Raw genomic sequence first — 64055 nt, 5'->3', positions numbered from 1 at the left:
AGGGAACTAATAAAGTTCCAATAACTGTCCCTATAGAAATGCAGATCTATAAACTTGCTGACAAGGAATTCAGAATGATCCTATTAAAGAAGTTCAGTGAACTACAAGAACACACAGACAACTAAATGAAATCAGAAAAAATGAATGCATACACAAAATAAAAAGTTCAACAAATAGAAACCACCAAAAAAACCCAAAACAAAACTAATCCTAGAGCTGAAGAATACAATGACTGCACTGAAGAATTCAATAGAGAGCTTCAATATCATACTTGACCAAGCAGAAGAATCAGTAAACTAGAAAATGGATCATATAAAATATAAAATTACACAGTTAGAGGAGAAAGGGAAAAAAAAAAAAAGAATGAAAGAGTCAAGAAAGTCTCTGGAACTTATGGGATATCATCGAAACAATGCAATATACCTATTATGGGAATCCCAGAAGGAGAAGAGAAAGAGAAAAGGATAGAAAATCTATGTGAAACTCTAATAGCTGAAAACTTCAGAAATGTAGCAAGAAAAATGGACATTGAAATACATGAAGCCCAAAAGATCCCTATTAAGTTGAACCTGAACAGACTGAGACCCAATTGTCAAAAGCCAAAGAGAGAATTTTAAAATAAGCAAGAGAAAAGTGACTCACCATATATAAGGGAACTCCCATAAGACTATCAGTGGATTTTTCAACAAACTTTGCAGGCCAGGAGATAGTGGGATGATATATTCAAAATATTGAAAGAAATGCTAATTAACACCACAAGAATATAGGAAGGTATAAAACTCACTGGTAATGGTAAATATATAGTCAAAGTCAGATTCTCTAATATTGTAATGGTGGTGCATAATTCACTTACAATTCTAGATCAAAAGTTAAAAAACAAATGTATTAAAAATAATCCTAACTATAATAATTTGTTATTGGATACATAATATTAAAAAGATGTAAATTTAACATTAATAATCTAAAATGTAAGGGGGTGAGAGTAAAAGGATAAAGTTTCTGTACGCCATCAAAGTTAACTGGTTATCAGCTTAAACAGGATGTTATAACTATAAGCTATATTATTGAAGCCTAATGAAAGCCACAAAGGAAAATCCTGTAGTAGATATACAAATGAGTATGACAAAGTAGTAAAAGAATATGCTACAAAAAATCATCAAATCACCAAAAAAAAGACAGCAAGAGAGGAAACCAGGAATAAAGGATCTACAAAACAGACAAAAAACAATTAACAAAATGGGAATAGTAAGTCCTCACCTATCAATGATTACTTTAAAAGTAAATGGATTAAATTCTCCAATCAAAAGACACATAATGGCTGAATGGATTAAAAAAAACCAATAATATGCCACCTAGAAGAAACTCCCTTTAGCTTTAAGAACACACATAAACTAAGAGTGAAGGGACAGAAAAAGATATTTCAAGCAAACAATAACCAGAAGAAAGCAGGGGTAGCTATAGTTATATCACACAAAATAGACTTAAGTTAAAAATGGTCAAAAAGATAAAGAAAGTCATTGTATGATGATAAAAGGGTCAATCCATCAAGAAGATATAACAATTGCAAATATTTATGAAACCAACATCAAAGCACCTAAATATATAAAGCAAACACTAACAGAACTAAAAGAAGAAATAAGCAGCAATGCAATAATAGTTGGGGACTTGAACACCCCACTCTTAACAATGGACAGATCATCCAGAGAGAGAATCAATCAGGAAACAGTGAATTTGACCAACACTATAAACCAAACAGACCTAACAGATATATACAGAACATTGCGTCCAAGAGCAGCAGAATACATATTCTTCTCAAGAACAAAGGGAACGCTTCCTAGGATAGATCATATCTAAGGCCACAAAACAAGTCTGAAAAAATTCAAGACTACAGAAATTATTTTAAGTATTTCTAACCACAATGGTATGAGACCAGAATTCAGTAACAGGAGGAAAGCTGGAAAGTTCACAAATTCATGGAAATTAAACAATGTACTCCTGAAAAACCAATGGATCAAAGAAGAAATCAAAAGGGAAATAAAATCTTGAGACAAATTAAAATGGAAACACCACATACCAAAACTTATGAGATCCAGCAAAAGTAATTCTAAGAGGGGAATTTATAGCAATAAACACATACAGTCATGTCTAGCTTAACAATGGGGATACGTTCTGAGAAATGTGTCAATAGGCAATTTCATTGTGAGAACATCATGGAGTGTACTTACACAAACCTACATGGTATAGCCTACTACACACCTAGGCTGCGTGATACAGCCTATCACTCCCAGGCTACAAACCTGTACAGCATGTTACTGTACTGAATACTGCAGACAACTGCAACACAATGGTATTTGTGTATGTAAACACATATAAACATAGAAGAGATACAGTAAAAATACAGTATAAAAGATAAAAAATGGTATGCCTGTATAGGGTCCCCACCATGCATGGAGCCTGCAGGACTGGGAGCTGCTCTGGGTGAGCCAGTGAGTGGTGAGTGAGTGTGAAGGCCTGGACATCACCGTACACTACTGTAGACTTTATAAACACTGGACACTTAGGCTAAATTTATAAAAAAATATTTTTCTTTCTTCAATAAATTAAGCTTAGCTTACTGGTTAAGATTTTACTTTATAGGGCCGGCCCGGTGGCTTAGCGGTTGGGTGCGTGCGCTCCGCTGCTGGCGGCCCGGGTTCGGATCCCGGGTGCGCGCCTACACACCGCTTCTCCGGCCATGCTGGGTCCGAGTCCCACATACAGCAACTAGAAGGATGTGCAGCTATGACATACAGCTATCTACTGGGGCTTTGGGGGGAAAATAAATAAATCAAATCTTTAAAAAAAAAAAAAAAAAAGATTTTACTTTATAAACTTTTTATTTTTACACTTTTGACTCTTATATACTCACTTACCTTAAAACACAACTACATTATATAGCTGTAAAAAAATATTTTCTTTACATCCTTAATCTATAGGTTTTTTTCTGTTTTTAAATTTATTTTTAATTTAAAATTTTTTTGTTAAAAATTAAGACATACACACATTATCCTAGGCCTACAGAGGGTCAGGATCATCAATATCACTGTCTTCAACTTCCACATCTTGTCATACTGGAAGGTCTTCAGGGGCAATAACACACATGGAACTGTCATCTCCTGTGATAACAACACCTTCTTCTAAATTACCTCCTGAAGGACCTGCCTGACGCTCTTCTTGAAGAGATGTCACTCTTTTCAGAAATATGTCCGTGGTGGTTTGCTTGGTTTCTTTCTTTTTTTCATCATATATTTGCTTGTAAGCAGATAATGCACCATCAAACATTCATCTCTTAACAAAAACTTTTTGGTGTTCAGGTCCACGTTTTCACTTTTTTAATAAAAACTATAGTATAGTAAATACACAGCCATTTATTATCAAGTATTACGTACTGTAAGTAATTGTATGTGTTATACTTTCATATGACTGGCAGATACCTTTACACAGCATCACCACAAACACTGGAGTAATTATGTCGCACTACATTACAACATCATTAGGCAATAGCAATTTTTCAGTTCCATCATAATCTTATGGTACCACTGTCATATATGCGGTCCATCATTGACCAAAAAGTCATTATGCGGCACATAACCATATCCTAAAGAACCAGTGAAATCTCTTTACAGGCTCAAGAAGAGTCTCGGAAATACTCTCTGTTTCTGAACTCCTTTGAGCACATTAGGTTAGAAATATCTAAGTCTTAAGGAGATAGGCACTAAACTAAAGACAAGCGGCCTCTATTCAACGTTACATCTCAAACTCTAGTAGGCAACAGAGGGGAAAAATGCCATTTCCAGGTTAAAATATAGAGTTGACCATAGTGATTTTTTAAGTAGTATGATGAACTATTCATATGGCCCAAGGGCTTATCTGGGCATCTTTATCAAAGAAATTCATAAAGAATTGCAAAAGAATAAGAAAACTTTGTAAAATGTCAAGGAATCACTGCAAAATATGCCACTATTGACATGTGACCCTGACCAAATAATATATGCGTGATACCTAACATTTTGTAAATTTTCATTATAGAGTTTGAATGAAAAAAAATTTATAATTGTTATTTTACTTGCAGGACTCTTAATTTTTTAGACAGCGTTTCATTGGAGGTCAAAATGTACTGTCATTAAAAAATAAAAAACATTTTAATGACAAAGTTCTATGTGGCTTTGATCAAAGCTAATTATCAGTCTCTTAAACAGTATTTTCAAATGGCCAGTTTCAAACTTAAACTTAGTCAAATGTCAATGCTCTTACAGTCAGCATGAGAAATAAACTCTATACAATTGCTCCACCTTCTAAATAAAAGAATTTCTACTGTCATAAAATCTGTTTGTAAGTTGTAATATAAAATCTAAAAATTCACGTACTTCAGCCTCAAGGACATATGCCAGGAAGAAAAGTCACGTATACACACAAGATAGACTTCATCCCGATAATAGCCATGGGAAACCTCATCATAAAAGCAAATGTGTGGAGCAGAAGTATGTAATTCAATTCAACTGACTACGCCTAAGGCACAGGAGACGAGCTCAGGCCGGGTGGAGGGCGATGGAAAATGAAGCAGATGAAATGGAGTCGTAAACAAACAAGGTAACTTTCCTCATGGAGCTTACAAACTAGAAAAACGTGTAATTCTCAACTGAAAGATGATTTAGTCTAAGCTAGGAAATACGTTTAAGTGGAATAAAAAGGATACCCATTTTTTAATATGGGAGGGGCACTGTAAACGCGAAGGTCTGGTAAAGTTGAAACTTTCAACACAGTCCTCTCACCCATATCTTTCTCGACATTTGTTGTATGCTCTAGGAAGGAATGTATTCCTCTTAATAAGCTTTACACAAGTATTTTTTATGAATATACATACTTTCTAACATAAATAAACCAAAGCCAAACGAAAATAAAATTTTCCTTATCAAAAAAGTAACAATCCCCGATCTGTATCTTAACTAAAATGATATAATTTCCAGCTTCTAATTAACAGCTCTAAGATGACGTTCATAAAGAGTTAATTCTGCTTAATGTCGAGATGAAAACTATCTGCTAGTCTGTGTGTGTGTTGGGCGGGGAGGATGAGGATTTATCCTATACTATTGAGAGAGCCCAAAGATAGTCTGAAAGTCTATTTTACCATATCACTTTCCTTATTGTCCCTGGCACATCTTTTTTCTTTTTCTTTTTTTTTAAGAAATATGTTTTAGCTTCTTAAGTGAAATACCGATCAACCAGAAATGTTTTTTGTCAACCTCTTTAAGCTATAAAAATTTCATGCACACAAATTGATGAAAGATATCAAAATAGAGTGAAAACATCCAATTTAAATATTTTAGGCATCTTTATTTAAATAAATAAGTTCAGTAAACAGCATTGTAAAAAGTGAACTGTTAAAATTAAAAGGCACTTAAAACAAGAATGTGACTGGTATGAAACAAAACCAGCAACTCCAAGAGTGCGCAGTAAATATACAGTGCTCTGTGACAGCGCTACCCAGAGGAAGAGTCACGTTAAGTGAGAGCTGGTGCGTGAGCCACAAAACAGCCTCACACGTTCACTAAACAGGCAAATTTACAGCTAAAACATCAAAGAGAAAGAACCGATAAAAAAAAAAGTCTTATCTCAAAATTGCAAACAAATACATTAAATGATTAGAAGAGGTGGTAAAAAGCACCAGGCTTCAAACAAAATAAAATGAAATAAATTCACCCAAAGGTCCCCAATTCAGCAAATACCACGTAAATTAAGGCCTTTATGTAAATAATGCTAAATCAAGGACTTTTTTGCAGAAAATTTCCCAATACTTTTATCCAAGGCTTGAATTTATAAAGAGAAGGCATAAAAGTTACCAAGAATAAGTAACTCTTAAAATGGCACACAGGTTTTAAAGCTATGTTTTCCCTTCCTAACACGCTTTTTTCTACGGCATTTGTAGATCAAATATTTCAAAACTATTTTACACCAGCAACTCCCAACATAGTCATCTTTCAGATATGTCATCAGTCATGTCTAATAGGCAAATAGCAAAATAATAAATTTAAAAGAATTCTAAACTAGCTGGCAGGAATTTACTGTGGATTCTGTATAACTGAAAACTGACATATCTGTAAAGCTAAAAATCAGTTTTAACACGTGATTAACAGAAACTCTCATCATACTCATTCCTTTAACTACTGCCGTCCCATCACTCTAGAAACATCACTCGATCCAATAAGAACTTGATTTCAACAGTCCAGGAGGAGAAGGTCAAAAAGGCACAACGTGACCTTAGCTGACAAGGAGAACCATTCTGTCTCAAGTCTTTTGTCAGTCCCTGGATTGATGTTGACATTATTTTCAAAATAATAAATTTTTAAAATTATACATATTATACATTTTCAAAACCTGCACGAGTAACACCACGGTGATACCGCCCTAAAGCTACCTTACTGTGACTACGAAAACTACTACTTTGCATTCAGTGTTGTGAAATTCGCATGGGGAGTGCTCATTTTCCCTCGTACTTCGGATTGACAACAGTTGTCACAGCACTCTTATAAATAGGATTTTCACCCTAAAAAAAAAAGTGAGAAAGATGTTGTTACTCTACTAAAATCATGTAATATTTTTCCATAAAACAATACTGCAAGTTACAGTCATTTTCAGAAGTCATTTCCATTTTATCTGTCCAGATATCACACTCAATTTTTTAAAAGGCTTATTAATGAAAAATGAAAGCTTTGCCCTACAAACAAGTCTAAAGGTGCCCCTGTAGTTTGGCATTATTGATTCTTGAGTCCTTCCTCCACTGGATTTAAGAAAGTCCTCCATAGCAGAGAATGTGCTGTTACGGTTTCTCTCCTTTGAACCGGTTTTGAATGCCTGTCTTAAGGAAGAATTAACTCTTCTGCCATCAACTGCCTGAATCTTAACCCTTTACGGTGCACAGAAGGTGGCTGATAATCAATGGGAACCATGGCTTTCATCTCTGTGAGGGAGGTGTTCTTTCCAAGGCTCTTCCACAAAAGTCACTGATTTAGAGTTCTGGGGTAAGGCCGTCATAGCGTCACTGAGGGGACTGTGACACTATGACACTAAGTCATCCCACCGCCAAATATGCTTAGAATGTTAAGAAAACTAATTATGTTTCTCCATGGAATAACTGTTATTCTTCAATATTGTACTGGTTAAATGTTTTATTTTTATTGCAATACTATTATTTTAGTAAAGAGTACTGAAATAAAGCCTAGTAAATGACTCCAAGCCATAAACAGAAGAGAACTTCCAAGATCCAAAAATAAACTGACAGTGATGTTTTCAAGCAGGAAAATAACACACAACCCCACACTACCATTTTCTAATTCTCTTATGCTAAGTGATACGTTTAAATATCTGCTATAGCTTTCTTTGGTCTCCTGTTTCTACAAACTGAAAGTAGGCTTGAAAGCCAAGTGAGAAATACAGCCAAATAATCCTATATCAGATAAATGAAATTACAGTGAGTACAAATCAAATTAAATAAGTATTAAATAAAAACTTAAAACATTAAGTTTTTAGGCAAAAATTAAGATACTGAAATGCTGTTTAGTTTTATATCTCACTATAGAACCATTTGCAGCGATTTTTAAAAATATTTATAGAAAGCATCTAAACAGCCATTTTCACTTTTAAATTTTATTCATACTTCATTGTAGATTCTATTTGGATCTGGCTTTTATTGTCACAATTTCTGCCCTCTAGGAGGGTACAGTTTGGTGGATGACAAACATGCAAATAAACTTAGGCACTTGGATATAGTACAAAATAGAATTATGTACATAATATGGAAACAGTGTAAGAAAAAAGAAACTGACTGAGAAGATTAGGGATATTTTCATAGTGAAATTGACTATAGATAAAATATTGAAAGGCAAATAGAAACATACACAAAGTGAAAATTCACATGCAAAGTCAAGGTGTAGGGAAAAGAATGGGACGTTTATGTAGAAATACATATAGTACCGAAAAGGGGGCATGTGCGAGGGTATGTTTCGAGGCGGGGGGAAGGGAAAGGAGACAAGAAAGGAGCCAGTGCCGAGTCACCAAAGGTCCCGTGTGCCCTGATAACGAGAATGAACTTTAGCCTGCAGATGGAGATCACTGAGGGAAAGCACAGCACGTGAGGGCTGACCCTGCAAGACACCAAGTAGACCACTGAGGTTTCAGCTCAGCAGCTGGGCTGAACACCAAGGAAAACAGGACAACACCACACAGTAGCCCCACCCCCACCCACCCCACAAAACACAACCTGACCACTCATTTCAGAAACCTGGAGGAACTCAGGATCCGCAGACACAAACATTACATAATCTGGGCGATAAAAATCATATAGGATGTCTGAGCTCTCACCCAAATGGAGCTAATCCAGTGTTATACGGACACCACAGCAGACATCTCACAATGGAGACAAGAAACCAGATCCCAGCAACCACATGCTTGACAAGGTACACAGCACAAATAAGTCATACTCTATTTCCACCGTCCTATCTGCACATGAGGCTAGTACTACCCATTGTTTCAAACATGATGGCAAAATAAATTACCATTTAAGTAAGTTTCTTTAAAATAATGCATTAAATAAATCTAATATTTAATACTTAAGAATTGTAAGGGAAGTACAAAAAAGAAAAAACACCTAAGTTATTGATGAGTCCAAAGTACAATTTAAACAGTAGAACTTACCTTTGGAGAAAAGTTTGCCTTTTCATATACACAAACATTTACATTCATTATTTCAAAGTCCATCCAAACAAAAGTTGAACATGCAAGGTTAGAGGTAAAATTAAACTATCCACATTAGGCATCATTATAAATGGAGGTCAACTACAATAACTCATATTAGTTTCCATTGTTCAGAGTGCAGCCCCACCCCATCCCAACAAAAAGCAAAGCCTATTTAAACGAAGAAAACAGGGTTAAATTCAGAAATGAAGTCCTCTGTACTCAGTAAAATGCCATCCCTGTGTTCACTCTGGAATGGCTGACAGTGGTGGCCGCAGTCTCTATAATATAAACAGATATACAATGCACAACTGTGGGAGACCAGGGATCCTCATTTGAATTTGCATAACAATTTTTTCAATCCACTTCAACAACCTAAAGTTGATAACTTGATTTTTTTAAATGTACCTACATGGTAGTCTTACGTTCTGAAATAATTACAGTGCTTGCCCTTTATCCGAAATATGTTAATGACATAATTGATTGGCAAACCTTGGTTCCATATCAGAAAAGTGCTCTACAATCCATAATATGTTTTAATTTCCTGATGCTCATTCATTAATTTCTGTCATTTATTTCTACTTTAACTCTTCTTCAGAAAACATCTAATAACATGTAGCTGTTACTTTGCCTGGATTTTACTAATGAATAAAGAAATTTTTATCAAACTTTTGCTTCTTGAATTATCCAAAATGTTTATTTTGGCTGAAGAATTTTTTAGCCAAAAATCAGGTTAACAATATAAACATTAAGTCTCACTATTAATTACTGATAATTTACTTCAAAGTATAATTAAATGTACAGCAAAGGTGAAAATTTCACCTTTCGGTAGGACATACCGAAATTTTTCTCATATGAGAAGTAACCATATGAAATTGTCAATTTTGACTGTTATTGACCCACCGAATAAAAAAGGAAAGAAAGAAAAAAATCCCAGTAAATCAGTTTCTTTCTAAAAATGACTTTCTGGAAAATAGCAGGTGAGAAAGCGAAGACTGTGTCCAGTCTCAGTCAGACTCACAGGAAATGTATCAGCCACCCGCTATGGAGCTGACTAGGATTTTCTTCCATCAAATTAAACTTTGCATTTCAAAAGTCTTAAAATCTGCTTAAAAACAAAAGAAAAATCTGACAAGTAACAGTTTCTAATGTTATGGGTACTTCCTATATCTCTTAAAACTATTAAACATTCCTGTATTTTAAGATCTTATTTGTTACTATTTCATGAGTACACTCCCAGTAGGGTAAACAAAACAAGCAAGACTGCAGTGTTGGTTTCCATGCAATCAAGTGATTTCCCCGTTACAATGTTTGCCAGCGCAGCAGTGTTACTTGAGGTTACAAGGAATGTCAACAAGCTATAATTCCCCATAGAGAGTGATCTACCTCTTCCTAACAGGTAACAGAGTCTCCTAAAGATTCGTGACTGCTACAGCACAATGCAGCAGATAGGAACATGAACCCTGGCGCCCAGCTGCCTGGGGCTGAATCTCAGCGCTTCCACTGACCAGCCATGGGAACATGGTCAAGTTACCGAACCTTCTGTGGCTCACTCTTCTCACATGTGAATTAAGAACAAAAGTAGCTGGGAAAGGAAAGATGAGTTCTGGATTACCAGTCAGGAGATTCTGTTCTAATCACAACCTTTTTATCAGAGTTTTAGGGGCTTACATGATTATATTAAAATATGCTAGAAGCATTTCATGAACATTCAGATATAAGAAAGAATCCTGCTCACTACTGATAAAAGAGAAAATGATAAATTTGTTATCCAGGGAAAACAAACATTCTCCAAAATAACTTAGAGAATAAGATAAGCAAGCCTTATTACAACTATGAAATTTTCAACTAAGTTTTTATTTAGAACTGTAATAGGACTTTTCTCTTTAAAGTTTTTTATCTAAAGAAGTTCAATGTTAGCTTTGAATATTAGAATCATTCAATAACTAATGAGAAAAATATATATATATACACATATAAATAAAAGGTCTTCCGGTTTTTAATGGAATTTCAAAGTACAACTAAGAACTAAAGAATTTCAAGATATTTCTAGAACCAATAACAATAATATTGTTGTTATATATCATTGTATATTATATAAATGTTATATCAGGTTACATTTTTCTATTTTGCAATTTAGATTTCACGTTCACTTTTCACTACTTCACCGTAAAACTTACATGTACTAATTGTTATATAAGGATAATACCGCCTAAAGCATTAAGACTGTAGTGAGAATTATAACCGACAGGCTGATTTCATACACTGTAGTTCATTAGCCAAAAACAACCACACCATACAACAGACATTACTACTGACTGCCCGTTAAAGCTAGGAAACACTACAGTGCAGGGAGGTGAAGGGACTCACTAAGCGGAAGAACCGGGATTTGACCCGAGGTCTGTCCGACCACAAAGCACGTTCTCTGTTCACTACAGCACAGCTGCTGCTTCTATACCATAAAGCTTATTTTAAGGCCCTTCTCAACACTAACTCTAAATGAACACACAAAAAGAAAAGCCATAATATAGCCATATAAACAAAGCCAGACTTTAAAAAAAGAGCAATAGTGATAAAGGACACACAGTGCAGTAAAAAAGGATAAAAGTTCACATGCAAAGACAGAAAATGAAAGAAAATACGAACGGCAACTTAGAGACCAGCTTTACGTCCATAGTTTGGATTCTTGAAATTATTAATAGGACTCTTGTAAATCGGATTTTCTTGCTAAAGTAAAAGAAATAGTTTCTATTGATTTCATCAGAAAAAAATTGACATGTATGGTGTTTAAACACTATAAAAGAGAATTTTCACTATTTTACTACTTCTACACTTCTGAAATTTACTATTTTTTTAAAAACCCAAGCAAATTTTAGTAGAATGCAAATGGTTAAAATTCATTTACAATTTAAAAATACTGAAGATTGTCATTGCCTTCTTGTATCAAAAGATGAATACACGAGGACCAACATTTGGCCACCCCACCCTGACTCCACATTTCAAAGCACTAAATGCTAGCACAAACTTTCAGTCACTTATAGCTTTAAAATTTTTTATAAAGCAAAGTCTATTGAGTTATAATTTGCAGAAAGTAAATTATACCCTTCTTAAGTATAGAGTTCCATGAATTCTCAAATGTATAAACACACCCACAATTAAGATCATCCCAAGAAGATCCCTCATGCCCCTTTCTCCCTCCCCACTACTACCCCTAGAAACCAGTGATGTGATTTCTGCCCCTATAGTTTTGCCTTTTCCAGATTGTTATATAAATGGAATCATACAGTACGTAGCTTTTTGAGTCTGGCTGCTTTCCACTTAAGGTTCTTTGTTGGGGGAAAAAAAAGAGAGAGAGAAGCTTTCCACTGAATAGCTTGCTACACAGATAACGGTATTTGGGATTCTATTTTACATGAGATGAAAAGGCAAAAGAGCAGATTTAAGATCAAAATTATTAAGCAAATAAAAATATTGACCACAATGACCAGAAGACACATTCTTAAAATATTTTATCTTAATGGGATGTATTTAACATGTTTTCTGTTTTTCACTAAATGCAAGTTCTCTGAATAATGAACTTTTGAGGAATAAAATATTTAAAGAGGACTTGAACAATCAGTTTTAGAGTTAATAAACCAAGTCTTAGAAGTGTGACATTTACTTTACGAACCACTTTACTTTTTAAATGTTTTGCAACTTACCGTGTCCCATTTGGCATTCATTTTCTCCTTTTCAAATTTGGCAAACTCCCTTCTGTCATGAATTATCATTAAAAGCTTCCAAATCAGCAGCAATGCAAGGCCAATGAGAACAATTCCAGCAACCACACCAGCTACAATAGGAATGATGTCTGGACCAGTGGGGCACTCTGTGCAGTAAGAAGGAAAGAACGAGCACATGAGGGATCAACACGTGCAAAGTAAAGAGGGCTGGGTGGTCTCATAAAAACACATTGGAATAAAAATGCAAGACAAGCGAACATCTACTCTCCCAAAGAGTCTATAAAAAGAGGCTAGAACTAACAAGTGAGTTTACACGGCCACAGGAGTAGGATCAATAAACAAAAAGCACATGTATTTCCATACACTACATAGAAATTTATTTCTACATACTGGAAATTAAAATTTAGAAAAGAGCATCTTCTACTATAGCATCAAAAATCATGAAATACTTATGTGTAATCTAACAAAATATGTGCAATATTTGTATGCTAAAAATTACTGAACACTGATGAAGGAAATCAAAGAAGACCTGAATAAATGGGGAGACATTTCACATTCATGGATTGGAAGGCTCAGTATTGTTAAGATGTCAGTTCTCCACCACCTTGATCTGTAAACTCAATGCAATCTCAATCAAAATCCTGGCAGGATTTTTGTAGATATCAGTAAGTTAATTCTAAAATGTACAAGGAAGGCAGAGAACCAGGAAAGTGTTTCAAAACACTCTTGGAAAAGAACAAAGTTGGACACCTCACATCACCAGATTTCAAGACCAGCTATAAAGCGACAGTAACTGAGACAATGTGGTATTGGCTAAAGGACAGATGCACAGACTAATGAAACAGAATAAAGAGTCAGAAATAAGCCCGCACATATGAGGTCACCTGATTTTCAACACAGGTGGAGAAAGGTCAGTCTTTCAACAAATGGTACCAGAACTATTGGACACATACATGCAAAAAACTGGACCTCACTCCATATACTAAGATTAACTCAAAATGGGTTACAGACCTAAACGAAAAATCAAACTATAAAACTTCTAGAAGAAAACACAGGAGAAAAATCCTTACGAATGTGAGTTAGGCAGAGAGTTCTTAGATACAATAGTAATAGCAAGATCCATAAAAGAAAAACTTGGTAAATTGTAGTTCATTAAAATTAAAGCTCCTGGTCTTCAAAAAACACTGTTAAGAAAATGAAAAGACAAGGAGGCATAGGCTGGGAGGCAATACTAGCAAAACACTTATCTGAAAATGCAAAACAGTACAGAGACTTTAAAAAAGTTTGGCTGTTTCTTATAAAGTTAAACATATGCTTACCCTGTGCCCCCCAAATCCATTCCTAACATCTATCCAAAAGAAATGAAAATTTAGTTTCCACAAAAACCTGTACACAAATGTAGAAAATTCCAAAGAATATACAAAAAAAGCACCTAGACAGACCAAGATAAAAACATTTCCTCTTCTGAGAAGCTGAACAAATTCACACTTTATAATATCCTTTAACAAATGATCTTTCCCAGAATCCAAGCCTAAACCAAGCTCAGATTTAAACACCATCAACGATGCCACACCTCCTGTCGGCACCTGCTGAATGCAGGCACAAGCTACGCGCTGTGTGTGATTCCTGCCTGGGATCTTCAAACTCTCCACTCGTAACACCTAACACTTGCTTTCTCCTCCTCCCTTATTTCTTATGTGGTTAATTAAATACTATTTTATGCTTTGAGAGATTAAAAATATCCCAATTTGAACCTAAAATAATCAAGCTGGATATTAGGGAAACTGCCAATAGGCCTAAGTAGTAGAAACAAGACAGAAAAGAAAATGGAAAACATTATGAAATGATCAAACCTGGAGTCTCCACAACGTGAACAATGGCCTCGTTGTTCCCGTTCACTGAGTACGTGAAATAGAACCAGCAATCGTCCACATCCTTCTCCTTACAGTGGGACAGGGGATCAACCTGGCCTGGCTGAGGTAATTTGTCCCGATTTTCAACCTTGGTAATGTTGAAATGTGAACATTCCTGGGCGCATGTGTCTTTCTTTTCTCCTTTATTGAAGGCTCTGCACTGAACACATTCTCTTAAAACAAAAATTATTAGATTTAAAATTTATTACTTAAAATAAATATTCACTTAAAGATTATTTCATGTGCTATACTCAAATTTGACCAAATTAAACCAAGAGCTATGAAAGAAGATCTGATTAAATGGAGAGGTATATAACATTTCTAGATGGGAAAACTAAATATAAAGATACTAGTTTCTCAAGTGAAATTATAGGGTTATTACAGTTCAAACCAAAATTACAAAAAAGAAATAAAAGAGTAGTAAAACAAAACTAGCGAGCCCTGGTGGTCTAGTGGTTAAGATTTGGCGCTTTCATGGCCGTGGCCTGGGGTCATCTCCCAGTCAGGGAGCCACACAACCTATCTGTCGGGCGTCACACTGTGGCAGCTGCGTGTTGCTGGGATGCTGAAATCTCTGCCATCAGTGTTCCAAATACCGGCAGGGGCACCCATGGTGGACAGGTTTCAGCTGAGCTTCCAGACTAAGAGACTAGGAAGAAGGACCTGGTCACCCACTTCCAAAAACAATGGCCGTGAAAACCCTGTGAACAGCAGTGGAGCTTCCTTGTCTGATACAGCACCAGAAGGTGAGAGGATGGCGTAGAAAGACTGGGCAGGGTTCTGCTCTGCTGTCCACAGGGTACCCAGAGCCGAAATCCACTCCACCACACTAACAACAAAAAATAAAACTAGCCCTATCAGACACTACATAAATATAATATAAAACCAAAATAATTCAAACAATGTGTTGCTGGTACAATAATAGTTCTTTCAAGGGGCAAAACTCAATTTTGTTTAGTTTAGTCATAAGATAGTAATTAAGCAATTGATAATGCTAATTTAACAAAAGTTACCACATGGATTTAATTACATAGCAAATTCAGATACAAAATAATGGTACCAGTCTCATATAGCACACTTCAATATCACACGACAGACGCTAGCTACTGAGTTTTAAAGAGCAGGTTTCAGTGGCAGGTATTTTATTTACAGTATAACCTGATATCGGCACTGTTCTGGTTCTAGCGATAATACATCGCCAAGTCAACAGACAGCAAATATCAACTATTTCAAGCAATGAGAAAATACTTACTTGTGCTCAGCACAGACGCCAAGGCAGGTCTGACACATCTCACAAGTTGGCCCCTGAAACTTAGGGTCTGTGCACTTACAGGCGCCACACTCACAGATGCCCCGGCCATTGCAGATCTGGCCATTGGTGGCCATGCAGGAAGTCGTGTCCAGAGAACAGTCGCACGCACTGCCAGTGTAGTTGGGGTTGCATTCACACACACGACACTTGCAAACACCATTTCCTGCAATTAAAAATACCATTTCTCATAACAAAGGTAAAAATATAAAATCACAGCATTGATTTTAAAGTAAAAATAAGCAATAATGGTGGAAGAAAGTGTATCTAAGGGATGGACTGACCCACAATGCTGCCCTTTTCCTATTTATTCTCCAAGCAGTCCTAACATTTTTTATGGTATTAGATGGGATCACATTTTGTAACCATTTTCAGACCCCTTTCTCACCTCCACAAATTAAGCCATTGGATCTATCACAGTTGAAATTATCACACTCGCAGAATTTGCCAGAATAAATTTCATTTGTATTATCCCTCTTCCTACACACACACTGTCCACAGACACACTCTCCATTGTTGCTGCAGATTTCTGAACTGTTCTCCTTCCTGCAGTAAGCGTCCATATCCTCACTGTTCACTTCATCTGTGCTACATTCACAATGTCGGCCAACACGCCCCTCGTTGCACCTACAGAAGAGTCCAAAATGTCAATCACATAAAATAAAATAATTTAACATAAGTCATACTGTGAAAAAGACTGTGCGAGAAAATAAGACTACGAACAATTCCTTCAAGCTACAATTATATCACATGGAGCGTTCACGGCACACGTCACAGACATGTACAAATGTGTACACATGCACACATCACACCAGCCACTCAAGTTCATATGGAATATATGCAGGGGCCTAGGAAAAAATCTTCTGATCAAGATGAAAATACAATCTAGCAATGAACAGGTAAACAAAACATTGGAAACATAGGATAAACTTATTTTTAAAGAGTATATTAGTTATGTTTTCAAATAATATGCTATTATATTTGCTATTATAGGTGAAATATCTCTAAATTTAAAGCAATGATCCAATTGTTAACCCAAAAAAAGTACAATAAACACATCCCAAAAAGTGTATGGAAGTTGAAGAAAAACATTATTGAGCATATCATTTGAAAATATAACTAACATACTGTTTAAAAATAAATTTATCCTACGAGTCCAGACTTTTCAGACACACTGTGTATTTTTAGAACACCTAACGCTTACAGACACTGGACACACTAATTCTCGTAAATATACAAAGGGAAGGAAGATAATCTTTTTAGTTAAATGATATTTTACTAAAAATGGATCTACATGACTCAGTCAGGATATGTACAGCACGGAGAGTAAAAATGTAACATTTAATTGTTATTTGGAATAGACAGCTAATATTACAATGGCAAAATACAGCCATTTATTTTTCTCATGATTAAAAACATTTCAAAGCCTAGTCCTTTGGGGCTGACACATAGATCAAAATACTCTCCCCTCCTCCTAACCTTTTAAGGAGAAAGCTGTATTTAGAGTATGTTCAGTTTTATTTTTTTTTTTTATAATTTTATTTATTTATTTTTTCCCCCCTAAAGCCCCAGTAGATAGTTGTATGTCATAGCTGCACATCGTTCTAGTTGCTGTATGCGGGACGTGGCATCAGCATGGCCGGAGAAGTGGTGTGTCGGTTCGCGCCCGGGATCCGAACCTGGGCCGCCAGCAGCGGAGCGCGCGCACTTAACCACTAAGCCACGGGGCTGGCCCTCAGTTTTATTTTTTAATTGAAAAGTTACCAGAATATGAAAATAAAATTTAAAATAATTTGATTAAAGTTTTGTTAGCAGTGGATTCTGTGTTCTGAAAATACTGTTTTGTTTTTCTTTTTTGGTGAAGAAGATTGGCCCTGAGCTAACATCTGTGCCAATCTTCCTCTATTTTGTATGTGGGACGCCACCACAGCATGACTTGATGAGCAGTGTGTGGGTCCGCGCCCAGGATCCAAACCTGTGAACCCCAGGCCACTGAAGCAAAGTGTGCAAACTTAACCACTACGCCACTGGGCCGGCCTCAATATTATTTTCTTTTTAATTTTACAAAATAACTTATTTTTTAAAAATTATTCCAACAATGTAAATGTAGTACAAAGGGAATATCCTTTATTGCTTCCTAATTCCATTTCCCAGTTAAATCACCACTACAAGTTTGATATATCTTTCCAAAGCATTTTTCTATACACATATTCTATATAAGCTTATTTAGCTCTGGAGAATTCAGATTGCTATTATATGAGAAAAAAACCCAAATGCTATCGTAAGTTTGTTAAATATACGTCTTGGATGGCTATAAAAGCTTTTATTTTAGAGTAAAGAGCAGTTTTCTTAGGAAAAAAAAGGCAGGGAAGAACTCTCTATAAATATCACACGCAAGATCATCACATTGATTTTGTGGTGAGCAATAGTGGTTGGAATAAATGATTTACTTGCTCCAAATAGAGAGATTTTCTCTGGGTGTCCCAAAACACAGCCTGCCTGTAACTGTCTAAGGCTATACACCTCTCTGTGCTTCTCCCCCAGCCTCCACTTACCTGCATGCCCCACACTCAAACGTGCCATTCCCTTCGTGACACCTGGGGCTGCTGGGGATGCCCTCGCTCTGGCATTCACACTCACAGATGAACTGAAGAATAATCTCCACCTCTTCAGTGAAGCCCAGAGGCTTAATTTTAATGGTCTCAGAATTCTTATTTGGACATTTATTTGAAGTTATGCTAATTTCAAATTGAACCTTGAAGGAAAAAAAAGATTAAGTTAACAACTAAACAATTTAAATCTACTAAAAAATATTTCAAAAAGCTATTCATTTCTTTTATTGTTTCTCAAATTATAAAGTAAGTTGCTTAAAACAAGCCATTTTTTCTTTTCTTCAGAAAATGTTTATACAACATACCTCATCTCCAATGGAAATATTGGAGCATTTTCTTCCATTTTCCCCTGTTCCATTCACCCCATTCTTACAGTAAGATTTGTAATTTATTGTTACTCCTTCTGGCAATTTGCTGTTTTCCAAAATGACTTCTGAGGAAAGGGACTAAAAGAAAAGCTAATTAGACATAGGAAAGGCAAACAAGATGCTACTATGAAATAAACTGAATGCATAAAACCAGTGGGTGAAATGAACTGTTAAGAAAACAATATCATTTAAATAAAATATTTAAAGCCAAATCCTGAGTGAACAGAAAACAGAGAACCCAGAGAAACAGGTTCTAATTAATAAGGATCAATTCTTCAAAAGAATGTACATGATTGAAAGAGTTAAGAGTATTTGTATTTTAATTACTGAGCTAAAACATTACTGATCATACAGCACAGAGGCCGTACGAGGAGTGCTGAGAACTCGGAACAAACATTCTTTCCCCATTGGCAACATGCTCTGCTCTGGCCCCACCACCGCCAGCTGAGTAGGGACTGAAGTCAACAATCTACCATACCATCTGGGAACAAATGTGCTTGGGAGCCACTGCAGCCCTGGCCAAAAAAACAAACCAAAAACCCCAAGTAGGAAGGATTCAAGCCAGTGCTTTTTCTGAATATAAGACCACTCAGGACAAATGGAGAAAGCTGCAACGGCGAACTCTCTCTGTTCCCACGCCCTACAATGCAGATGGGAGTTAGGAAAACATTTAAGATAGTCTATGAAGTCAGAGAACAGCTATGCAGAAGACATGTAACAACTGAATCTTGAAAATCTTTGTAAAAACCTCTCTCTCTCAAGTAGGATCTTTCCAAAACATTTTGGGAACCCCTGGCACAAGGTAAAAAATATCTAAAATTCGACCTGTCAAAGGGTTGAGGGGTGGAGGCGGTGTATGCAGCACACAATGGTTACCATAATACCACAAATGCTGCGGATTACTTAAAATGATTATTCACCACTGCTTAATGAGGATCCCTACATGTACTCTGAATTAAGCTCTAGATGGAGAAAACAATTCCTCTTTAATTTCAACTGAACTTCCTTCCATGTGTGGGGGGAAAAATCTTATAAATCTTTTTAAGATAGGTAAGTCATATATATATTTACATTCATATATATTTTATGGTACATGTATATATGAGTGTTTGTGTATCTCTTGAGAACAGAAAACTATATCCTCTAAATACACAGCAAGAGAAGAATCGGCAAAAAAGTGTTTCCAGCACAATTCACCAAAATAGATGAATCTATAAAGGATACTTTGGGGAGGAAAAAGAAGATTGAGGTAATCCTATAAATCTAAATGTAAGTTATGTTGCACACTTGCTTTCCAACAAGGAGACCTATTCAAACGGATACTTACTCCACATGCCTTTATCATATTTTTGCTTTGTTTAGGCTATGCCAAAAATTATGCTTTTGTAAGAGAATATAAGAGTTTTTCCTCCAGATATATAGAATTTAAGTTTTCTGTTATCCTCTGGGCTTGCTAAATTGTGTATGAAGGGAGTTTTACTTTCTTTGAGCAAAGTACTCTCAACAGCATACTGTCCAAAACAGATATTATTTAAAATGTACTCACGTTGTAGGCATCAATGATCAACTGAATTACATTGCTGGAATTCGCAGATAATGTGCCTACTGCTGACTTAGGGATCAAATTTTTCAGTTCCTGCAATTAAAAGATAAAACATATACAAATACTATTCATTCAACCAATCACCATCTACCAAGTCCCTAATAGTTACTTTTAAATACCAGTTCCCTATACATTTCCTAAATAACTTAAGTAGTCAGACCTAAAAAAACTAGTTTTAGGGGCCAGCCCGGTGGCACAAGCAGTTAAGTGCACGCGCTCTGCTGCAGCGGCCTGGGGTTCGCCGGTTCAGACCCTGGGTGCGCACTGACACACCGCTTGTTAACCCATGCTGTGGCGGTGTCCCATATAAAGTAGAGGAAGATGGGCAAGGATGTTAGCCCAGGGCCAATCTTCCTCAGCAAAAAAGAGGAGGACTGGCATTGGATGTTAGCTCAGGGCTGGTCTTCCTCACCAAAAAAAAAAAAAAAAAAAAAAAAACTACTTTTATAATATGTGATTAAAAATTAACATAAACCACTTTCGTAAAATCCAGTCTGTCTAGTGGATGCCATTTCCCCACTTTCAATTCAAACATGATTCTGCCTCTAAGGACTAAACAAAAGCGTCCAGAAATTTGTTCCTCTTTTTATGTCACACACATATATATATATATTTACCTTGTAAACAGGCTGAAATTCTTCAGTAACTGCAAAAATCGTCTGAATGTTATTTTCACTTAGTTTCTGGACAAGGTGAGCAATAGAAGGATAATCCTAAAAAATTAAGTAATAAAATTTAGTATGTAACTACATCCGATCTATTCTAGTTTTTCAAGGTGTGTCACACGTTGTCAAGTCAGCTCCGACTCCTGGCCACCCTACGAATGAGTGATGTCCACAATGTCCTGTCCTCAACAGCCCCACTCAGCTTGTGTAGACGCATGCCTGTGGCTTCCTTTATGGGGTCAATCCATCTCACACTTGGTCTTCCTCTTTTCCTGCTGCCTTCTGCTTTTCCCAGCATTACTGTCTTTTCCAAAGAATCCTGCCTTCTCATAATGTGCCCAAAGTAGGACAGCCTCAGTTTTATCATTTTTGCCTCCAGCGATAGATGAGGCTTAATTTGCTCTAGGACCCACTTGTTTGTCTTTCTGGCAGGCCAGGGTATCCACAGAGCTCTCCTCCAACACCATATCTCAAACGAATCCATTTTTTTCCCGTCAGTCTTCTCCACTGTCCAGGTTTGGCACTCATACATAGTATTGGGAACACGAGGGTGTGGGGAATCTTGGCCTTGGTCTCTAATGACACTTCCTTACACTTGATGATCTTTCCTAATTCTTCCACTGCTACCTTCCAAGTCTCTGTCTTCTCTTGATTTCTTGGCCGCAGTCTCCACTTAAAGTGATGAGTGACCCAAGATAAACAAAATCTTCAACAATTTCAATGTCTTCATGTCTGCGTTAAAGTTCTGTGGTTCTTCCATAGTCATGATTTTTGTCTTTCAACATTTTTTGAAAATAATAATGATTTGCATATATAACTGGATTACTTACACAAAGACTGCTTGAAATAACACAAATATTGCTGAAATGGACAGTGTGTACATGTGCCGTTCTAATCCTCTTCTAACTTTATGTGTATAAAAATTTCCATAATAAATGCATATGTCAGAACAATGAAATTAAAGAATTGCCAGTAATTATAGGTTGTATTATTTATCACTTACGAAAAAGACCAAGATTCATTAAGGTTTATTTCTTGTATAACTTGAATAATTTGCCAATCTTTAGTTTCAGCTGAGGTGAGGTGCCTACTTTTAAAAATAATATATAAATAAGATAAGGAGTGTAAGACTATACAAATTGTTTGTTTAGAAATAATGTCAAATTCACTAACCAAATGACGCAGGCAAGTGAGAGGAGACATAGCTCAGGCTGAGGCCAGGAGGAAAGTTATTTGAGCAGCTCCCCTCACCCGACTGGGGCCCTTGTCTAAGCGGAAGGAAGCAAGTACAAAGCCACATCTTCAGAAACAGCAATACCAGTTTTCCTGCACATTAGGTTAGGGCCCATACTTACCAAAATAACAAAACCCCAAACCCTGAAAAACCCACAAGCCAGTCACCCACATACTCTTAGTATTAAACACTAAAATTCAGCACGAATCCATTCAATATGTAAGGAATTAAGCACTTACATAATAATGGCTCATTGTATATACATCATTTTCCAGGTGACACTGTCCATCATTTGGTAAAACAATGCCACCAAGTTTCCCATCTCCAGCAAAGTGAAAGCCAGCATCCGTGGAAAACACCAGCAGCCGTGTAACATTCCTCCAGCCAATCAATGACTTGAAAAGAAAATGATTTCAATTTCAAAATACTACTCACAATAATTCAACATAAATCTTTTAATCTTCATATAGGCTACCATTGTACTTTTAACCTAATGCTGTCTCTTCTCTATCTTCTCTCTTCACACTGCTCATGATTTTGCTGATAAATGCATGGAGCACACTGAATAAAGCTCCTCCATCCGGATCACTATAAAACTATCTCTTTTTTTTTTTTTTTTTTTTTTTTGGTGAGGAAGATCAGCCCTGAGCTAACATCCATGCTAATCCTCCTCTTTTTGCTGAGGAAGACTGGCCCTGAGCTAACATCTATTGCCAATCCTCCTCCTTTTTTTTTTTCCCTTTTTCTCCCCAAAGCCCCAGTAGATAGTTGTATGTCATAGTTGCACATCCTTTTAGTTGCTGTATGTGGGACACCACCTCAGCATGGCCGGAGAAGCAGTGCGTCAGTGCGTGCCCGGGACGCGAACCCAGGCCGCCAGTAGCGGAGCGCAAGCACTTAACCGCTAAGGCACTGGGCCGGCCCCTGTAAAACTGTATCTTGCCTGGTTGTCCATTTCTCTCAGCTTTTTTAAAAAATGAGATCTTTTAAAATCAATGTCTCTCCCCAACTAGACAGTAAGCTACCTCCTTGTGGGGCAGGGACCACATCTGGTTTTGCTCATCATTGTACCTCCAGTAGCTGGCACAGTGTTTGGTGCACAGTCGCTGCTTAATGAGTATGTGCTGAGTAAACAAAAATGTCTCAGCCCATACCTTCCTTTACGCTACTGCTGCTGTCTTGTTCCCATCCTTCCATCCACCTTTGCTCTAACTTCTATAGCATATACCTCCTTTATTGGCCTTCCATATTAGGCCTTCCTTTCTAATTATGGAAAAAATTACCTTCTCCAAAGACCTGACCTGCTTGATTCCACCCATTCTAACTCATCAGTACTATTTATTTGTTCACTGATTTTATTCTCCACCTAATTCAATAAAGAATTTAAAGTAACAGCAAAATCCTCTTCTCTCTATGGTAATTTTGTAATTATATTTGTCTAAATTTACTCAACATATCTGTATATCCCCTCATAAGATTGTAAATTCCTTGAAGGCAGGAATTAAGTTTATTAATGCTGGCAATCCAAGTGGAATGTCTATCTTTTTTGCATCTAGAAAAGTAGGTGGAACAGGTGCTCTCAGTCAGCATGACTAACACAGAAAGACAGTAATGGCCAGGATGTGATGGCCCGTTTTAACCCCACAAGTGGAGGCATGGTAGCGGCAGCCCAAGAATGCTCTCTCCACAGTGAAGGGCTAACAGGATCACAAATGAATGGCTGGAAAGAAGAGTCAGGCTGCGCTCCACCTGGAATATTACTCTTTCTTCAGCTTTAAAAGCAGATACTGGGCCAGCCCAGTGGCATGAGGATTAAGTCAGCGTGCTCTGCTTCGGCAGCCCAGGGTTCGCAGGTTCGGATCCTGGTCGCGGATCTATGCACCGCTTGTCAAGCCATGCTGTGGCGGCGTCCCATATAGAGTAGAAGAAGATGGGCACAGATGTTAGCTCAGGGCCAATCTTCCTCAGCAAAAAACAGGAGGATTGGCATGGGATGTTAGCTCAGGGCTGATCTTCCTCACAAAAAAAAAAAAAAAAAGCAGATACTGTCCTTAAACCACAACTACCCCAGGGAGAAGTCAGAAGTAACGAGAGTATAATAGCTAATGCTTGCTGAGTGCTATTGGCACTTTACATGGATTTCTGCATTTCAACTTCCTAACAGCCCTGTGAGGTGTATCTATTATCCACCCTTCTGGAGGAGAAGGAAACGGTCCTCTAGAGTGGCTAAGTAAACTGCCTAGGGTCAGTGGTGGGAAAATCTGAAGCCAGGTCATAACAGTCTGAAGACTGTTCTCTTCACCACTGTACCATATTGCTATACCTTGTTATTATCTGGATACCAGCTAGCACCTAGCAGAAACTGGTTGAAAAATAACCATTAAGAAGAATCTGGAATCAAGGAAGGTCTTCTAGGGAACAGGGGAACTATGAGGGAAAAGGGGGGGGCGGGAATGAGACAGCAATGGGTACTTATGACTAAGTTTACCTCACAATGTTTTCTAGTTTCAGCTCCAGCTAGATCACTAAAAGGTCGTCTCGAAACCCTCAGATGGTAAATGGGTCATAAAATTCTAATCACTAGTCCAATGGAGATGAGCTTGCTACTACTCAAAATCTTACAATTAAAACTACAAATATTACACGACTCCTCAAAATACATGTTCCCATAGAGCTTACAAACCAGGACTTAAAAAGGTCTTTCTTTTTGAATTACTAAGACACGGGAAAGGACACATTTCAAAGACAATGAACAGAAGAAAACCGACCAAAGGAAAAGGGTATCTGAGACGCTGTTGCATTTGAGCACTTTTAATGCTCCCGGTGATACCTCAGATAGCCTCAAGTCCATCTCTGGCACGAAGCCAGAAAGTCAGGACACCTGGGCCTCTCCTAAACACCCAGAACACCAGCTTAAGTACAGCAAAACTGCCCCACTGCTCCAAATGGTGAGCATTCTGGCTTTTAAAACCCCGTGTAAAGGAACTACCTACCATCGTTTAAATAGGGACAAAATGATTAAATATGCTTTTATAAAACACTTGTAGTTGGAGAGAATTTAAGGGATTAAATTCTGTACTTCTCTAGAATAACCAAGTATGATATGGTAATTAAGGTAATTTTTTCTACAAACTGATAGTAAAATCATAGCTAAAATTCACACAAATAACATCCCTTCATAGAAAATGAATGTACTTACTCCACAAACCGCAACTTGCATGATTGCATCAAAGCCACCTTCTGGAGAGTCCAAATTTCCAGATATGCGCTGTTTACCAACAAGTTCATTGAACACTTCCCCTTTATCAGTAAGACTGAGCACATTTTTGTAGCTAAATGGGCTCGTGCAGTTCTGTTCACTTGTGCAAGGGTTCCTGAGCTTGGCTGGTGTTGTACTAATGTAAGGCATCACAGTTTTCTCCACAAATGAGCCAAACCCTGTGAAGGAAAATACATAGAGAGAGATGGATAGATGGATGGTGGATGGATAAACCTGCATTTAAAAAAGATCAAGTATGATACCACATCTAAGTCAATCTTTATCTTTAATAATAAGGTTTGGAAAGGAGATCATCATAATACGAAAAATGCAGGTCTGCAGTGAGATTAGGCTGTACAGGCAGGTGTGGTCATATTAATTAGTAATGAAATAGAATCTGAGTCTTCAACATGTTTATAAAATAAATCCACAAGTGAATAAATAAATTCATTTCACCATCTATGTGGTATAATCTGCGTCAAATAACACGGCAGCATGCACTAACAGAGCAATAAGAAGGCAGAAACATCATTAGATGTGTGACAGGAGTATCAGTCCTTTCAAGAAAGAAAAGGCAAAAAACAGGCCTATTTATCTCACAAGGATGTGGTGAAGAACAAAACTGCCATGACTCCTACAAAGGAAAATTATTAACTTATTCAAGATTCCTACCAATTCGGAAGTCTGAGGTAATCCTCCTCATTTCATTCATCAGATCTGTTCCAAGACTTTTTACGTTCTCCAAATCATCTTTCATAGAGTAGGAGAGGTCCATAAGGTAGTAGAGATCGATGGGATAGTCTTCAGCTCTCTTGAATTTTAATGCAAATGTCTGTGGCTCCCCTAATTAAACAGAGATTAGAAAATAAAATTAGCTTGCCAGCAATTAAAAGCAAAAGAGAAAAAACAAATCGGATTTACACAGTAAACACTATAAAATGAAATGCATTATTGCCATAATTTTTACAAAAGTCTGGGCATTCCATAGGTAACTCAGTGGGTGTGTACTCAATTTCATTCACAAATACTTAAAATGCCAGGCCCTGGGGATGCAAGATGAAGAAAACACGCCCAGTCCACAGTGGGCAAGACAGACAAATAGTCGATCGATAACTATGACAGAGGAAAGCAAACAGATGGAATAACATAAATGAGACTGGGGTGGGCACTGCAGGGCCCATTAGAGGGTGCACTCGACTTCTCAGGGACTGAAGCTATAAGTGAAGACTGTTCTCTGCTTAATGGGACGCCGCTATACCCAAGTGAAAAACATAATCTGATTTTTACTCTAGAAAATCTGGCAAAAAGTTTTAAAAATGAATTATAGAGACAGAAACTTGTTATGAAATGATAGCAAAAATCTACGAAGAATTCAAAGAAGATCTGAACTGAAACAAGGAGGAAGGAGAAGAAGATGCGCGAGAGGAGTCAGGTGTGAGTCACTGAGGAAATACAGGAGGAAGAGAAGGCGTAGGGGAAAATCATTCAATCTTGAACTTGCAGATTTTCTCTGTATAGATTTCTAATAGGCAGCTGGATAAATGGGTTTGGAGCTTAAAAGTCTGTGATACAAATACAAAATGGTTTTAAAGCCATGAGAGAAGAACCAACAATTAATTGGACTGCAAAGAGGAAGGAAGAAAAAAGACACAAAAAAGGAGACTGAAAAGCAATGTTAACAGATAAGAAAAAAACTAGGGGTGATATCGTAGAAGGCAAGAGGAAAAAGCCTTTCAAGAAGTTCAAAGGCGTCACTTGGTATAGAAAGGTTAAAAGAAAAACAAAGGCCCTGACAAGGGTCCACTAGGCTTGGTGGTTCAAGGAAACGGTAGAGCTTTGCCACAACAGGTTTAGAAGCAGAAGCCTGACAACTCGGGTTAAAGAAGGATGAGAGGGAAAGTCACGGAGCCCACTCTTCCGAGAGCGGGGCGGAAACGGGACAGAGCAGGGAGAGCGCCGTTTCATTTCAGATGCGGGACTGCCATAGATTCTTATAAAAACCTTAATATTTTAACAATACTAAACAAGTACAAAGGAAAAAATGGGTTAAAATGTTTTCTTTATATTACATAAATATACCAGAGGATGGACACTTTTATTTTTAAAACTCATTAAATCTAACACTTTCTGAATGTTTAACAGAATTTACCTTGGACATCAGGCAACACTTATTATTTCAAGCATACGTGTCTTACAAATTGCTATATGTACAAAAAATTTCTAAAATCTAACGTATTCCACGTTGCTATTCGACTGCCAGTCCACATGTGAAAATGAACCTTCAATGGAAACTGGTAAGAGACTTATATAAAGTTGTCAAAAAGCGCAAGTAGAAACAAAAGTTTCCATAGAATTAGATTTTTGTACCTGATCGTAATTGCAAAACCAACTGCTGTGGTTGGATCTGAGTGATATCTTCCGGCTGGAGCTTCTCTGCTGTTCCTTTGCTACGGTTGGTTACATTTTTATTTTTCTTTATATCTTTGGAGCCTCTGGGATTTTCTATGTCATCTGGATGGCAACCCTTCTTTTTTAAGGCTTCTAAGTCATCACATCGTGCAGAAGTAGGCATTCCTTCTTGTAAAAATGTCTAAATGACATATAAAATATAGGTATAAATAAAAAGTATAGTGCTCAAACCTTTTATGTAATCATAATTGCAAATACACAATTAAATTGTAAAAATCAAGTGATACATCTAATGTACTTCACTTCTGGTTTTCAGACAGAATACTCCTTTTATCCAAACCATAGGAAGAGCTCCTGTTTAAAACAAACAAAAATCTTTTCCTTGAAAGTAATATCTTTATTATTAATATATTGCTAGTAATTTATTACTTTAGTAATACTTAGGACTGACCTAGCTGTACATTTTAACTGTCCCCCTTCAAATTCAGAGGATCTAATCAAAGAAATTTCTCCCATGAAATCACTTATTCAGCATGGTTAACAGCCACTAATAATGTATATACCCAAATATCAGACAAATATTTTTTCCCAAAATTTCCCTTAGAAAAATCCTTAAAAGTCTCTCAGATTATATAGCATTCTACATCACAAGATTTTAAACAACTCAATGTTTAGGGAAAACATATTAGCCTAAAAGCATCTCAATTAATGATGCTATTTTTAAAAAGGGACCAAGAAATTTAGCACAGATTTAGTAAGTATTCCTGGAGGTTTGAAAAAATTTCAAGTATTGGCTATTATTATAAACAAGCTTTTAATATTTATTTTAAAAAAGAATATAGTAAGTGATTATATGACAAGGGTCATGAATATATTTTCACAGAGTGATTTAAACAAAAATTAAATAAAAAAGGCCCTAATGGTATATAAACAGTACTTGTGGCTTAGTGTAAAATTTCCCGTAGTGACATGATTTCAAAATGTGTTATACCTCAAACAACTTAGATGGAAATAAAAATTTTGTCAGATGACTGAAGAAGTACCTTAGTGAAAGCAAAAACACTGCTGTTAAGATGCACATAGATTCTGAATGAAAGTTTTTCATGAAATGTGAAAGTGGGAGAAAAAACAATGACAGTGTGTGTTGTGTGTGTCTCATTTTTAAATGTGTATATACAACTAAATCAATTAACTATAATAACAGACACTTCAATCTTGCACATATATCCCTAAAAATTTTGTATTTAGTTGGTCAAAACTTTTTTTTTTTTTTTTATCTTGACACCGGGAAAATGAAGGAATGCCTTTTACTTGGGGTCACTTCCTGTTCAGCTTTATACGGTATTTGCTTATTACCTACCCATTTCATGGTGCTGTATGAAGTGAGGACATTTAAATACAAAGAGCACACAGTGGTTTAGAGTAATTATTTTTTAAGGCAAACATAACCCTCAATGAGAGCATTTCCGTAATTAGAGAAACAACAGGAAGGGAATATCGGGGGTCACACAGTTCAGAGCTGCACTACTTTCATGTATTATCAACCCTGAAATATTACCAAAGCACAGTAGCCTAGTATATTATACATTTCCAAACGTTAGCCAATCCAGGAAACTTTAAGATCATAACACTCAAGTAAAATTACACTAAACATACTCCAAAATAGCCTTGAATAATTTAGGAATTATGCTGCAAAGATCAAAGGCTACATTATCTAAGGAGCAGTTTGGCTTCAACCCCAGATAAACTATAACCTTCATAAAATGGATGCTGTTCTTGGTAACGTGGGTACCACTAACTTAGAACTTTCTAAGAGAAACTGCTTTAGGTTCAATCAATTCTAATTCTTATACCAACAGAGATAAAAGCAGGCATTTCCATGCCCATTTTCCAGACAAGGGAACCAAGAGTTCAGTTAGGGGAGCCTTGCTGAGACAAGCTCACAGCACTCCCTCTTCCTCCCCTGGCTCCACTTTAACTCCAGAGCACCATTTTTAGGAGAACACAAAGTAACATTACAAAAAATTTGAAATAACAAAACAAAAACTTCTCATTTTGTCTTTCGTATGTTTCAACCATATGAAATATCTGATATTTGACCAGTTATGCCTACAAAACAGGCACTGGAAACGTGGGGTCAAATGCCTGAGTGAAAACAAACAACCTTTGACCTTCTGATATTATTTGCTCTGAGTAAACTATATATCCTCAAAATGACTTCCCTTTACCTCCTGCTCTGACTTATTCATTCATTCATTCCTTCATTCATTCACTCGTTCAACATTTAGTAAGCTTTGTGGAAGGTACTGTGTTAAGCAATGTATAGAGATGACAAAAGTGAATAAAATTTAAACCCTAACCTCAATGGGCTTCTATTAGGATGAAAATCAATTCTACGCTAGTTTAACTCAAATATAATTAGGAAGGTTAATTTATACCTCTCCCATCAAAAAAAGGGAAAATCTAGGGGCTGGCCCAGTGGCCTAGTGGTTAATTTCGGTGCTCTCTGCTTCAGCAGCCCAGGTTTGGTTCCCAGGCATGGACCTACACCACTCGTCAGCCATGCTGTGGTGGCAACCCACATACAAAATAGAGGAAGACTGGCCACAGATGTTAGCTCAGGGCGAATCTTCCTTGGCAAAAAAAAAGAGGGGGGGGGGATATAAAACAGTTAAATTAAATGGCTAGAGTTTTTTTGGGAAGCTGTCCAATAGAAATATAATGTACACCACAAAAGTGAGCTACGTATGTATTTTTTTTTTTTTGAGAGGAAGATCAGCCCTGAGCTAACATCCATGCTAATCTTCCTCTTTTTGCTGAGGAAGACTGGCTCTGAGCTAACATCTATTGTCAATCCTCCTCCTTTTTTTTCCCCAAAAGCCCCAGTAGATAGTTGTATGTCATAGCTGCACATCCTTTTAGTTGCTGTATGTGGGATGCAGCCTCAGCATGGCCGGAGAAGCGGTGTGTCGGTGCGCGCCTGGGATCCAAACCCAGGCCGCCAGTAGCGGAGCGCACGCACTTAACCACTAAGACGGGGGGCCCGCCACTACGTATGTATTTTTAAATTGTCTAGTAGCCACACTAAAAGAAAAAGATAGAAACAAGGGAAATTAATTCTAACAATATATACAAAATATTAGCATTTCAACATTATTAATATTTTTTTTATCATTAAGTGTTCAAACTTTAGTACGTATTTGAGGGTTACAGAAATTCTCAGTGGGGACACCCATGTTTCAAGGGCTCACTGGCCACACATGCCGGCGGCTGCTGTGATGAACAGCACAGCTCTAGACCATCACACGGTATCATACTCAAGAGTGGATGCCTACTCAGTAAACACTGGCTTAAGTGAAAATTCACATCCAGCACTTCCCAAGGATAGTTTTGGGCAACACTTAACAACCAGGGAATGAACGGAAAGGCCTTGAGCGATCTTACTCACTGAGTTTGTGCACCATCCACAATTTGGCCCTGCTTGTATACATTCTCCACATGATTTCGCATTTGCTTTTAAACATCTATTTTCATCTGTCAGGAGAAACAACAGACCACTTTACTTGAAATTTCAAGAGAGAAAACAATGAAAAATCAGGATCACAATGACAACGCCATACATATGAACGTTAAATATGAATACTATGAACCCAGTTACTAAGCTGATCCAGACCTACCCCAAAGAGAGGTGATCTGGGATCACCTTGGCAGAGAGAGCCATAAAAAGACATGGTTATCTTTCTTGTCTTCCATAGCAAAAACAAGGTACCATTAACCTATACAGTTATCCTTTTTTTCAAAGGCATAATTTCAGGATCTATCACATTGGATGGTCAGGACTGTCAGGAGTTTTCTTACAACTGGGTAAAATATGACTTCTTTTCATTTAACTCATATGACCACACCCATACCCCCACAAGCATCTTGAACAGCTTTCCCTTCATTTTCAGTATGTTAAATACTTGAAAGTCCATCTTCATCCAATCCACAATCCCGTGATTCTTCAGGCTCTGTGTTCAAAGTATGTCTTACATTTCTTTGGATTCACCTAAGGATGAGCATGCCTTTCATGTGGTAGGCACTAACGTGGACTGTCTCCAACGTATCTTTTCTGATTACAAACCTAACATAACGCTCATTATAGAAAATTTGGAAAATATATAAAAGCATAAAGAACAAACTAAAAATCACCCATAATCCACTCACTAAGAGATAATTACTTAAGTTAACATTTTTTGTATATTTCTTTCCAGTCTTTTTTCTATGCAGATAGATCAAAATATAGCAAGGAAGCATGCTTATATAGACATTATTTAAATGAAACTGAGGATATACATTTTATATGCTACTTTTTATACTTTATCCTAAGTGTTCCATTATAAATTCTTAAAAAATATGGCTTTTATTGATTACATATTTCATTCTATTACTGTACCTTATTTAATGTTGCACAAATTCAGATGGTTTTCAATTGCATGTGTGCACAGTGCACACATGCTCACTGACATGCACACACGAGCCTCCAAACACATAAATACACATACATGCATACACACACCCACTCCAATGACCATTCTTATCATGTAAAACTCAGATTATTTCCTTACCCCAAATTAAAAAAAAAAAAACAAATACTGAGTTGAAGAGTATTGTTTTTAATATTCTCAATACACACTAATTTCTGTCCAGAAGTAATATTCAAATTTATGCTTCCACAAGCCATATACAAGTACCATTTCACCATACCTTCAACAACACTAAGTACTTTTTTAGTACAAAAAACTTTTTATTCATTTAACAGGTATAAATTAGAATATCAATTGTCAGTTATTTAAGGTTTCATTTTTTTCATATTTTTAATGACCATTTCTTTTCTAAATTTTATGTCTTTTGCAAATTTTTCTATTATCGTGTTCATCTGTTTTTACTGGATCTCTACACGTTAATGAAATTAAACCTTTGTTTAGTTTCTCATCTTGATGGTGTTTTCTTCTTTCCTGCTGAGGAAGATTCATCCTGAGCTAACAACTGTACCAGTCTTCCTCTATTTTGCATGTGGGTTGCCACCACAGCATGGCTGACAAGTGGTGTAGGTCCGCAACTGGGATGCGAACCTGCGAACCTAGGCCACCAAAGCAGAGTGCGCTGAACTTAACCGCTAGGCAGCTCGGTGTTTTGACGTATAGATATTTTGGGTTTTATATGTTGTTGTTGGTTTTATGTAATTCAGATTTATCAGTAATTTCCTTTACAGTTTCTTTATTTTTTTGGGTACTAAGTCCCTATCCTGAGATCAAATAATTGTTCTATGCTGTGTCTTTTTTGAGATTTTGAGAACAGAACTGCACATCCATTATTCCAGATGTGGAAGTACCATGGTTTATAAGATGATTAAATATATTTTCAGCTTTATTTTTCATTCCTCTTTTAGATGATGGTAATATTTGCAAGACTTTTTGATCAAAGAGCTTCAAGAACATCTAGAAAGTCAATTGTTTCTGGTTTCATTTTTTTAGGTAGGAAAGGATAGCTCATAATCCACCATTCTACACACTTACTTTATTTTCTTCTAAATATATTACACTCCTTTGTTTTCTCTATGCTCACTTAAACACTCTCAGAAGACCCTTCCGTAGTGTACTCTTTTCCTATCATTTTAGCATTTCACTAGCCTACCTGCCTGTCATCATTCTGGGTGGGAGAGGTGAGGGAGCCTGATGAGGACCCTGCAGGCCACTTTAAGGACCCTGCCCTTTATCTGACTGAGACTGGGCTACTGCAGGGCTTTCAGAAGGAGCAGAAAGATCGGATTTAGGTTTTCCCAGGAATCCAACTGGTCAAAAGTGATACAAGACACTGAAATGAAAAGACAACTAGGAAACTTGTTTTTACCTGCTTGGCCAAACACACAGCAAATTGAACTGATCAGTCCAATCCAGAAAATCAGTTGTAAATTCATCTGAAATATAAAATGTACAGTGTTATATTAAGAAAATAAGAAAACACATTAAACGTAAAACATTCCCACTCACCTTATCTTCTGTTGATTTTATAAACATAATATATCTCAAGCCATTTCTTCTCCAACCCTCTCCACACTCCGTCACCCACTCTCTTCCCCAGTTAGCTCACCCTTCACCTGACACTACTAAAGTAACTTCCGCACCAGACTCACAGAACCCATCTTGCTTCTCCAAATCAAATACAGTTTAACACTTAATTACAGTGCTCAAAAAAGAACAACAGCGTCAAGTGTCCCCTGACACTGTAAAGGCTATGAACAGTCTCCAACCCAGGGAATCTCTCTCTTAGAAGCCCCTGTGGCTCCTGGGCTCCAAACAGGCGTAGCCAGATGCCCAGGTTACCTCAATATGGAATGTTAGTTTGAGCGAACCTGTCAAACTCCTGATTGTGTCATCCCCTGCTTACAATTTTTGAATAGTTTTTATTTCTCTGCAGGCTAAGACCAACATCCTGTAAAAGACCCTGACTCAATTTTTGAGTTTGATCTCCTGTAATTATTACTCTCTAAGAAAATCAACTTCTATGCATGGAATTAGTAAAATATTCAGTTCCATTCCCTATAATTTATAGATCTACAAACTAAACCAAAAGAAGGTGGTGGAGGGGGGCATAAGAAGCCCTGAAAGAGGCTTGAGTGTCTTCCAGAATCTCTAAAGAAAAACTAAGTAATATTCTGTATATTAAGCAAAATACCCCACACTCCAACCATTACGTATATAACTATTTTCTGTGAATCGAAGTTTTCACAATATTAATCTATACCTTACCAGAGTTGGTCGAAGATGGCTATAGACACAGGTCGCTGACCGTGTACCTTAACTACTTACTGCTCTTGACTAGTAGCCAGTCTAGTAAACATGCATAAATATCTGCCCCTCCCATAAGAACACAAACCAAACAAATATCGACCAGAAAAAAGGTTAGCCTTACTAGTTAAGAAATATAAATTAAAGCCATATAAGGTAAACTAGCAAGCAAAAAAAAAAAAGGTTTTTAATCCACAACAAAACTTACTGCAGATGGCTGAAAGAAACCAGAGATGGCTCTGTAAACTGGTATAATATGTGGGAAATAATTTAACAACCTTTATCAAAAAACACAAAAAATGTTTCTACCCTCTGACTTAATAATCTAGCTACTGGAAATTCATCGTAAGGAAACAACTAAAAATATAAAAGGTGATACACACACACACACAGGTTGAGTACAGAACTCTAGTATATTTACAACAGGCAAAAAGCAACCATCCTCCACCCAATAATAGGCAAATGGCTAACTGCATCAACTAGATGGATTACTAGAGTCATAAGAATAATAAAATGTAGCAATATCATAAGGTTTATAGAATAATTTTTGATGCAATGAACACATGACGATGTAAAAATAACAGTATATAAACATATAAAGTAACCAAAGAGACCTAGAGATGACAAAGAGTTACAGGCATAATAAAGACAATGGGTCTATTTGCTTTAAATTGTTATAATGTTTTCTTGTTTTTGCTTTCTTAATAATAACAATTATGGCAGGGTAACTGTGTGGCAATTTTTCCTTTCTTGATAAATTTCCTTCAATAAGAAAAAAATGTTTCTTTTAAAATCCTCTGTGTCTTCAAGAGCTTACATCCCAGGATGCTATTCCCATAGCTCCGAGACAGTGCTTTCAAGTTGTGCTCAAAAATGCTATTTGTGTTTTCTCTGTTGGCTTCCCAGAGAAAAGCGATAAGTTGCATAGTCATCCACTTTGCAACTGTGCTCAGACCAGCAAGTTCTGTTATGCCACAAGCTTACAGTTTTGCTTACATGTCAGTTGTGATTGCATCCAAAAGACTAACAAAAGCTGAGTGTCACAAAGTGTGAAATGCCTAACAGTTCACCTTTTAAGGCCTGCCTCAAAGGTTTAATGTGTAATAAATCCACGTAGACTATAATTCTAAGCAATTCAAATAATGTTATCAATTCCAAAGCTATGACTAAAAGGACCTAGAACATTAATTAAGGCTCCCAAGGAAACACATGACTGTGATGAAGGGAGCATATGGGCAGTTTCTACACAAAGTGAAGAGAACAAATATTTGTCCCATATATGGACCGATGTGTGTTTCTTCAGGATACTACTCAGGCTACTTTAAGGACCATTAGACTAATCTGAGAAACCTTTTAAAATACACAGTTCAGAGAATATCACTAAGATAAGGTTATTAGGTAACAGAGATGTTCCCTAACATTCTCAGGCTACGTAACTTGAAAGTATGACTTTAAATGCCACTGTCCTTTTCCTTCTATAAACTTGACAAGGCCAAGATCAGCCTTCTGAGACCCTCACGCCTCTGGAAGAGCTCCAAACCCACAGCAGGCAAGACAAGGCTCTAGTGTAGAAGAGCGGCTGAGGGGAGAAGGACAGCCGCTGAGAACAGTTCAAGGGCAGACGTCGGCTCTCCGGTGACCGGCTGGTGCATGGGCAAGAAACAGAGAGGCTCTGGCACTGGCGAGTGGTATCGGTAAAAGGCCAGGCTTTCCCTCGGGGAAACAGAGAAGCCACAGGAGACAGAAGACGACAGCAATTAAAAATAAAGAAGAGCCACGAGGACAACGAGGCTTAGGAGAGAGCACAGTTAGAAGTGGCCACGAGGAGAGCCGGCAGTGAGCTGGACAGTAAAGAGGAAGCGGCAGAGAGCACTCAACAGCCTCCCCTCAATCCTGACGGCCTCTGAAGGTCCCAGACACTCCTGTACTCCTGCCTGTGTGGGGGAAGGAGGACGCACCAGGAGCTTCCAGTCCTTCAAGGCCTCCTAAGGCAGCACTTCTACAAGTTGGTCTAGGGGACAATTTACCCGATTTACCTGGATGCCCATCCCAGGCCTAAGAGCCGCAATCTCATGGGGTGGGCCTGTACTCCGCGTGATTCTAATGCTGAGAAAAGGTGCCCTAAGGAGTTTCCTACCAATAGCATTACACATACGACAGTTCATTATGAGGGGCCAACGGGGAGAGACACCTTCAGCTATTGTCCTAATCCTATCTTTTGTCTCCTCTTCATAATCAAAGGTCGAGGAATAGTTGTCTACACTGGTCTCCATTTCACAACCTCCTACCCCCTCCTCAATCTGCTGTAAGTGGTGTCCACTTCCTACCACGCATGTGAAACCATTCCTGAAAAGACAACTTTCCAGGCATTATCTTACTTACTCTCTGCATTGATTCATTCATCATTGAAAAATGTCTTGATTGCCTACAACATGTACTTGGGGAGACACATAAGTTGACCACCCACAGGATGTACACAGGCCAACAGTTAACACACTTCACCGTTCTTCCTTAATGCACTCTACTCCCTCGGGCTTCACTGGCTCCTCTCCTGCCTCTCTGGAAGCTCTTCCTCAGCCAACCATGTCAGGTTTTGTGCCCTACCTGGATACACAAAGATCACTGTTTCAAGGAATTTTTAGTTCAAAGACGAAAATGCTAATAATTACAGCATGATGTGATGGTTTCTACAATGAAGACAAGGACAAAGTGCCCTGAGGACACCGAGCGGTCTGCCTGGGCGAGTTCAGAGGCTTCGTGGAGACGGCCTAGCTGCACCTAGAACCACGGACATGTGGGAAACGGGCAGGCAAATGGAGACGAAAATTCCAGGCAAAAGGTTTGCACAGCAAAGCCACGGAGTCCTGAGGACAACTCTAATAACCTCTTTCCAATCTCATTTCTAAACATATACGTTTGGGTGACTCCTCTCCCTCCACCAACCGGAATTGTCTCGCTCTTTCTATCTTTACAGAAAAAAGACTAGAAAAAATACATTTATATGTTATTTGTAGTTAAACCCGGTTGGTGGGATGAGTGATTATTTTATCCCTGTCATTTTCCCCAATAAGTAAAATTATATTATGTTAAAATCTTAAAATATCATAAAGGCCAAAAAGAATCTTTAAGTACTTAAGTATTTCTGAGAACTAAAGAGTAAGTTGGAAATAACAGAAACCGATGGCAGCAAGGCAGGAGGAGTTAGGTTACAAAGAGCCTTAGAGGCCATCCATGCTAAAAGAGGTTGGATCCTATTCTATACATAGTAGGGAAACTGAAAAACTTGGGGCATGGTAGTAACACGGCAACATACACATGGTGGAAAACCAGCAGGGCAGAGGATGAGTGGCAAGACAGGAGCTAAAGGCAAGCACAAAACTTACTGCCAAGGTTCAAGTAAGCGGTGACAAATGTCTGAATTCAGAGAGCAACCACGGACAAGAGAACACACAACCAAGCCACTAGGAGGTAGCAACGCAGCGTCTCATGAGAGAGAGAAAGGAATCATCATGAAAGAAGGTGGAGGGAAAGGAAGGTAGGGGAAAAAACGACTTTTGTTTTAGACATGTGGCATGGGAAATGCCTGTGTGAAATCGAGGGGAGAGACCCACTGGGAAGTTAAGACATATGGGTCTGGATCTCAGGAGATAAGTCAGGGTTAGAGACAACATCATATAGGTGGCACCTAAAATTATGAAAATGGATGCGATTGTGAAGAAAAGACAACTTAGGAAGAGAGGAGAGCTGAGGGCAGACTTGAAGAGGGGAAGACACTGTGCGAGTGGACGGAGCCAGGCCTCCTTGGAGCAGAGAGGGATGGACAGCCTCCAGAGCACAGGGAGGGTAGTACCTAAAGAGGGGCAGTGTCTTTTCTCTAAGTTGAGGCAGGAGGTAAGAAGCTGAGAGAGTTCATGCACGACAGCCTATGGTTTTCTTCTGAAACAGGAAGTAAGGACAGCTGGTGGGAGAAAAGCAGGCGGGTCTTGGGGGCTGAAGAAAATCGGGAAGATGCAATAGGATCACAGAGCACGCGGAGGGCCCAGCGGGGGAGGGACACCCCAGTGTACAGAGGCACATTCGAAACACTCACCTCTCCTGAAACTCCCCGCTAACGGCCGTCTGCTACGACAGACAGGGCCTTGGTGTGTCTTACTCAGTTATACCACCTAGGAGTGCTAGGCACAAAGCCAATGCTCAAAAATTTTTGCTCATCTATATTAAATTGTATGAAATTTTTCTCCAACATTACTCAGAAGGCCAGGAAAGAAGAGTTTCTCAGAATTAGTTAATGTGCAGACCCTCTTTAAATAGAAAACAGTCAACGTAGATACCCTAGTGGTAACAATTTTCAATTCACTTAAGTATATATATACAAGCCAACTTAAAGCTAGATTTAAAATGCCTCACGCTCATGGCTCTTATACATTATGAACCAAAATTAACTTACACATACAAACACACACAATCATATGCACTGAAATAATAATTCCTCAGTTATAAGGTAGTCAATCAAATAATCCAGATGTTAGTTGTTTATTATTATAATTATTAGCACAAAAACACAAAATAAAAGAAAAATTCTTGTAGAAATGCTCAAATCGCTGAGACTACCTCCCATGGGTCCTCCGACTGCAACATGAAGTCACTGAATTAATCCACTGGTTCTCAGAGCAAATGCAGGAGGAGGAAAGGAGGGGCAAGGAAGAGGTGGTACCAACAAAAGTTAACAACGAAAGGGGACAAGGTCCAGGACTCCAGATGACGTAGGTGAGAAAAAAGGGGCTCGTGTAGCAAAGGGAGGGAAAGAGCTGGAAAGTAAGACAGTTGGGTTTAATTTCAGAGACAGGCAGTCTTGGGTAAAAAGGTCTCAGTGAGGATGCAGCTATGGGTAATTGTTTTAGCCAGGGTTCTTCCCCAAAGCAGAGCCCAAGACAAGAACAGGTGTGCAGGCAGGTTATTCGGAAGGTGACCCAGGGAAAGACAGAGGTACTGAAGACACTGAACGAAGAAAAAGGGAAAAACCCAAAGCAGGATACTCTACTTACCACAGTGGGTGCTTGGGGCCGTGATCTTGCTGAGAAGTTTTGAGAAGTGTATAGAAAGTCTGTCCAGAGGAGGGTCAACGTGGAGAAGCACGTTTACCAACCCAGTCCCCACAGGTAAAAGTCTGCCCCAAAGGGCACTAATTCCCTCTCACTTCCAGGAACTACAGTGTGTCTGCCCAGAGGCTGCCCAAGGACAGACCAGAGGGCCTGCTGGAGAAGCCCCGGGGGCGGAAAGACCTAGGCACTTGGGGCAAGAAGCAGTCAGGCAGAAGAGTCATGAAGTGTCCCAGCAGCAGCAGCTGGGATCAAGGGGAGGCCGGGAGAACGTGAGGAGGACAGAAAACATTTCCGATCAGGGCTCAAAGGCCACTGGAGTTGAAAGAGTCGAGGAAACTGCTAGACCAGAGTGTGAGAAGTATCATTTGCATGGACTCTCGAGGCCCCCGAATGATGGCAAAAATTGGGGAGGTGATTTAAGCCAGGTGATTCACATATAGACACGTATTTTAAAACACACGTGTATTTTAAAACAAATATAAACAATCCTTATTTCAAAGATTTAGTATTTAACACCCATGTAGCTCTTTACCAATCTACTATAGATGCGTACAGCTGACTTGCCTTAAGGATGGCCATCTCCTAGAAGTCATTTCTTCATGTCCTCTCTACCTAGCACACTCACGGTATCTTAATATTTCATAAATAAAGAAACTAAAGATAGGGGGCCGGCCTGGCGGCGTAGTGGGTAAGTTCACGCGCTCCACTTTGGCGGCCCAGGGTTCGCGAGTTCGGATCCTAGCATGGACCTACACACCACTCATCAAGCCACACTGCAGCAGTGTCCACATGCAAAATAGAGGAGGATGGGCACGGATGTTAGCTCAGGGCTAATCTTCCTCAGCAAAAAAAGAGGAAGATTGGCAACTGATGTTAACTCAGGGCTGAACTTCCTCACCAAAAAAAAAAAAAACCCTAAAGATAAAGATAATTGGAGATACTCTGAGCTATCCGAAAAAGCAGTAAGCCTAACAAGGGCAAGCAATGTGTCATCCCACCACTGTACCATAAGGCGTGGCAAAGAGGTAAGAGCGTGGACTGTGGAGTCAGAATGCCTGGATCTAAATCTCTGATCAACCACTAACTAGGTAGGTGATACTGGCAAGTTATGTAGTCTGTGCCTCAGTTTCCTCATCTTTAAAATGGAGACAGCAGTACTTACCTTATAGAGGTTACGTGAAGTTTAAACAAGTTGATAAATACAGAATATTTAAAAGGATATCTGGCACATTGTAAATACTACCTAAGTGCTACCTGTTATCATTATTAGTACACATTATAGCTGGAGCTCAATAACAACTTGATTGAATACAGAAGTAACTACGTTTGAATGTTTTGTTTTCAACCAGAAACCTCTGGACTAATCCGGGTTAGGGGAGACACAAGATATAGAAGAAAGGACAAGGTGTAAACTGAAAACACTAGGTTAATATACATTATTACAGCCATTCAGATACTTATTTTGATACAATATCAAAACCTTATTATACTGTATAGTAAGGTTTAATCAGATACTAATTAGATACTAATTATCATCTTAATAACATAAGTATAATTAGATACTTACTTTAGGTTCCACAAGTAGGTAGGATTATTCTATTTAATGTGCTTTCTATCAATGAGATTCCTAACAATTTGTATGTAAAATAATAAAAGCAGCAACATCTCAGTGTTGTGTATTACTACATTAGACAAAATACAGGTATTTCTGAAGGCTAATACCACAGACCTCCTTAAAAAGAGATCAGCGTGCGGACAGCATAGCTAATACAAACAGAAACAAAGAAGAACGACTTGAGGTTTCTTCTGTCAGGGGGAAGCAAACTCAGGAAAGGCTAAAAGAAGGAAACTGCCCCGAAAAGACATCTTACTAGTGGAAACTTGAATCAAAATGCTGGGTACCATGTGAGTTCAGTCAGGGACTGTTGCCCACTGAGGACCACCAAAAAAATGAGGATCCACTTTTCATTTACAGGGCCAGACTAGGCACACACCAGGCACAGACCAGAATAAGACAATACACTGGGTTTTGATGACATAAGGTAATTTGTAACAAAAAGTTACCTCACTTTTATCTCAACACCTTCAAATGACTATAATAATGACAATAATGATAAAAATAATAATAGCTAGCTCTCTCCTCCAAGTAACTCTAAGAGGTTGGGAATGACATTAGCTTTCTTTTACAGATGAGGAAACCAAACCATAGAGGTTAAATAACTGCAAAGGTGGAAATGAAACCAGACCGTCTGAATCCAGAAGCTATGACCTGACTCTGTCCCTCATTAAACTGTAATTTTTTGAAGGCCTACTTAGTCACTATTTTAAAAGAAAGAACATCCTTCCTTTGTTAGAACTGACTCAGAACACAGAAACGGAAAGGACTTATAATGGTCTGTGAGTTTATTTCTTAGGCTTTCAAAGTGAACGAAGGCCAACAAAAGTTATTTTAATTGTCAAATTTCATGAGTATACCTACAGGTTTTGTGTGTCATTCCTATAAATGCATTTCACCCTAATATCATTTCTTACCATGTTCAGTTTTATCTAAGGGGTCATAATTCATTCCTCGAACAACAAATAATCTTAAATGCCTCCCTCAAACACTCTCATTTTAGTGATTAACAACCCCAATATATGCAATTGTTCCCACTGTCAAAAACTGTACATAATTGTTTTAATCTCCACTGTAAAATCATCTTTATTCATCAAGGTTATGAGTGGTTTTATGTCCTGTTCAAACTTAAATACACACTCATTATTTATTCATGTTTTTAACAATGTCACAAATAACTCATTTGGCATTTCCTTTTACATTTACAGACAAAATCTTTAGAAACTTTATATGTACTATATTTGTAGAAATTAAACCATTACACCTTAGAGAAAAACTACTTTTAAGAAAATGTGGTGTTACATTTATTTCAAGTTTTAAAATAAGGTGCCCAAAAGCCAACTAGTACAAAAAAAACGTCATCCACAAAAGATTTCTTCCTATAAAATCTTTGCACAGGGCACGTTTTTATTCAATAGAACTAATTAAATTCAAGTCAACAGATATTTATTGGATATCTATCACATGCCAGACATACGAGTGACAAAGCTGGAGTATGAACCCAGGCCTGATCCAAAAGCCCAAGCTTTGAATATAAGTATGTTTCTAAGAAGAAAGGCTAAGGGTTCTCACCATGCAAATACCCACGTCAGGAAAACAGAATTTGCTTCCCTTTTTATGTCATAACTTTTTAAATCTTTTCACCTTAATGGTGGAAAAGATTCGGATACCTACAATTGAGGTATAACATAAATCTCTCCTAAAAATATAATCAAGTTGGATTCATCCCAAGTCTGTCCCATCATCATTACTTTCTGTATCTGCTTTTAAAAGGGAAAAATTAAATAGGCCATAAACAGATTAACATTTAAAGATTAATGTAGTCCAGAAAAAGAACAGGAGCCAGACCGAAAGCCTCGGGTGATGAACACGCAGTTCAGCGTCCTCTCCCCACACAGAGCAATCGGACGGGAGAGCACGGAGGAAGGAGCCTGGAGGGATGCTCCAGAGCTCAACGCCACCACCCGCGAGGGTGAGAGCCGGGGAGGAACTCAGACAGCACAACAGCACCTTCCCCCTCACGGGAAGAACAAGGAGAACTCAACATTGTTTTCACTCCGTCTGGCAGGAAGAGGTGCGTGGTGGTGACCATGGAGGAGTTTATGGCCCAAATAATAAGCTAGAATTAATGATTAACAAAAACTTCGCAGAAAGGATGAAGGGAAAAAGAAAAATGAAGGGAACAGGAAAGAGAAGAGGCTAAGAACTCCAAGGCAAAGATGCAACTCACACTTCATTTGAAGTCCTCTTCCACCCACTGTGGATAAACAGAACAGCAGTCTGAACTGGAAAACCTCCTAAAATTCACTACTCCCACTAGACGAAAACAAGGCTGTTTATGAGTGCTGACCCCTTCTTACCCAATGGCAGTGTCACCCTGAGTCTAATGAGCTCCAACAAGGAAGGTTTGGCTGCTCCAAAGCTACAGGCTCACAAGACAACCTGAAACCTGAGAACAGCTCACAACAGGGCTAGATACTTGAAGAAAATGACAGAATAACAGACTGAAGGCAAAGTCCATCACTAGTGACTACTCTACCCACCTTCTCCAGGAAAATGAGAATATAGAGAATCAATCATGATCACTCACAACCCAGCCCACAAATGCGAGGGAAAGATAAGGAAACGATATACTGCATGTTGTCACATAAAAGCCTCAAAGATAAATAAGCTGGAAGTGGGAGGAGGTAAGGGCGTGGAACTTAACACTAGGAAAAACTTATACAGGACAAAAAGTCAAAGAAAGTGAAGAATCTTCTCTGGAAATAGGAGAAAATCTAGATGAATTCATTACGCTCTTCAAGGAATTTAGAAAATCTCAAATAGAGCTTATCTTATAGTGATCAAAAACAGTAAGACCACAAAACTAGAGGAAAAGTGTACAGAGCAAAGGAAGGAAATTTGAGTTGAACTCCTCTATAGAACTCATAAACACAAGGAACAGAATCAACGTGACAGGAAGAGCAGGCTTGAGAAAAACCACACGAAATTCAAAATAATAACTCAAGCCAATCAGAAACAACAATGATATAGCCAATGGTGACCCAATAAACAGGTAACTGGTATACCAACCCCCCCCCCCAAAAAGGATAGCCTTATGTGAAAATGAATTAAGCATTAAATTCAAAAAATTGGTGATGGAGCGCAAAATAAATTCAAAGAGTGCAGAAGAATGGACTTAAAATACAAGCAGAAAAATAAACACTTTAAACAAAGCTATTAAGCGGTAATAGTAAGGACTGACCCAAAATGAGCAGGAAAAGTTGCCTGGACTTAATTCTTCCCAGCTCCTCCTCCTCTCGAAAGATAAGACGTTACCTAACAATTGATATTTTTCAAACCAGCCTAGTGAGCTGTTCCTGCTTTATACTTGTATGTCTATAGATTTTGCCTTTCCCTGTGAGGGGAACAGAAGTTAGCAACTGTTTTGGTTGAGAAATTTTACTTTGGGACAAGTTTACAAAGATAATTGTGAATGGAGCTGGCAAAAAAAGTTAACTATCCTGATTAATGGTACCAAAAAGCTCTTGAAAGCAAGATTTGTTCCACATAATTTCAATTAAGCAGAATTATAAATTACATTCCTAAACTGTCTAATTTTATCTACTTTTTAGGTAGCTCACTCCAAAATTCTTACTTGATCAAAACTTTAATAAATTTCAACCATATCTTTTGTCTCATCTCCTCTCTGCCCTGTAGTGCAGTGGAACAAGCACAGTGCTGGGTATATTTTAAACATATAATAAACGTTTTAAGACCTAACTAAACACAGGGAGAAATCAATTAATTTCTCATTTCACTAGCAGTAAGCTGGAAATAATATCTACCTTAGAATTGTTGCAAGGATAAAATATGACCATGAATGTGAATGCTCCTAGCAACAAATACCCTTATAGTGGTCTAGAGATCACAGTCTACTTGATTACTGAATTTTCTTCTTGCTCTCCAACTCATGCACTGGTCATAGCCTTCTAAACATAAGAACCTGAGTGACTAGGTAATAAATGGTTCCCAACCTTTTTACATCCATGCTTCTTTAACAAGCACAAATCCATTCTCTACTGTGTTTTTTGTTGTGTTTTCCTAACATAACATAATAACTAAATGTGCGTTTTCAAACTATAACCTCCCCCTCCAATAATCAACTATGAGCCACCATCACCCCTTCTGAGAAGCAGCAAAATCATAATATGAAATAAATCATAGATAAACTATTAGATATTGGAGAGCTAATAAATTACTATTCCTAATTTCATAGAGTATGAAAGTTATTTACATATTCATTCAATAAACATTTATACACTGAACTGTAACTTCCATACTTCAAATGGTAGATTCCCAATAAATTTTTCATGTAAATACTTTCCTCATCACGCCACTGAAACTATATTCCCTAGAACAAAATAAAATACTAATTTTTCTTCTACTTTTCTGACTTTTTTTTGGCATTCGCTGGCTCTTCACCTCTTCACGAACCACAATAAAGAATTAATTACTCCTTTCACTGCAGTCCCAAAACCTATGCTTTAGCGTCCAGCACAGTAAATGACAACCTTCGGTGATGGTCAATAATATAGCGCTGTTTTAATTCAAACTTCTATTGTAACTAATTGTATTCATGTCTATGAACCCCTCCAGACTAAAGTTGGAGGGCAAGAATCTAGGCCTTCATTTTACATATCCTTCTACATAAATATTTGTAACAAAGTAGCTAAAAAATATTTGCTAAATTAGACTGGTTTCTGCCTTCTAACTATCCTGTCCTTTGACTATGTCGCCCATCTCTCATCCACATCTTTGCTCATACCACTCCAAGCTCCTCTACAAGGCCTTCCAAAACCACTTATGCCAATGCTGATCTTCTTCTAAAAATCTATTAGAGAGTATTATCTGGTATGGTACATTGTGTAAAATATTCTCTGGTATTTGTCGTCTCCCTGGATTGAACACAACTTGTCCCAACTAGACAATATACTCAACAGCAGGGTCCACACCAACTTCTTGATCTACGCCACTCAGCACAGCATTTCTCAGGTCACACTAACACAGTGAAAGCTTAAACGTCACGTACAACAGAGCTACATCCTGACAACCAGCTAACAGTGATAGATGTGGCTGGTTGGCACTGGCAGGTTTTCTTAAAGCAGTAATTTGGCACAGCACCAACCCTCCCTGGTGATGATACAGGAAGATGGTGGCTCTGGGAGAAAGAGAAGAGCTGCACTCTACACGGCTTGGCTCAAGCAGTGGCTGTCTTTCAACTCAGAATGAGAGGATGAGGGGCGCACAGAGACCACTTCTTTCCGGTGCAGATGCAGAAACCCAGGCCCTGGAAGGTGAACTATTCCAACAAGGCCACAGAGAGATTGAGATCCAGGTTTCCCACCTCCCAATCAAGAACCCGTCACTACATCAAACTGCATCTCTAATAAGGTGTGTAAGAAGACTACGAAGTCCTTTTGTCTGTACCTCAAACACGTCAATCACAGGAAAAACTCGCAAATACCTAAGTCACTCACTAAACTGTCACAAAAGGAATTAGAAATTCGGAGAAGAAAGCAGGGAAGGGAAATGCTTTTCTAAATTCCTTTTCCTCCACCCAGCCCCTGACTGTTAAGTGTTCCTAGATTCTCCCTCTGGCCCCTTTTCACTCTACACACTCTCCTTTGGTATTTCCATCTGCAGCCTATAGCTTCAGCTAGCACTTAGAGACTAAGAATTCCCAAATCTAAATCTCCCAACCAGCCTTCCTGTTTTGAGCTCACAATCTGTGTATTCAACTGCACTCGTAGACATCTCTACCTGTGTCCCACAGTCACCTTAAAAACTCAGTATTATAAGTTCATCATTTCCCCTCCCTCCAGTCAACCAGCACCACCCCTTGTGGTCAGATTATCCACGTGGGCAAATGGCACCACCTAACCAGAAACCTGCTCACTTTGGGATTTTTTCATCTCTCTTACCTCAGACACCAAGTTTTATCAATTCTCCCTCCTAAATGCAGTAGTTCTTGTACCACAACCCAAATCATCCTCTATACCAATGATCATCAAAGCTTTTTGATCACTCACCTTTATTACTAAAAACAATTTTGAGCATACATGTACCCAGAATATATGCATTTATAAATTAAAATACATGTACTTCTACAACAATATAGTAAGATACTATAAATCATAAGAAAAATTTTAAACTTTAAAATGATGAGATTAAAAAATATATATAATATTAAGTCTAATATTGTCTTCCTATACTCCAGTGAGTCATTTCACACATCCCTGGGGTCCAGTAACCTGCACTTTGAGACTGTATGATGAGACTGGTCCTGTGAGTAAGAAACAGATGTGCACACACGCACGCGCGCGTGTGTTTTTATACACGTATGTGGTATGGATATCTGAAGCAGTTTCTTTTTACTCACACACACAGCTCATGATGAGATGACATACACATGCTTTAGCATATTGCTAAACAGAGTTAATCTGATCATCTAAAGCTACAAACCAAAAATAACGTTTAAAGGTAGTTGACTTCTAAAAACCCACATGACATTATTTTACAAAAAACACTTAATTCTGTAAAAGTCTTATAATTAGCTATCTTTAAAAAGATGAGAAATTTACAAAGTATAGTTTGGCTCCTGTTGCACACACCTCCTAAAAAAGAGACAGATTTTTTTCAACTGCCTACTGAAATATTCTAAGGCTGCTACTGTTCTGGGTTCTATGGACTGCAGCTCCTTTAACCTAAGTACGTACTGTAATATTTTTTCAGTTTTCTACAGCTACAGACACAGCTACCACTTCAGGACCCTGATGACTAATGTGCTCTTTCCTACCCTTATTCCTGTCAACCCTTCCTCCCTACCCCAAGACTCCCACCTCTGCAACAACACAAAAGGACAACAATCCTATAATATATAACCGAAGTCAGAACAGCCCTGCTAATACGACAAGAGATATTTACATATCGGCACAATATAATCCTCTAGGATTCTACCCACAACCTGACAGATCTAACTCTCCATGTAGAGTGGGGAAATGTAAAATTTAACAACAGTCCCTACGAATCCTCTCGGAAATTTAGCTTGTTACAAGTTTAGAAATTTTAATTCTCAGAACTCAAAAGTTCTGAAACTTTTACCAGTTAGATGTTTCATCTCATCACCCTAGAGTATAGTTAAGAGCAAAACGGTGCACTTACAGAATATTAAAGAAAAATATTTTCTTCGGATAGAATATTACACTACTCCCCCCATGCTGCGAGCCACAGTTTATTTCACAAGAAGCCAAACAAATAAAGATATTAAGTGGCCAGAGTTCCATGAAAACTAACGCTATGCTAAACTGTTTGACTAATTTTCACTATTTCATAAAGTTATAAAGTGACCAGAGGTCCCCAGAGTCTCTCCCGGAGTTAAGAATTTATCAACACCAACAGAGAACTGCATATTCATTCAGTGATGGTAATTTGGGGCAGATTTTAATTATACTGATCAGAAGGTTAAGAAGAAAACCACCGGATTGTTAAAATTACTAAATCCAGTGATTTTCAATATCATTGATTCTATACTTTTCATGTGCAAAATGTCGAGGGGATTAGAAAAATAATCTTAATATAGAACTTCACATTCTTTTTATTTATTTATTTTTTTGTGGGTGTGAGGAAGATCAGCCCTGAGCTAACATCCGTGCTAATCCTCCTCTTTTTGCTGAGGAAGACCGGCTCTGAGCTAACACCTATTGCCAATCCTCCTCCCTTTTTTTTTTCCCCCCAAAGCCCCAGGAGATAGTTGTATGTCATAGCTGCACATCCTTCTAGTTGCTGTGTGTGGGACGCGGCCTCAGCATGGCCGGAGAAGCGGCGTGTTGGTGTGCGCCTGGGATCTGAACCCGGGCCGCCAGTAGCGGAGCGTGCGCACTGAACTGCTAAGCCACGGGGCCGGCCCCCAAACTTGACATTCTTTTTAAAAGAATCAACATCACAAAAACAAAAGTTTAGGTCTGTGAAGTCCAGGCAGATGACTTACTGTGGAGTTTATCTGCTCTTTATTTACAGAAGTATTAACCACATCCCGTCTTTCTTTTTTTTAATAACTTTTTAAGTGTAGCAAAATATACATAACATAAAACTCACCATCTTAACTGTTTTTAAGTGTACAATTCAGCATATTAAATACATTCACACTGTTGTGCAACCATTACCACCAACCAGACTCTTCATCTTGCAAAACTGAGTCTGTACTCATTAAACAACAACTCCCACACTCCTTTTCGCCAGCCCCTGGCAACCACCCTTCTACTCCGTCTCTCTGAATCTGGCTTCTCTAGGTACCTCACAGAGGCGGAATCAGACAGTATTTGTCCTTTTGTGACGGGCTTATTTCACTCAGCATAATGTGCTTCCCCTTACTTTTCAAGAGCAGGAAAGTGGGAGCAATGGAGTTGGGCTTCTTTTTAAAAAGTCGTTTCTTGAAATGTTGTTGTCTTCTAATTCAACTAGAGCTCACCATCGCAGATAACAGCTTTGGACATTATGCTCATGCATCCCCTGTCTTTTTAACTGGCATTCTAATAACATCCATTTTATACTGAATTTTAGCATAAGTAAAATGGATTTGCCTCAAATGCCTGTAACCAAAATACTGATTTGTTTCATCTGTTTTCTATTTATCACTTCCTCGTCTTCAGTTACATAATACTGATCACAGAACCAAAATTATTTAAAAATATCACCGTTATTGGGACTCTTAAGTAGTCCTGTCCCCTCTGGGCCTTGATGTCCACAAACGTAAAATAAATAACTTCCAACTAAAATTCCTTAATCATTTCTAAAAGTAGTCTATTATACAATCTATTGCAAAAGCTGTACTTAGTTTAAGAAAGATGCCAAATCAAAATTCACTTCACATTTATTTTCATACCATCAAAACAACAATAAAAAATAACAACCCAGTAATTCTACCACCTAAGTATCTACGTGGGATGCAGACCCAAAAAAACCTTACTAATGATGTTATCAATTACATGCTGAGATTTTTTTTTAATCATTTAATATACTAAGAAGGAAGGAAAAGAGATCAATATTTATTGAGCTTCTACTCTAACCTAAGTGCTTTACATTTTACGTGTGATTTTTCACAACTATACTGTACTTACGGAAGATTACTTGTGGTTCAAACATGGTCTAGACAAGGTTTCTCCACTTACTAGCTGGATGACCACAGGCAAATGACTTATGCTCCCTTTGCCTCAGTTTCTTCATTTATAAAATGGGGATAAAAACGGCACCTACCTCACGGATCAGTTCCAGAATTAAACAGACAAAATACATGTAAAAGTGCCTAGAGCTACACATGGCCCTCACTGTCGTTCTTATAATAATTAATTACTACTGTTATTATTAGTGTAGGTATTCTTGTTCCCATTTCAAAGATAAGGAAATAAAAGCTTAAAGACTGTAAATGACTAGTGATCATACCAACCAGTACTAGGTTTTGACTCAAAAGCACAAATTTGATCAAATAAAAATTACTTAGGCATTAAACACTGGTATTCTTAAAAATAGAACTTGTTTTTAGGAAGCATAAGAAATGACACATAGTAAGCCGGCATCAGAACCGGTCGGGCACTAAACCCTGCGGGGACGCCGGGAGGGCCGGCCGGGCCCTGCGCGCTCAGGGCGCCCGGCCCAGGACGCGGCTCCCTCCGGCCCCTGCGGGCGCTGGCCGCCCCGCCTGCCGAGGTATCCGGCACTCCAGTGCGGCTCTTTTAAATATTAAGCGGAAAAAAAAAAAAAAAAACCCCACCATATGCCAACACTGCGCCTTCTTCTCCTAGCTGCTCTCCGACGCCCCCTCTTGTTCGGGTCCACCCCCCACTTCATCCCACGCCACAGGCGCTGAGAGCCAGCACCCAACTTCTGGAAGTAGGAAGGACGAACAGTTTTCCTTATGTGGAAGCTAATGACTAAGCTCAACGTTGCTCAAAGAAAGAGCAGCCCGCGCCCGAGACGGAGACAAAGAGCAACTGTCAAGGATCGTTCCAAGTCCTGGGACGGCGCGTCCCGGGAGGCCCCGTCCGCGCCCGCACTGCGCGCCGCGGCGGCGGAGGGGACCCGGGCGCGCGGGGCGAGCTCCCTCTCCGCGGCGCCCAGGCCGCGCGTCCGGCACGGGGCGCTGTGAATGGCAGGCGTCTGAGCGGCCGGTCGGGGCCCCGGTCCTCGCACCCCGCGCCCCCGACGTGACAGCGCCCAGGCCGGCGACCCTCCCACTCGGACCGCGGGGGCCGGCTCTGCGCGCTCGGCCGCCGGCGCGCGGGAGGGACGGAGGCGGCGGGGAGGGGGCCAAGGTCCGCGAGAGAAGCCTGGAGGGCGGGCGCCGGCCGCACTTCCCTTCCTGCCCGAAGGCTGGAATCCGCCTCCCCCACCCCGGCCGGACAGAGAGGTCCCGGCCTGGCCGCGGCGGGCGGCCCGAGGTCCGGCCGCGCACCCGGGCCCGGAGGCCGCCGCCCGCCCCGCGCCGGGCCCCTACCTTCTCCGGGCGGCGTCCGGGCCCCGGCCGGTCGGCTTGGGCCTGCTGCTCCGCGGCTCCCGCTCGGCCTCTCCCGAGGGCTGGCGCGGCCTCCCGGTCTCGGGCGCGGCGGGCGGCGGCGACTCCGCCTCCTCGGGGGCGGGAGGAGGAGACTCGGCCCCCGGAGCCGCCTCCCGCAGGAAACGACCCCCGCGGCACCGCCTCCTCGGCGCGGCCGAGCCTGCTCCTCGGGCCGCCGCCGCCGCCCTCTCCCTCCGGAAGCGCATTCCTCTCCGGCCGCGTCAGCCGCGCCCCAGGCGAGGAGGAGGCGCGGGCGGCGGAGGCGGCGGGAAGACCGAGGCCGGGACAAAGGAGCTGGCCCGGGGAGCCGCGCTGGGAGGGCGGGGCATGGGACCCGGCCGAGGCCCTCGCCGTGCCTCAGTTTCCTTTTCTGCTAAGGGGGAGCGGGAGGTGTAAGGCCTCGGCGAGCGTTAATCGTATCCTCCCATAAGAGAAGGCCGGACGGGCCGTGGGCAACCCGGGGCGGGACTCTCCTTTTCCGCCTCTCTTAGGTTCTGCTTCCCCGAAGCCGCAGGTCTGTCTGTCCGACCCACCGTCCCGTTTGCCGGGGGGACTGTCCCGGGAGCCCCTTCAGTCCCAGGCAAATCGAGGCAGGGCTTCGTGGGGCCCGAAAATGTTTTCCTTTTGAAAGGGAATTAGCCAAAGCCAATACTGTTTTTCTGGAGTGATAGTTTGCTTGGCTTATGTGTATGAGGAAGGTGAAGACTTAGGAAGGAGATGGGTGCCAACAAAGATGGAGACGAAGAATATTTTAGAGAATAACTGGTGAGTTGGGGAGCTGCTTTTGTTAGATTAATCTGGAGGTCCGTTTATGGGGAACAGGGATGTGAAGGAAAAGTTTCATCCTTAAGAATACAGTTTCTTTTGATTTTCACTTTTTTTAGTAGGTGGAGATGGGGGCTGGAGAAGGAACATTTAAAAGAGAAGGGAAACATTCATTACGAGAATGGCTGGGCACATTTTGATAAGAGAATTGAAACCTGTGCCAACATCATACTGAAACCCAGTAATTCAGAATATGCTGCTGACAAGCTGCCGTTCTGTTAGAAAATGTGAGTTCCAGCTGGTGAGCTGCAGCACCCCGTGGGGAATAGAGCTCAAATTATGAGATTTGTGAAACTGAGAAGTAGTGTTTCACTTGGGGGAGATTAGAAGCTGGGATGCCCATTTGATTGCCAATCTTAAATAAGAGAAAATAAAATAATACCATCTATGGAAAATTTGCACATTGCTCACCAGCAAAAGCAAATCTGTTGACTAGATAATCTCTGAAAACCTCTAAAGAAGTTAGCATGATCTTTCCCACTTAATGGTTGACCAAGGTTAAGAGGCTGAATGATGTTTCTATATTAGTAACCCAATTGTAAAGCTGCCACTAGACCTCAACATTCTTGAATTTAAAGGTGTTGGTTATACCACTATTCCAAATGAATCAGAATTGGCTGAGGCTCAGCATAGGACATTATAGTTCTAAAGATAAAGTGGAATTGATTGATGCTTGATTTGCACTACATTTCCCAGAATTTTCTTCCCTGTATATGATTTGAGGAGGCGATCTTTGCCACAAGAACATTATGAGTTTTACGTTTGCACAACCCTAAACTAAATTAGTTCAAGGGCAGTTTAATTATCTTTTTAATCCCAGGGTCAAACACTGTTCCAGGACACATAATGGGGGCTCAGCTAATGTTTGATAAATGAATAAATGGGTCCTTTTGCTACCCTGGGACCAGGCCAGAGCATTTGGCTAAACTGAAGTGTGAGTAACAATTTATGTATGAGAGTCATGAGCTTTGAGGAAAAGAGAAATGAAAGAAACATGTTCTTTAAGATAAGCAGTGATTGGTCAGGAGTATGACTCTACTTGTAATTTCATATAAATATTAACCGATGGACAGTTAGCTAACTATAAAATTTTTGAACACTCCAAACAAGGGTTGGTCAGTCACCATGCGCAACAGGAAATCCTGGTAAGTAAGAATAGTGGGAGTCACATTGCTTAACCACATCATGATAGAACATCTAATAGTATTTTGAATTTAAGACAAATCATACTTTACCTATACTGTCTCCCAATTATTATAAATTGTCTTCTGACATCTCGTCATAACTCATTATGTCAAATAATTAAAAGTTGGCCTTTCCTTTAGTTTTGGCGCCATACTACTATATACTCTTCAAAATGTCTTTATTCACCTACTGTTTTCCGAAGTAAAGTTTCAAAGTTGTTCACCAGCAAAGACTTGATTGGATGCCCAAGTTCATTTTAATCATTAATAATTACAAATTACAGATAATTAATAATTACAAATATTTCTATTTTTAATTAAAGGATAGGCTTACATAAATGAAAGGAACCATTAATATTAAGTCAGGTACAAAAGAGCCTAAAGGCTTCTCTAGAAACCTGATTATCTCTCAAACATCACAGTTTGATTACTGCCCTTCAGATCTAGTAGGTTGTATTTAATCACCTGATTATGGAATACGGGATTGGGAGGGAGAGTGAGTGGAGAGCTGTCTTTTTCTTGTAGTTTGAGCACTCTTGGGACTTAGCCTTTCAAATATGACTCCATCCAGTAAATCACAAATCATCCTATGCTAATTTGAATGCTTTTCAGTCTTTCAGAGTGGAAACAACCCTAACCAGTGTAAACTTTTGTGGGCAGGTAGCTCAGTACACATTCCTTTATAAATCATTTACCACATGCAACAGTCATCAGAGGGCAAGACCTCATGGGGTTTGAACAAAGGATGAATACCTGCATTGTGAGAATAGTATACCCAAGACCAAATATTTTTTGGTATTGGCCATTGACTGACACATTGTGGCACAATCCATACCAGATCATTTTTAAGTAAGCAGGGTGACTTTGTGTCCCGGTATGCCCAAGATAGCCCCAGTTTGTCTGTTGTCCAAGCGTAATTATCAGTAGCACCCCTTTTCATTCTCAAAAGTACATCCTGATATGGTTGATAGATTATATGGTCAGTCACCCTATAAATAAGAGTGTCCAGACAACGAGGAATGAGAAGAGTAGTTTTAGAAATTCAAAGGGGATACACAGGGACACTGCAAATCAGGCTCCAGGTTGATAGGTGAAGACTAATTCTAACATTGATGATAAGGAAAAAAATTGTGTGGGGCAGGAGTGTGCTGAATTAGGCAGTTCCTATGTGATGAAAATGCCCTACTAGGAGATTTAATTAAGGAAAATCCTTGGAAGTAGCCTGGCTAATCAACAAGACTTGGGTTTTAAATACCATTTAAATATCTGTGATGGCTTCTGGAGCAGACTGATTGACAGTGGCTAGTGAGTCTTCAGCCTCTTTTCTAAGAACTGTTTCTACAGAGTGACCTAGATATATTTTTCTCATCTGCCACCTCCGGATGCTTAGAATTTAACTCCTTTAAACATTAAAAAAAGAAAAAGACAGCGGATGGGGATAGAAGGAATAGAAGTCTTTGATAATGCCCTCTAATACTAACGTGGAGGTGCTTCTGAATCATAAATAACTCCATTCCTTTTTCTGAGAAACTAAACTCCCTCTATTAAAATGTGAATCTGTGTGCTTTGGTAAAAAAAGCAGCCCTGGGAATTATTGGCATTTTGAAAAACAAGAAATGGTAAGACAGTCCTTCTAGTTCCTCCTTTTTCTGTCTCCAAATATATAAATAATATGCAAATAATCATATAGTGTAGAAAAACTGGAAGTTATTTATTTTGCAACTTTTTGTTTTGGCTTGATGGCTTCAATTTAGAGAGCACTCCTCAATGCCCTGCCATAATTGCCAGAGGATCCATGAAAAATTCAGTTTGCTGCAAGGCAGCCACCCACCTTGTACATATGGCAGGTGTCTGTATTTGACTAGCCTGTCCTGAGGCTTTAGTTAGTGCTTTATTCCTTTGCTTATTTAAAAGTAAGGTGGCAAATGTCAGAACAGTCTGGCCTGATTTGCAACGTGTCCCTTATAGTTTAGGCTAGCCATTAAGACTTTTCCTTTTCTAGATAGTTAACAGTTGCTAGATTATGGCTTTGAATATGGGTCACGTCTGAGCAAAGCTGCCTCAACCGGTTCTGCTTCCTGATATAGCATCCCCGCTTTTGGTCCTGCTCAGTCCGTGGAGTATTGCCTCCACTGGGTGGGAGCATTCCCTGCCAGCATTCAGATGCTGAACATTTTTAAGAGCCCAGAGGGAACAGTGTTTTTAGGCAGCTCTTTTCAGACACTGGGTTTCTTCAGCTGGAGAAGGGAATGTGCCTTCCCAAATAAGAATGAAGAATATGCCAAATATAAGCAGTTGAATAGCACTGGAGTTATTTTTAGGAACCAGGGTCACTCAATAGAGGAAATGATGGTGCTACCAACAAGTTATGGCTAGTGACTATAAAACAACATTCTTTGTTTCCTCATTTAACTCCTTTTGAGAATATTTGGCAATTTGAATTAAGAGCAGCCTGATTTGAGGCCTGATTCATTAGGGAGTCGGAAGTCTAGGTTAGTTAAAAGATATGTTTGTTTGGTAAGTAAAAGCACCCTATTTCCCCAAATTAATCCCCATAATGTTATCTAAGATCGAGTTCTTGCTGTGTACCAATATATGGGAAACCGTGTGTCTATGAACCCCCTAAAATTTGTAGACAAAATTTCATTTATACATATAGATCTGCATTTCTGCAGATATTTCTGGTTTAAATGGTATCTTAACCCCAAAACATTAAGAATCACTATTTTAAGCTCAGATATAATCAGTTCCTTTTATAGACCAAGAGCCTAAACAAATTTTTTTGTAGTTGCCCTGGAATTTTGAGTTATATGTTTGTTAGTCTTATCTAAAGCAATTTTTGTGTGTGTGTGTGTGTGTGTGTGTGAGGAATACTAGCCCTGAGCCAATATCCGATGCGAATCCTCCTCTTTTTGCTGAGGAAGATTGGCCCTGGGCTAACATCTGTGCCCATCTTCCTCTACTTTATATGGGATGCTGCCACAGCATGGCTTGACAAGCGGTGCCTCAGTGCACACTTGGGATCCGAACCTGCGAACCCTGGGCAGCTGAAGTAGAGCACGCGCACTTAACTGCTGCACCACTGGGCCAGCCCCTAAAACAATCTTTTAAACATAAGATAAATGTCCAATATTTTGTTATAGCAAGATTTTCACTGCAGTCTTATTTAACCTGTAGGAGGTAGAACAGAAAAAGCACAATCATTTGTGATCAAACCACACAACTAAAGAGTGTGCTGTTTGTATTTACTTTTCAAGGTAAAATAAACATCAAAGAGAAACTAGAACTTTTTGTTTCAGATTTCCAACTTACATACTAGGACTTAAATGCCTTCAAATTATGTTTAAAGGGGCCGGCCCAGTGGCGCAAGCAGTTAAGTGTGCACGCTCCGCTGCAGTGGCCCGGGGTTCGCCGGTTTGGATCCCAGGCGCACACTGACACACTGCTTGTCAAGCCGTGCTGTGGCGGCGTCTCATATAAAGTGGAGGAAGATGGGCATGGATCTTAGCCCTGGGCCAGTCTTCCTCAGCAAAAAGAGGAGGATTGGCAGATGTTAGCTCAGGGCCGATCTTCCTCACACACACACAAAAAATCATGTCTAAAAATCACCCTGATTAAAAACTGTTGTAAATAAGATATAAGATATAAGCCCTGTTCTCCAGTACCAGCATTTTCAATAATAATAAGGTGATATTTGCATCTCCATCTGTGTTACTCCTTGTCTATCACTTAATTTTTATAGATATGTAAATATATAAAAATATATATAATTTAATATGTAATAAATATATATAAATATGTAATTTATATATATATTCTGATATATATCAAAAAGGAAAGAATGATGTGAGGTTTTTATTGTTATATATCAATGTAAACAAGCATACAAGCATGGCTAAGATTGTTCAAACAAATCATTCCAAAGTTGGTCAGCTACATATTTTTTATTAGAGACCTCATAAGAGTCTATCTTTCTTAAGGGCAGTGACCATATCTTGTGTGTTTATATTGTCTAACACAGTGCTTTACATAAATGATTATATTGCTTCTCTTTACATTTAAAATAAATGCACCACCCCTCTTCTTTGACCTCATCTTAAACCATCTTCCCTTTGCTCAGTATACTTTAGCCACATTGATCTTCTGTCTGTTCTGTGACTTCATCAAGCATGTTCCTATCTTGGAGTTTTTGTCCTTGTCATTCCCTCTGCGTGAAATGCTCTTCACATGTCTACTTCTTCCTTGTCAATCAGATCTCAGCTTAACTATCACCTCTTTAGAAAGCCTTCTCTACCCCCAATCTAAAATAGTCCCCCAGACCCTATCCGTCACATTGCCATATTTTAATTCTCTGCATGGCACCAGTCAGTATCTGATATTTTTCTATGTATTTTGTCTTTGATTATTTTCTGTCTTTTTCCACTACAGTGTAAACTCCATGAGAGCAGCTACTTTGTGTGCCTAGCCCAGCTCCCAGAAGTGCCTGCATATGCAGAGAGCAAAGAAAAGTTACTGAACGAATGAATAAGTGTGTTCATTATTTAACAACAAGTATGATGGATATTTCAATACCTTGTGAAGATTAGAAAGTAACATTAAAATAATATTTTAGAAAGCAATTGTTTAGTGTAGCTTTCATTCTTATTCTTGCTCTTAAAAATATTCCATTTAATTCACAATAAAAATACTCAACAAACTAGGGAAAAAAGGAAACTATCTCAAGATAATAAAGGCCATATATTTGAAAAACCCACAGTTAATATCATACTCGATGGTGAAAGACTGAAAGCTTTTCCTCTGAGATCACAAACAAGATAAGGATGACCATTTTCACTACTTCTATTCAATATAGAACTAGAAGTCCTAGATAGAGCAATTAAGCAAGAAAAAGAAACAAAAGGCATCCAAATTGGAAAGGAAGAAGTAAAATTATGTTTGTTTGTAGAGGACATGATCTTATTTATACAAAATCCTAAAGATTCCACACACACAAACCTGTTAGAATTAATAAACAAATTCAACAAAGTTTTAGGATACAAAATCAATACACAAAAATGAGTTGTGTTTGTACACACTAATAATGAAAAATCCAAAAAAGTAATTAAGAAATCAATTCCATTTTACAATAGCATCAAAAAGAATAAAATTCTTAGTAGAAACTTAACCAAGAGGCTGAAAGACTTGTACACTGAAAACTATAAAACATTGCTGAAAGAAATTAAAGAAGGCACAAATAAATGGAAAAACATCCCATGTTCATGGATTGGAAGAGTTAATATCATTAAGATATCAATATTACCCAAAGTGATATCCAGATTCAATGCAATCCCTAGCAAAATGCCAATGGCATTTTTTCTAGAAATAGAAAAATTCATCTTAAAATTCATATTGAATCTCAAGGGACCCTAAATAGCCAAAACAATCTTGAAAAAGAAGAACAAAGTTGGAGATCTCACACTTCCTGATTTCAAAACTTATTACAAAGCTGTAGTAATCAAAACAGTGTGTTACTGGCATAAAGACAGACATATAGACCAATAGAACATAATAGACAGCCTGTAAATCTTCACATATATGGTCAAATGGTTTTTGACAAGGGTGCCAAGACTATTCAATGGGGAAAGAACAATGTCTTCAACAAATACTAGTGTTTGGAAAACTGGATATTCACATGCAAAAGAATGAAATTGGATTCTTACCTGACACCATATAAAAAATTAATTCAAAATGGATCAAAGACCTAAATGTAAGACCCAAAACTATAAAACTCTTAGAAGAAAACATAGGGAAAATCTTCATGACACTGGATTTGGCAAGGACTCTTTGGATATCCATACCTAACCCCTGAATCTCAAATTCATGTGCCTGATGCCCAGCAAGCCAAACACTGAGACATCGGTGCTTGGAGATGAGAAAGGTTTATTCGAATTGGCCAAAATGAGTAGGTGGGAGCCTGGGTTCCATCAAATCCACCTCCCCTAGAATAGAAAGCAGGAGGGTTTTATAGAGCTGAAGGGCTTGGCAGGAGGGACTTCAGGGAAATAAAGGGGTCACTCCCGATAAGCCTCTGGGCAATCTGACTTCTGGGCTTCAACAGCTGCTGAGCGCCGGCCATTCAGCCGGTGATCGGTCATCCGGTGATCGGCCATCTGGTGATGGCAACCTTTCCGAAGGCATTATCTTTCTCCTGCAAAACAAGCTCAGAAATCCTCAAGACCCCTGAGTCACCCCTCAAGTTAAACAGGAAAAATAGCAAATTGGTTTAATATCTACAGTGCCCCTCAGATACCTGGCTTCAATATGACAACAAAAACACAGACAACAAAAATAAATATATAAATTGGACTACATCAATATTAAAAACTTCTGTGCTTCAAAGGATACAATCAGCAGAGTGAAAAGGTAACCTATGGAATGGGAGAAAATATTTGCAAATCATATATCCGATAAAGGGGTAATATCCAGAATATATAAAGAACTGCTACAACTCAACAACAACAACAAAAAACCTCAATAAAAAATGGGCAAAGAACTTGAATAGACATTTCTCCAAAGAAGATATTCAAGTGGCCAACAAGCATATGAAAAGATGCTCAACGTCACTAGTCATTAGGAAACGCAAATCAAAACCACAATGAGATACCACCTCATACCCGTTAGGATGGTTACTATATTAAAAAAAAGAAAAAAAGAAGAAGTGTTGGTCAGGATGTAGAGAAATTAGAAACTTTGTGACTGTTGTCAGGAATATAAAATGGTGCAGCCACTATGGAAAAAGTATGGTGGGTCCTAAAATATTTGGAAATATAATTACCGTATGATCCAGCAATTCCACTGCTGAGTATATACCTAGAAGAATAGAAAGCAAGGCCTCCAAAAGATATTTGTACACCCATATTCATAGCACCATTATTCACAATGGCCAAATGATGGAAGCAACCTAAGTGTCCATTGGTGGAAGAATGGATAAACAAAATATGATATATACATACAACAGGAATATTATCCAGTATTAAAAAGGAAGAAAATTCTGACACATGCTACAACATGGATGAACCTGAGGATATTATGCTAAGTGAAATAAGTCAGTCAAAAAAACCCCCAAATATTGTATGATCCCACCTATATGAGGTACCTAGAAAAGTCAAATTCATAGAGACAGAAAGTAGAAATACGGTTGCCAGGGCCTAGGGGGCTGGGAGAATGGGGAATTGTAAACAACAACAAATGAGTATAGAGTTTCAGTTTTGCAAGATAAAGAGTGTTCTGGAGATTGGTTGTATAACAATGTGAATGTACTTAATACTGCTGAACTGTACACTTAAAAATAGTTAAGATGGTAAATTTTATGTTACATGTATTTTACCGCAATTTTAAAAAATGCATATTTCCTAGTTCCATACACGGAAAAGACTTAGAAACAATGGTAATCTAGAAGCAATGAGCACCCAATTTTGTCCCAATTGTGGTTTACTGGAAAAATTCCCCACCATTTAGGTGCTTGGAAAATGATTGATCCAAACCTGAAATAGGAAATGTACAAGACGGATTGAGACTGTGTGTGCGCGCGTGCGCATGCCAGAAACCAAGGAAACTATCAAGGGTTAACTGAGTTATATCAATAGGACATGGGAGCCAGCTTGAAAAGACTCATCCAACTTATCCAAGATGGGACAATTAGAGCATCAAAGAGGAAAAATAACTGCAATTGATTCAAACACATTGAATTTATAAAAATTTATGAGTTCATTATTTTTAAGAAGGAAAAACAGAAAAGGTTAAAAAAATGAACACACAATAATTTTAAAAAGAAAGAAAGAGAGAGATGGAGAGGGAGAGGGAGAAGGAGAGGGAGAGAGAGAGAAAGAGAGAGAGAGAGGGAGGGGGAGGGAGAGAGGGAGAGAAAGAGAGAAAGAAAGAAAGAAAGAAAACGCTCTTTGGTCACCATTGGATGTGGTCAGAGCACTAATTTCTTATTCTGGAAACTGGTAATTAGAGCAAAGGAATTAAGCATTTATCCTTCCTTTCTTGTACAAATTGATTGACCCACTATCTAAATTGATGTATTTGATTAAACAAAGCTCTTCTTTACAGAAGAATTGCAGCTAATAACTACAGAAGGAATTATAAAAGTAGAAAATTACTATTCGGGCCAGCCCCGTGGCTTAGCAGTTAAGTGCACGCGTTCTGCTGCTGGTGGCCTGGGTTCGGAGCCCGGGCGCACACCGACGCACCACTTCTCTGGCCATGCTGACGCCGAGTCCCACATACAGCAACTAGAAGGATGTGCAGCTATGACATACAACTATCTACTGGGGCTTTGGGGGGAAAATAAATAAATAAAATTAAAAAAAAAAAAAGAAAATTACTATTTGGCAATCTCTATTGAAATAATTGATTCTTCTAAAAACCATTAGGGTAAAGTTTGATGGAGTGCTACACAATAGAAGGATGGGACTGCTCCCATCCGAACTCCTAGGTCCATCTTAGCATCACTGAAAGTCTATCAACCAGGCATGTGCTCCTTGACGTGATGCTTTGTGAAGTACAAAGCACCACTGTGAACTGTTTATGCAAAAAAATACGAAGTAGAAGCTAATCAAGCATTTAGATCTTAAAGTTAATAGGAAATACAGAGGATAGAGGAACAATTTAAATGACACCACAAGGAAGCATCAGAAAAAACCCAGAATGTGGGATACTCTACAGAACTACTCACCTGGTTTTTACAACAAGTAAAAATCTTAAAAAGAAAACCTGAAGAGGAAAAGGGATTTGAGAGACATCAGTATCAAATGCAAAGAGTGGAACTTATTTGGATCCTGATTTGAACAAACCACGTATAAAAAGACATTTATGAGACAGTTGGGGGACCTTTGAATATGGACTGAGTTTTAGATTATATCAAGGAATTAATACTTCTTTAGATGGCATGATAGGGCCGGCCCCGTGGCTTAGCGGTTAAGTGCATGCATGCGCTCCGATGCAGGCTGCCCGGGTTCGGATCCCGGACGCGCACAGACGTACTGCTTCTCCGGCCATGCTGAGGCCGCGTCCCACATACAGCAACTAGAAGAATGTGCAACTATGACTTACAACTATCGCTTGGGGCTTTAGGGGAAAAATAAATTAAAAAAAAAAAAAAAAAAAAAAAAAAGATATAAAATTTAGATGGCATGATACTGGTATTGTGATTATGTAAGAAAACATCCTTATTTTTTAGAGAAATGCTTAAGGGTGAAATTACATGAAAAATGGTGAAATGGGAAATTTTGGGGATTCGTTTTAAAATACTACAAGAAAAAGAAGAAAACAATGGGTGAAGTAGGCATAACAAAAGATTAATAATTGTTGAACCTAGATGGTAAACATGTCACAGTTCATAATATTATTCTCTGCTTTTGTGTGTTTACAAATTTTTATTTATAAACACAAAGTTAACATTATTATATATTACAAATGCTGCTTGTAAAATGTCTAGAAATTAAAACATACTCTACAATTTCACCATTCAATAAATAAAACTCCCTTCATATTCCTGGATTTCCTTCTACTCTTATTCTAACTGTATGCCTTGACTATATTTGTCCACCGCACTCAATCTTTTCTGTTGTTCTTCTTTAAATTGGCAGAAACACTAAAGAGTTTTAATCATAATTTAACCATAATCAGAGTAAATACATATTAATGAAAATAATAAGGAAGATGATTTTCATACCTTAAATTGAGTTGTGAAAATTACACATTTATAAAAATATAAATTGATTTCCCCATAAAACATATACCCTTAATACTAAAAAAAAAAAATTTGGAGGCTATTTCTGAAGATAAGTACTTGCCTCAAAATAAATCACCTTTTGCAAGGAAGAAAATTCTTACGTTTCTGGGAAAAGACTTACTCTCCAAATACCCTAGTTTTTAGCATGCAGTAAATCTAATTGCACTCTTATAGACGTTAAATAATATTTGGTGATTATAATTACATCCTTATAAAATACAATTTTTTGAAAAAAGAGTAGCTATTGTGTGGTGTATACACTGTGAG

The 64055-nt window shown here is 38.6% G+C and overlaps 1 protein-coding gene and 1 long non-coding RNA gene across 3 annotated transcripts; one reads left to right on the top strand and one right to left on the bottom strand.

Annotated features, from left to right (window-relative positions):
• Window positions 1-5352: 5352 nt before the first annotated feature.
• ITGB1 (integrin subunit beta 1) lies at window positions 5353-52070 on the bottom strand. Its single transcript, XM_087420641.1, has 16 exons — window positions 51942-52070; window positions 33756-33822; window positions 31312-31397; window positions 27822-28044; window positions 26127-26297; window positions 25395-25633; window positions 22435-22590; window positions 20914-21009; window positions 20240-20329; window positions 18631-18771; window positions 18269-18468; window positions 16102-16340; window positions 15657-15879; window positions 14345-14577; window positions 12471-12637; window positions 5353-6583 (listed from the first exon to the last, which is right to left on the bottom strand). The coding sequence occupies exons 2-16, from the start codon at window positions 33820-33822 to the stop codon at window positions 6518-6520; spliced, it is 2397 nt and encodes a 798-aa protein (XP_087276767.1). The 5' UTR covers window positions 51942-52070; the 3' UTR covers window positions 5353-6517.
• A 160-nt stretch (window positions 52071-52230) lies between these two features.
• LOC147912941 (uncharacterized) lies at window positions 52231-58629 on the top strand. 2 transcript variants are annotated; one of them, XR_015549314.1, is made up of 3 exons: window positions 52231-52766; window positions 52886-53053; window positions 58439-58629. It is a non-coding gene; the product is annotated as an uncharacterized LOC147912941 (long non-coding RNA). The 2 variants fall into 2 exon arrangements; XR_015549315.1 differs by lacking the exon at window positions 52886-53053.
• The last annotated feature ends 5426 nt before the right edge of the window (window positions 58630-64055 follow it).

This window comes from Ceratotherium simum, chromosome 32 (genome assembly GCF_057802395.1).
Source record: "Ceratotherium simum simum isolate JZ-2026a chromosome 32, ASM5780239v1, whole genome shotgun sequence".
In the NCBI taxonomy this organism is placed as follows: domain Eukaryota; kingdom Metazoa; phylum Chordata; class Mammalia; order Perissodactyla; family Rhinocerotidae; genus Ceratotherium; species Ceratotherium simum.
The sequence above is the reverse complement of the archived record's forward strand: the minus strand, read 5'-3'. Positions and strand labels throughout refer to the sequence as shown.

What these genes read in the sequence shown, in the direction of transcription:
- ITGB1 (XM_087420641.1), bottom strand. Translation starts at nt 33,822, where the DNA reads ATGAATTTACAACTGATTTTCTGGATTGGACTGATCAGTTCAATTTGC. An exon ending in AATTTCAGCCTGTTTACAAG is followed by an intron (nt 20,330 to 20,913) that starts GTAAATATATAT and finishes TTTTAATTGCAG; the next exon opens with GAACTGAAAAATTTGATCCC. An exon ending in CAATGGCTTAATTTGTGGAG is followed by an intron (nt 15,880 to 16,101) that starts GTGAGAAAGGGG and finishes TTTTAATTGCAG; the next exon opens with GAAATGGTGTTTGCAAGTGT.